This window comes from Taudactylus pleione, unplaced genomic scaffold (assembly GCF_031769625.1).
Source record: "Taudactylus pleione unplaced genomic scaffold, aTauple2 ptg000949l, whole genome shotgun sequence".
NCBI lineage: Eukaryota > Metazoa > Chordata > Amphibia > Anura > Myobatrachidae > Taudactylus > Taudactylus pleione.
Genome location: NW_028285350.1, coordinates 306,688 through 378,776, shown reverse-complemented (window position 1 = coordinate 378,776; position 72,089 = coordinate 306,688).

Here is a 72,089-nt window from a genome sequence, read left to right as displayed (position 1 = left end):
AAGGAGATATAAGAGGTACATACAGAGTGTGGTGTATATAATAAGGAGATAGAAGAGGTACATACAGAGTGTGGAGTATATAATAAGGAGATATAAGAGGTACATACAGAGTGTGGTGTATATAATAATGAGATAGAAGAGGTACATACAGAGTGTGGAGTATATAATAAGGAGATATTAGAGGTACATACAGAGTGTGGTGTATATAATAAGGAGATATTAGAGGTACATACAGAGTGTGGTGTATATAATAAGGAGATATAAGAGGTACATACAGAGCGTGGAGTATATAATAAGGAGATAGAAGAGGTACAAACAGAGTGTGGAGAATATATTAAGGAGATAGAAGAGGTACAAACAGAGTGTGGTGTATATAATAAGGAGATAGAAGAGGAACATACAGAGTGTGGTGTATATAATAAGGAGATAGAAGAGGTACAGCGTGGAGTATATAATAAAGAGATATTAGAGGTACATACAGAGTGTGGTGTATATAATAAGGAGATAGAAGAGGTACATACAGAGTGTGGAGTATATAATAAGGAGATATAAGAGGTACATACCGAGTGTGGTGTATATAATAAGGAGATAGAAGAGGTACATACAGAGTGTGGAGTATATAATAAGGAGATAGAAGAGGTACATACAGAGTGTAGAGTATATAATAAGGAGATATTAGAGGTACATACAGAGTGTGGTGTATATAATAAGGAGATAGAAGAGGTACATACAGAGTGTGGTGTATATAATAAGGACATAGAAGAGGTACATACAGAGTGTGGTGTATATAATAAGGAGATATTAGAGGTACATACAGAGTGTGGAGTATATAATAAGGAGATATTAGAGGTACACACAGAGTGTGGAGTATATAATAAGGAGATATTAGAGGTACATACAGAGTGTGGTGTATATAATAAGGAGATATTAGAGGTAAATATAGAGTGTGGTGTATATAATAAGGAGATAAAAGAGGTACATACAGAGTGTGGAGTATATAATAAGGAGATATTAGAGGTACATACAGAGTGTGGTGTATATAATAAGGAGATATAAGAGGTACATACAGAGTGTGGTGTATATAATAAGGAGATAGAAGAGGTACATACAGAGTGTGGAGTATATAAAAAGGAGATATAAGAGGTACATACAGAGTGTGGTGTATATAATAAGGAGGTAGAAGAGGTACAGTGTGGTGTATATAATAAGGAGATAGAAGAGGTACATACAGAGTGTGGAGTATATTATAAGGAGATAGAAGAGGTATATACAGAGTGTGGAGTATATAATAAGGATATATAAGAGGTACATACAGAGTGTGGTGTATATAATAAGGAGATAGAAGAGGTACATACAGAGTGTGGAGTATATAATAAGGAGATATAAGAGGTACATACAGAGTGTGGTGTATATAATAATGAGATAGAAGAGGTACATACAGAGTGTGGAGTATATAATAAGGAGATATTAGAGGTACATACAGAGTGTGGTGTATATAATAAGGAGATATTAGAGGTACATACAGAGTGTGGTGTATATAATAAGGAGATATAAAAGGTACATACAGAGTGTGGAGTATATAATAAGGAGATAGAAGAGGTACAAACAGAGTGTGGAGAATATATTAAGGAGATAGAAGAGGTACAAACAGAGTGTGGTGTATATAACAAGGAGATAGAAGAGGAATATACAGAGTGTGGTGTATATAATAAGGAGATAGAAGAGGTACAGTGTGGCGTATAGAATAAAGAGATATTAGAGGTACATACAGAGTGTGGTGTATATAATAAGGAGATAGAAGAGGTACATACAGAGGGTGGAATATATAATAAGGAGGTAGAAGTGGTACATACAGAGTGTAGTGTATATAATAAGGAGATAGAAGAGGTACTACATACAGAGTGTGGAGTATATAATAAGGAGATAGAAGAGATACAAACAGAGTGTGGTGTATATAAGAAGGAGATAGAAGAGGTACATACAGAGTGTGGAGTATATAATAAGGAGATAGAAGAGGTACATACAGAGTGTGGTGTATATAATAAGGAGATATTAGAGGTACATACAGAGTGTGGAGTATATAATAAGGAGATATTAGAGGTACATACAGAGTGTGGAGTATATAATAAGGAGATATTAGAGGTACATACAGAGTGTGGTGTATATAATAAGGAGATATTAGAGGTAAATACAGAGTGTGGTGTATATAATAAGGAGATAGAAGAGGTACATACAGAGTGTGGAGTATATAATAAGGAGATATTAGAGGTACATACAGAGTTTGGTGTATATAATAAGGAGATATAAGAGGTACATACAGAGTGTGGTGTATATAATAAGGAGATAGAAGAGGTACATACAGAGTGTGGAGTATATAAAAAGGAGATATAAGAGGTACATACAGAGTGTGGTGTATATAATAAGGAGGTAGAAGAGGTACAGTGTGGTGTATATAATAAGGAGATAGAAGAGGTACATACAGAGTGTGGAGTATATAATAAGGAGGTAGAAGAGGTACAAACAGAGTGTGGAGTATATAATAAGGAGATATAAGAGGTACATACAGAGTGTGGTGTATATAATAAGGAGATAGAAGAGGTACATACAGAGTGTGGAGTATATAATAAGGAGATAGAAGAGGTACATACAGAGTGTGGTGTATATAATAAGGAGATATTAGAGGTAAATACAGAGTGTGGTGTATATAATAAGGAGATAGAAGAGGTACATACAGAGTGTGGAGTATATAATAAGGAGATATTAGAGGTACATACAGAGTTTGGTGTATATAATAAGGAGATATAAGAGGTACATACAGAGTGTGGTGTATATAATAAGGAGATAGAAGAGGTACATACAGAGTGTGGAGTATATAAAAAGTAGATATAAGAGGTACATACAGAGTGTGGTGTATATAATAAGGAGGTAGAAGAGGTACAGTGTGGTGTATATAATAAGGAGATAGAAGAGGTACATACAGAGTGTGGAGTATATTATAAGGAGATAGAAGAGGTACATACAGAGTGTGGAGTATATAATAAGGAGATATAAGAGGTACATACAGAGTGTGGTGTATATAATAAGGAGATAGAAGAGGTACATACAGAGTGTGGAGTATATAATAAGGAGATATAAGAGGTACATACAGAGTGTGGTGTATATAATAATGAGATAGAAGAGGTACATACAGAGTGTGGAGTATATAATAAGGAGATATTAGAGGTACATACAGAGTGTGGTGTATATAATAAGGAGATATTAGAGGTACATACAGAGTGTGGTGTATATAATAAGGAGATATAAGAGGTACATACAGAGCGTGGAGTATATAATAAGGAGATAGAAGAGGTACAAACAGAGTGTGGAGAATATATTAAGGAGATAGAAGAGGTACAAACAGAGTGTGGTGTATATAATAAGGAGATAGAAGAGGAACATACAGAGTGTGGTGTATATAATAAGGAGATAGAAGAGGTACAGCGTGGAGTATATAATAAAGAGATATTAGAGGTACATACAGAGTGTGGTGTATATAATAAGGAGATAGAAGAGGTACATACAGAGTGTGGAGTATATAATAAGGAGATATAAGAGGTACATACCGAGTGTGGTGTATATAATAAGGAGATAGAAGAGGTAGATACAGAGTGTGGAGTATATAATAAGGAGATAGAAGAGGTACATACAGAGTGTAGAGTATATAATAAGGAGATATTAGAGGTACATACAGAGTGTGGTGTATATAATAAGGAGATAGAAGAGGTACATACAGAGTGTGGTGTATATAATAAGGACATAGAAGAGGTACATACAGAGTGTGGTGTATATAATAAGGAGATATTAGAGGTACATACAGAGTGTGGAGTATATAATAAGGAGATATTAGAGGTACACACAGAGTGTGGAGTATATAATAAGGAGATATTAGAGGTACATACAGAGTGTGGTGTATATAATAAGGAGATATTAGAGGTAAATACAGAGTGTGGTGTATATAATAAGGAGATAGAAGAGGTACATACAGAGTGTGGAGTATATAATAAGGAGATATTAGAGGTACATACAGAGTGTGGTGTATATAATAAGGAGATATAAGAGGTACATACAGAGTGTGGTGTATATAATAAGGAGATAGAAGAGGTACATACAGAGTGTGGAGTATATAAAAAGGAGATATAAGAGGTACATACAGAGTGTGGTGTATATAATAAGGAGGTAGAAGAGGTACAGTGTGGTGTATATAATAAGGAGATAGAAGAGGTACATACAGAGTGTGGAGTATATTATAAGGAGATAGAAGAGGTATATACAGAGTGTGGAGTATATAATAAGGATATATAAGAGGTACATACAGAGTGTGGTGTATATAATAAGGAGATAGAAGAGGTACATACAGAGTGTGGAGTATATAATAAGGAGATATAAGAGGTACATACAGAGTGTGGTGTATATAATAATGAGATAGAAGAGGTACATACAGAGTGTGGAGTATATAATAAGGAGATATTAGAGGTACATACAGAGTGTGGTGTATATAATAAGGAGATATTAGAGGTACATACAGAGTGTGGTGTATATAATAAGGAGATATAAGAGGTACATACAGAGTGTGGAGTATATAATAAGGAGATAGAAGAGGTACAAACAGAGTGTGGAGAATATATTAAGGAGATAGAAGAGGTACAAACAGAGTGTGGTGTATATAACAAGGAGATAGAAGAGGAACATACAGAGTGTGGTGTATATAATAAGGAGATAGAAGAGGTACAGTGTGGCGTATATAATAAAGAGATATTAGAGGTACATACAGAGTGTGGTGTATATAATAAGGAGATAGAAGAGGTACATACAGAGTGTGGAATATATAATAAGGAGGTAGAAGTGGTACATACAGAGTGTAGTGTATATAATAAGGAGATAGAAGAGGTACTACATACAGAGTGTGGAGTATATAATATTGAGACAAAAGAGGTACATACAGAGTGTGGTGTATATAATAAGGAGATAGAAGAGGTAAATACAGAGTGTGGAGTATATAATAAGGAGATAGAAGAGGTACATACAGAGTGTGGAGTATATAATAAGGAGATATTAGAGGTACATACAGAGTGTGGAGTATATAATAAGGAGATAGAAGAGGTACATACAGAGTGTGGAGTATATAATAAGGAGATATTAGAGGTACATACAGAGTGTGGTGTATATAATAAGGAGATAGAAGAGGTACATACAGAGTGTGGAGTATATAATAAGGAGGTAGAAGAGGTACATACAGAGTGTGGTGTATATAATAAGGAGATATCAGAGATACATACAGAGTGTGGAGTATATAATAAGGAGATATTAGAGGTATATACAGAGTGTGGAGTATATAATAAGGAGATATAAGAGGTACATACAGAGTGTGGAGTATATAATAAGGAGATAGAAGAGGTACATACAGAGTGTGGAGTATATAATAAGGAGATAGAAAAGGTAAATACAGAGTGTGGAGTATATATTAATGAGATATTAGAGGTACATCCAGAGTGTGGTGTATATAATAAGGAGATAGAAGAGGTACATACAGAGTGTGGTGTATATAATAAGGAGATATTAGAGGTACATACAGAGTGTGGAGTATATAATAAGGAGATAGAAGAGGTACATACAGAGTGTGGTGTATATAATAAGGAGGTAGAAGAGGTACAGTGTGGTGTATATAATAAGGAGATAGAAGAGGTACATACAGAGTGTGGAGTATATTATAAGGAGATAGAAGAGGTACATACAGAGTGTGGTGTATATAATAAGGAGATAGAAGAGGTACATACAGAGTGTGGAGTATATAATAAGGAGATAGAAGAGGTACATACAGATTGTGGAGTATATAATAAGAAGATAGCAGAGGTACATACAGAGTGTGGAGTATATAATAAGGAGATAGAAGAGGTACATACAGAGTGTGGAGAATATAAAAAGGAGATATTAGAGGTACATACAGAGTGTGGAGTATATAATAAGGAGATAGAAGAGGTACATACAGAGTGTGGTGTATATAATACGGAGATAGAAGAGGTACATACAGAGTGTGGAGTATATAATAAGGAGGTAGAAGAGGTACATACAGAGTGTGGAGTATGTAATAAGGAGGTAGAAGAGGTACACACAGAGTGTGGTGTATATAATAAGGAGACAGAAGAGGTACACACAGAGTGTGGAGTATATAATAAGGAGATAGAAGAGGTACATACAGAGTGTGGAGTATATTATAAGGAGATAGAAGAGGTACATACAGAGTATGGTGTATATAATAAGGAGATAGAAGAGGTACATACAGAGTGTGGAGTATATAATAAGGAGATAGAAGAGGTACATACAGATTGTGGAGTATATAATAAGGAGATAGCAGAGGTACATACAGAGTGTGGAGTATAAAATAAGTAGATAGAAGAGGTACATACAGAGTGTGGAGAATATAAAAAGTAGATATTAGAGGTACATACAGAGTGTGGAGTATATAATAAGGAGATAGAAGAGGTACATACAGAGTGTGGAGTATATAATAAGGAGATAGAAGAGGTACATACGGACTGTGGTGTATATAATAAGGAGATATAAGAGGTACATACAGAGTGTGGTGTATATAATAAGGAGATAGAAGAGGTACATACAGAGTGTGGAGTATATAATAAGGAGGTAGAAGAGGTACATACAGAGTGTGGAGTATATAATAAGGAGGTAGAAGAGGTACACACAGAGTGTGGTGTATATAATAAGGAGACAGAAGAGGTACATACAGAGTGTGGAGTATATAATAAGGAGATAGAAGAGGTACATACAGAGTGTGGTGTATATAATAAGGAGATATTAGAGGTACATACAGAGTGTGGAGTATATAATAAGGAGATATAAGAGGTACATACAGAGTGTGGTGTATATAATAAGGAGATAGAAGAGGTACATACAGAGTGTGGTGTATATAATAAGGAGATAGAAGAGGTACATACAGAGTGTGGAGTATACAATAAGGAGATATAAGAAGTACATACAGAGTGTGGTGTATATAATAAGGAGATAGATTAGGTAAATACAGAGTGTGGTGTATATAATAAGGAGATAGATGAGGTAAATACAGAGTGTGGTGTATATAATAAGGAGATATTAGAGATACATACAGAGTGTGGAGTATATAATAAGGAGGTAGAAGTGGTACATACAGAGTGTGGAGTATATAATAAGGAGATAGAAGAGGTACAGTGTGGAGTATATAATAAGTAGATAGAAGACGTACAGTGTGGAGTATATAATAATGAGATAGAAGAGGTACAGTGTGGAGTATATAATAATGAGATAGAAGAGGTACAGTGCGGAGTATATAAAAGAGAGATAGAAGAGGTAAAGTGTGGAGTATATAATAAGGATATATAAGAGGTACAGTGTGGAGTATATAATAAGGAGATAGAAGAGGTACAGTGTGGAGTATATAATAAGGAGATAAAATAGGTACAGTGTGGAGTATATAATAAGGAGATAGAAGAGGTACAGTGTGGAGTATATAATAAGGAGTAAGAAGAGGTACAGTGTGGAGTATATAATAAGGAGATAAAAGAGGTACAGTGTGGAGTATATAATAGGGAGATAGAAGAGGTGCAGTGTGGAGTATATAATAAGGAGATATAAGAGGTACAGTGTGGAGTATATAACAAGGAGATAGAAGAGGTACAATGTGGAGTATATAATAGGGAGATAGAAGAGGTACAGTGTGGAGTATATAATACGGAGATAGAAGAGGTATAGTGTGGAGTATATAATAAGGAGATAGAAGAGGTACAGTGTGGAGTATATAATAGGGAGATAGAAGAGGTACAGTGTGGAGTATATAATAAGGAGATAGAAGAGGTACACTGTGGAGTATATAATAAGGAGATAGAAGAGGTAAATACAGAGTGTGGAGTATATAATAAGGAGATAGAAGAGGTACATACAGAGTGTGGTGTACATAATAAGGAGATATTAGAGGTACATACAGAGTGTGGTGTATATAATAAGGAGGTAGAAGAGGTACATACAGAGTGTGGTGTATATAATAATGAGATAGAAGAGGTACAGTGCGGAGTATATAATAAGGAGATTGAAGAGGTACAGTGCGGAGTATATAATAGGGAGACAGAAGAGGTACAGTGTGGAGTATATAATAAGGATATATAAGAGGTACAGTGTGGAGTATATAATAAGGAGATAGAAGAGGTACAGTGTGGAGTATATAATAAGGAGATAAAAGAGGTACAGTGTGGAGTATATAATAGGGAGATAGAAGAGGTACAGTGTGGAGTATATAATAGGGAGATAGAAGAGGTACAGTGTGGAGTATATAATAAGGAGATAGAAGAGGTACATACAGAGTATGGAATATATAATAAGGAGATAGAAGAGGTACATACAGAGTGTGGAGTATATAATAAGGAGATAGAAGAGGTACATACAGACTGTGGTGTATATAATAAGGAGATATAAGAGGTACATACAGAGTGTGGAGTATATAATAAGGAGATAGAAGAGGTACCTACAGAGTGTGGAGTATATAATAAGTAGATATTAGAGGTACATACAGAGTGTGGAGTATATAATAAGGAGATAGAAGAGGTACATACAGAGAGTGGAGTATATAATAAGGAGATAGAAGAGGTACATACAGAGTGTGGTGTATATAATAAGGAGATAGAAGAGGTACATACAGAGTGTGGAGTATATAATAAGGAGATAGAAGAGGTACATACAGAGTGTGGAGTATATAATAAGGAGATAGAAGAGGTACATACAGAGTGTGGAGTATATAATAAGGAGATAGAAGAGTTACATACAGAGTGTGGTGTATATAATAAGGAGATAGAAGAGGTACATACAGAGTGTGGAGTATATAATAAGGAGATAGAAGAGGTACATACAGAGTGTGGAGTATATAATAAGGAGATAGCAGAGGTACATACAGAGTGTGGAGTATATAATAAGGAGATAGAAGAGGTACATACAGAGTGTGGAGAATATAATAAGGAGATATTAGAGGTACATACAGAGTGTGGAGTATATAATAAGGAGATAGAAGAGTTAGATACAGAGTGTGGAGTATATAATAAGGAGATAGAAGAGGTACATACAGAGTTTGGAGTATATAATAAGGAGATAGAAGAGGTAAATACAGACTGTTGTGTATATAATAAGGAGATATAAGAGGTACATACAGAGTGTGGTGTATATAATAAGGAGATAGAAGAGGTACATACAGAGTGTGGAGTATATAATAAGGAGGTAGAAGAGGTACATACAGAGTGTGGAGTATATAATAAGGAGGTAGAAGAGGTACACACAGAGTGTGGTGTATATAATAAGGAGACAGAAGAGGTACATACAGAGTGTGGAGTATATAATAAGGAGATAGAAGAGGTACATACAGAGTGTAGTGTATATAATAAGGAGATATTAGAGGTACATACAGAGTGTGGAGTATATAATAAGGAGATATTAGAGGTACATACAGAGTGTGGTGTATATAATAAGGAGATAGAAGAGGTACATACAGAGTGTGGTGTATATAATAAGGAGATAGAAGAGGTACATACAGAGTGTGGAGTATACAATAAGTAGATATAAGAAGTACATACAGAGTGTGGTGTATATAACAAGGAGATAGATGTGGTAAATACAGAGTGTGGTGTATATAATAAGGAGATAGATGAGGTAAATACAGAGTGTGGTGTATATAATAAGGAGATATTAGAGGTACATACAGAGTGTGGAGTATATAATAAGGAGGTAGAAGAGGTACATACAGAGTGTGGAGTATATAATAAGGAGATAGAAGAGGTACAGTGTGGAGTATATAATAAGGAGATAGAAGACGTACAGTGTGGAGTATATAATAATGAGATAGAAGAGGTACAGTGTGGAGTATATAATAATGAGATAGAAGAGGTACAGTGCGGAGTATATAAAAGAGAGATAGAAGAGGTACAGTGTGGAGTATATAATAAGGATATATAAGAGGTACAATGTGGAGTATATAATAAGGAGATAGAAGAGGTACAGTGTGGAGTATATAATAAGGAGATAAAATAGGTACAGTGTGGAGTATATAATAAGGAGATAGAAGAGGTACAGTGTGGAGTATATAATAAGGAGTAAGAAGAGGTACAGTGTGGAGTATATAATAAGGAGATAGAAGAGGTACAGTGTGGAGTATATAATAATGAGATAGAAGAGGTACAGTGCGGAGTATATAATAATGAGATAGAAGAGGTACAGTGCGGAGTATATAATAAGGATATTGAAGAGGTACAGTGCAGAGTATATAATAGGGAGATAGAAGAGGTACAGTGTGGAGTATATAATAAGGGTATATAAGAGGTACAGTGTGGAGTATATAATAAGGAGATAGAAGAGGTACAGTGTGGAGTATATAATAAGGAGATAAAAGAGGTACAGTGTGGAGTATATAATAGGGAGATAGAAGAGGTACAGTGTGGAGTATATAATAAGGAGATATAAGAGGTACAGTGTGGAGTATATAACAAGGAGATAGAAGAGGTACAGTGTGGAGTATATAATAGGGAGATAGAAGAGGTACAGTGTGGAGTATATAATAAGGAGATAGAAGAGGTACAGTGTGGAGTATATAATAGGGAGATAGAAGAGGTACAGTGTGGAGTATATAATAGGGAGATAGAAGAGGTACAGTGTGGAGTATATAATAAGGAGATAGAAGAGGTACACTGTGGAGTATATAATAAGGAGATAGAAGAGGTAAATACAGAGTGTGGAGTATATAATAAGGAGATAGAAGAGGTACATACAGAGTGTGGTGTACATAATAAGGAGATATTAGAGGTACATACAGAGTGTGGAGTATATAATAAGGAGTAACAAGAGGTACAGTGTGGAGTATATAATAAGGAGATAGAAGAGGTACAGTGTGGAGTATATAATAATGAGATAGAAGAGGTACAGCGTGGAGTATATAAAAGAGAGATAGAAGAGGTACAGTGTGGAGTATATAAAAAGGATATATCAGAGGTACAGTGTGGAGTATATAATAAGGATATAGAAGAGGTACAGTGTGGAGTATATAATAAGGAGATAAAATAGGTACAGTGTGGAGTATATAATAAGGAGATAGAAGAGGTACAGTGGAGTATATAATAAGGAGATAAATGAGGTACAGTGTTGAGTATATAATAAGGAGATAGAAGATGTACAGTGTGGAGTATATAATAAGGAGATAGAAGAGGTACAGTGTGGAGTATATAATAGGAAGATAGAAGAGGTACAGTGTGGAGTATATAATAAGGAGATAGAAGAGGTACAGTGTGGAGTATATAATAAGGAGATAGAAGAAGTACAGTGTGGAGTATATAATAGTGAGATAGAAGAGGTACAGTGTGGAGTATATAATAGGGAGATAGAAGAGGTACAGTGTGGAGTATATAATAAAGAGATAGAAGAGGTACATACAGAGTGTGGTGTATATAATAAGGAGATAGAAGAGGTACATACAGAGTGTGGAGTATACAATAAGGAGATATAAGAAGTACATACAGAGTGTGCTGTATATAAAAAGGAGATAGAAGAGGTACATACAGAGTGTGGAGTATATAATAAGGAGATAGAAGAGGTACATACAGAGTGTGGAGTATATATTAAGGAGATATTAGAGATACATACAGAGTGTGGTGTATATAATAAGGAGGTAGAAGAGGTACATACAGAGTGTGGAGTATATAATAAGGAGTAAGAAGAGGTACAGTGTGGAGTATATAATAAGGAGATAGAAGAGGTACAGTGTGGAGTATATAATAATGAGATAGAAGAGGTACAGTGCAGAGTATATAATAATGAGATAGAAGAGGTACAGTGCGGAGTGTATAATAAGGAGATTGAAGAGGTACAGTGCAGAGTATATAATAGGGAGATAGAAGAGGTACAGTGTGGAGTATATAATACGGATATATAAGAGGTACAGTGTGGAGTATATAATAAGGAGATAGAAGAGGTACAGTGTGGAGTATATAATAAGGAGATAAAAGAGGTACAGTGTGTAGTATATAATAGGGAGATAGAAGAGGTGCAGTGTGGAGTATATAATAAGGAGATATAAGAGGTACAGTGTGGAGTATATAACAAGGAGATAGAAGAGGTACAGTGTGGAGTATATAATAGGGAGATAGAAGAGGTACAGTGTGGAGTATATAATAAGGAGATAGAAGAGGTATAGTGTGGAGTATATAATAAGGAGAAAGAAGAGGTACAGTGTGGAGTATATAATAGGGAGATAGAAGAGGTACAGTGTGGAGTATATAATAAGGAGATAGAAGAGGTACACTGTGGAGTATATAATAAGGAGATAGAAGAGGTAAATACAGAGTATGGAATATATAATAAGGAGATAGAAGAGGTACATACAGAGTGTGGAGTATATAATAAGAAGATAGAAGAGGTACATACAGAGTGTGGAGTATATAATAAGGAGATAGAAGAGGTACATACAGAGTGTGGAGTATATAATAAGGAGATAGAAGAGGTACATACAGACTGTGGTGTATATAATAAGGAGATATAAGAGGTACCTACAGACTGTGGTGTATATAATAAGGAGATATAAGAGGTACCTACAGAGTGTGGAGTATATAATAAGGAGATAGAAGAGGTACCTACAGAGTGTGGAGTATATAATAAGGAGATAGAAGAGGTACATACAGAGTGTGGTGTATATAATAAGGAGATAGAAGAGGTACATACAGAGTGTGGTGTATATAATAAGGAGAAAGAAGAGGTACATACAGAGTGTGGAGTATACAATAAGGAGATATAAGAAGTACATACAGAGTGTGGTGTATATAAAAAGGAGATAGAAGAGGTACATACAGAGTGTGGAGTATATAATAAGGAGATAGAAGAGGTACATACAGAGTGTGGAGTATATATTAAGGAGATATTAGAGATACATACAGAGTGTGGTGTATATAATAAGGAGGTAGAAGAGGTACATACAGAGTGTGGAGTATATAATAAGGAGTAAGAAGAGGTACAGTGTGGAGTATATAATAAGGAGATAGAAGAGGTACAGTGTGGAGTATATAATAATGAGATAGAAGAGGTACAGTGCGGAGTATATAATAAGGAGATTGAAGAGGTACAGTGCAGAGTATATAAATGGGAGATAGAAGAGGTACAGTGTGGAGTATATAATAAGGATATATAAGAGGTACAGTGTGGAGTATATAATAAGGAGATAGAAGAGGTACAGTGTGGAGTATATAATAAGGAGATAAAAGAGGTACAGTGTGTAGTATATAATAGGGAGATAGAAGAGGTGCAGTGTGGAGTATATAATAAGGAGATATAAGAGGTACAGTGTGGAGTATATAACAAGGAGATAGAAGAGGTACAATGTGGAGTATATAATAGGGAGATAGAAGAGGTACAGTGTGGAGTATATAATAAGGAGATAGAAGAGGTATAGTGTGGAGTATATAATAAGGAGAAAAAAGAGGTACAGTGTGGAGTATATAATAGGGAGATAGAAGAGGTACAGTGTGGAGTATATAATAAGGAGATAGAAGAGGTACACTGTGGAGTATATAATAAGGAGATAGAAGAGGTAAATACAGAGTGTGGAGTATATAATAAGGAGATATTAGAGGTGCATACAGAGTGTGGTGTATATAATAAGGAGGTAGAAGAGGTTCATACAGAGTGTGGTGTATATAATAATGAGATAGAAGAGGTACAGTGCGGAGTATATAATAAGGAGATTGAAGAGGTGCAGTGCGGAGTATATAATAGGGAGATAGAAGAGGTACAGTGTGGAGTATATAATAAGGATATATAAGAGGTACAGTGTGGAGTATATAATAAGGAGATAGAAGAGGTACAGTGTGGAGTATATAATAAGGAGATAAAAGAGGTACAGTGTGGAGTATATAATAGGGAGATAGAAGAGGTACAGTGTGGAGTATATAATAGGGAGATAGAAGAGGTACAGTGTGGAGTATATAATAAGGAGATAGAAGAGGTACATACAGAGTCTGGAATATATAATAAGGAGATAGAAGAGGTACATACAGAGTGTGGAGTATATAATAAGGAGATATAAGAGGTACATACAGAGTGTGGAGTATATAATAAGGAGATAGAAGAGGTACATACAGAGTGTGGAGTATATAATAAGGAGATAGAAGAGGTACATACAGACTGTGGTGTATATAATAAGGAGATATAAGAGGTACATACAGAGTGTGGTGTATATAAATAGGATATAGCAGAGGTACATACAGAGTGTGGTGTATATAATAAGGAGGTAGAAGAGGTACATACAGAGTGTGGTGTATATAATAAGGAGATAGAAGAGGTACATACAGAGTGTGGTGTATATAATAAGGAGGTAGAAGAGGTACATACAGAGTTTGGTGTATATAATAAGGAGATAGAAGAGGTACATACAGAGTGTGGAGTATATAATAAGGAGATAGAAGAGGTACATACAGAGTGTGGAGTATATAATAAGGAGATAGAAGAGGTACATACAGAGTGTGGAATTTATAATAAGGAGGTAGAAGAGGTACATACAGAGTGTGGAGTATATAATAAGGAGATAGAAGAGGTACATACAGAGTGTGGAGTATATAATAAGGAGATAGAAGAGGTACATACAGAGTGTGGTGTATATAATAAGGAGATAGAAGAGGTACATACAGAGTGTGGAATATATAATAAGGAGGTAGAAGAGGTACATACAGAGTGTGGTGTATATAATAAGGAGGTAGAAGAAGTACATACAGAGTGTGGAGTATATAATAAGGAGATAGAAGAGGTACATACAGAGTGTGGAGTATATAATAAGGAGACAGAAGAGGTACATACAGAGTGTGGTGTATATAATAAGGAGATATAAGAAGTGCATACAGAGTGTGGTGTATATAATAAGGAGATATTAGAGGTACATACAGAGTGTGGAGTATATAATAAGGAGATAGAAGAGGTACATACAGAGTGTGGAGTATATAATAAGGAGATAGAAGAGGTACATACAGAGTGTGGAGTATATAATAAGGAGATAGAAGAGGTACATACAGAGTGTGGAGTATATAATAAGGAGATAGAAGAGGTACATACAGACTGTGGTGTATATAATAAGGAGATATAAGAGGTACATACAGAGTGTGGTGTATATAATAAGGAGATAGCAGAGGTACATACAGAGTGTGGTGTATATAATAAGGAGATAGAAGAGGTACATACAGAGTGTGGTGTATATAATAAGGAGGTAGAAGAGGTACATACAGAGTGTGGTGTATATAATAAGGAGATAGAAGAGGTACATACAGAGTGTGGAGTATATAATAAGGAGATAGAAGAGGTACAAACAGAGTGTGGAGAATATATAAAGGAGATAGAAGAGGTACAAACAGAGTGTGGTGTATATAATAAGGAGATAGAAGAGGAACATACAGAGTGTGGTGTATATAATAAGGAGATAGAAGAGGTACAGCGTGGAGTATATAATAAAGAGATATTAGAGGTACATACAGAGTGTGGTGTATATAATAAGGAGATAGAAGAGGTACATACAGAGTGTGGAGTATATAATAAGGAGATATAAGAGGTACATACAGAGTGTGGTGTATATAATAAGGAGATAGAAGAGGTACATACAGAGTGTGGAGTATATAATAAGGAGATAGAAGAGGTACATACAGAGTGTGGTGTATATAATAAGGAGATATTAGAGGTAAATACAGAGTGTAGTGTATATAATAAGGAGATAGAAGAGGTACATACAGAGTGTGGAGTATATAATAAGGAGATATTAGAGGTACATACAGAGTGTGGTGTATATAATAAGGAGATATAAGAGGTACATACAGAGTGTGGTGTATATAATAAGGAGATAGAAGAGGTACATACAGAGTGTGGAGTATATAAAAAGGAGATATAAGAGGTACATACAGAGTGTGGTGTATATAATAAGGAGGTAGAAGAGGTACAGTGTGGTGTATATAATAAGGAGATAGAAGAGGTACATACAGAGTGTGGAGTATATTATAAGGAGATAGAAGAGGTACATACAGAGTGTGGAGTATATTATAAGGAGATAGAAGAGGTACATACAGAGTGTGGAGTATATAATAAGGAGATATAAGAGGTACATACAGAGTGTGGTGTATATAATAAGGAGATAGAAGAGGTACATACAGAGTGTGGAGTATATAATAAGGAGATATAAGAGGTACATACAGAGTGTGGTGTATATAATAATGAGATAGAAGAGGTACATACAGAGTGTGGAGTATATAATAAGGAGATATTAGAGGTACATACAGAGTGTGGTGTATATAATAAGGAGATATTAGAGGTACATACAGAGTGTGGTGTATATAATAAGGAGATATAAGAGGTACATACAGAGTGTGGAGTATATAATAAGGAGATAGAAGAGGTACAAACAGAGTGTGGAGAATATATTAAGGAGATAGAAGAGGTACAAACAGAGTGTGGTGTATATAACAAGGAGATAGAAGAGGAACATACAGAGTGTGGTGTATATAATAAGGAGATAGAAGAGGTACAGTGTGGCGTATATAATAAAGAGATATTAGAGGTACATACAGAGTGTGGTGTATATAATAAGGAGATAGAAGAGGTACATACAGAGTGTGGAATATATAATAAGGAGGTAGAAGTGGTACATACAAAGTGTAGTGTATATAATAAGGAGATAGAAGAGGTACTACATACAGAGTGTGGAGTATATAATAAGGAGATAGAAGAGATACAAACAGAGTGTGGAATATATAATAAGGAGTTAGAAGAGGTACATACAGAGTTTGGAGTATATAATATTGAGACAAAAGTGGTACATACAGAGTGTGGTGTATATAATAAGGAGATAGAAGAGGTAAATACAGAGTGTGGAGTATATAATAAGGAGATAGAAGAGGTACATACAGAGTGTGGAGTATATAATAAGGAGATATTAGAGGTACATACAGAGTGTGGAGTATATAATAAGGAGATAGAAGAGGTACATACAGAGTGTGGAGTATATAATAAGGAGATATTAGAGGTACATAAAGAGTGTGGTGTATATAATAAGGAGATAGAAGAGGTACATACAGAGTGTGGAGTATATAATAAGAAGATAGAAGAGGTACATACAGAGTGTGGAATATATAATAAGGAGGTAGAAGAGGTACAAACAGAGTGTGGAGTATATAATAAGGAGATATAAGAGGTACATACAGAGTGTGGTGTATATAATAAGGAGATAGAAGAGGTACATACAGAGTGTGGAGTATATAATAAGGAGATAGAAGAGGTACATACAGAGTGTGGTGTATATAATAAGGAGATATTAGAGGTACATACAGAGTGTGGAGTATATAATAAGGAGATATTAGAGGTACATACAGAGTGTGGAGTATATAATAAGGAGATATTAGAGGTACATACAGAGTGTGGTGTATATAATAAGGAGATATTAGAGGTAAATACAGAGTGTGGTGTATATAATAAGGAGATAGAAGAGGTACATACAGAGTGTGGAGTATATAATAAGGAGATATTAGAGGTACATACAGAGTTTGGTGTATATAATAAGGAGATAGAAGAGGTACATACAGAGTGTGGTGTATATAATAAGGAGATAGAAGAGGTACATACAGAGTGTGGAGTATATAAAAAGGAGATATAAGAGGTACATACAGAGTGTGGTGTATATAATAAGGAGGTAGAAGAGGTACAGTGTGGTGTATATAATAAGGAGATAGAAGAGGTACATACAGAGTGTGGAGTATATAATAAGGAGGTAGAAGAGGTAAAAACAGAGTGTGGAGTATATAATAAGGAGATATAAGAGGTACATACAGAGTGTGGTGTATATAATAAGGAGATAGAAGAGGTACATACAGAGTGTGGAGTATATAATAAGGAGATAGAAGAGGTACATACAGAGTGTGGTGTATATAATAAGGAGATAGAAGAGGTACATACAGAGTGTGGAGTATATAATAAGGAGATATTAGAGGTACATACAGAGTTTGGTGTATATAATAAGGAGATAGAAGAGGTACATACAGAGTGTGGAGTATATAATAAGGAGATATTAGAGGTACATACAGAGTGTGGTGTATATAATAAGGAGATATTAGAGGTAAATACAGAGTGTGGTGTATATAATAAGGAGATAGAAGAGGTACATACAGAGTGTGGAGTATATAATAAGGAGATATAAGAGGTACATACCGAGTGTGGTGTATATAATAAGGAGATATAAGAGGTACATACAGAGTGTGGTGTATATAATAAGGAGATAGAAGAGGTACATACAGAGTGTGGAGTATATAATAAGGAGATATAAGAGGTACATACAGAGTGTGGTGTATATAATAAGGAGATAGAAGAGGTACATACAGAGTGTGGAGTATATAATAAGGAGATATTAGAGGTACATACAGAGTTTGGTGTATATAATAAGGAGATAGAAGAGGTACATACAGAGTGTGGAGTATATAATAAGGAGATAGAAGAGGTACATACAGAGTGTAGAGTATATAATAAGGAGATATTAGAGGTACATACAGAGTGTGGTGTATATAATAAGGAGATAGAAGAGGTACATACAGAGTGTGGTGTATATAATAAGGACATAGAAGAGGTACATACAGAGTGTGGTGTATATAATAAGGAGATATTAGAGGTACATACAGAGTGTGGAATATATAATAAGGAGATATTAGAGGTACACACAGAGTGTGGAGTATATAATAAGGAGATATTAGAGGTACATACAGAGTGTGGTGTATATAATAAGGAGATATTAGAGGTAAATACAGAGTGTGGTGTATATAATAAGGAGATAGAAGAGGTACATACAGAGTGTGGAGTATATAATAAGGAGATATTAGAGGTACATACAGAGTTTGGTGTATATAATAAGGAGATAGAAGAGGTACATACAGAGTGTGGTGTATATAATAAGGAGATAGAAGAGGTACATACAGAGTGTGGAGTATATAAAAAGGAGATATAAGAGGTACATACAGAGTGTGGTGTATATAATAAGGAGGTAGAAGAGGTACAGTGTGGTGTATATAATAAGGAGATAGAAGAGGTACATACAGAGTGTGGAGTATATAATAAGGAGGTAGAAGAGGTACAAACAGAGTGTGGAGTATATAATAAGGAGATATAAGAGGTACATACAGAGTGTGGTGTATATAATAAGGAGATAGAAGAGGTACATACAGAGTGTGGAGTATATAATAAGGAGATAGAAGAGGTACATACAGAGTGTGGTGTATATAATAAGGAGATATTAGAGGTACATACAGAGTGTGGAGTATATAATAAGGAGATATTAAAGGTACATACAGAGTGTGGAGTATATAATAAGGAGATATTAGAGGTACATACAGAGTGTGGTGTATATAATAAGGAGATATTAGAGGTAAATACAGAGTGTGGTGTATATAATAAGGAGATAGAAGAGGTACATACAGAGTGTGGAGTATATAATAAGGAGATATTAGAGGTACATACAGAGTTTGGTGTATATAATAAGGAGATATAAGAGGTACATACAGAGTGTGGTGTATATAATAAGGAGATAGAAGAGGTACATACAGAGTGTGGAGTATATAAAAAGGAGATATAAGAGGTACATACAGAGTGTGGTGTATATAATAAGGAGGTAGAAGAGGTACAGTGTGGTGTATATAATAAGGAGATAGAAGAGGTACATACAGAGTGTGGAGTATATTATAAGGAGATAGAAGAGGTACATACAGAGTGTGGAGTATATAATAAGGAGATATAAGAGGTACATACAGAGTGTGGTGTATATAATAAGGAGATAGAAGAGGTACATACAGAGTGTGGAGTATATAATAAGGAGATATAAGAGGTACATACAGAGTGTGGTGTATATAATAATGAGATAGAAGAGGTACATACAGAGTGTGGAGTATATAATAAGGAGATATTAGAGGTACATACAGAGTGTGGTGTATATAATAAGGAGATATTAGAGGTACATACAGAGTGTGGTGTATATAATAAGGAGATATAAGAGGTACATACAGAGCGTGGAGTATATAATAAGGAGATAGAAGAGGTACAAACAGAGTATGGAGAATATATTAAGGAGATAGAAGAGGTACAAACAGAGTGTGGTGTATATAATAAGGAGATAGAAGAGGAACATACAGAGTGTGGTGTATATAATAAGGAGATAGAAGAGGTACAGCGTGGAGTATATAATAAAGAGATATTAGAGGTACATACAGAATGTGGTGTATATAATAAGGAGATAGAAGAGGTACATACAGAGTGTGGAGTATATAATAAGGAGATATAAGAGGTACATACCGAGTGTGGTGTATATAATAAGGAGATAGAAGAGGTACATACAGAGTGTGGAGTATATAATAAGGAGATAGAAGAGGTACATACAGAGTGTAGAGTATATAATAAGGAGATATTAGAGGTACATACAGAGTGTGGTGTATATAATAAGGAGATAGAAGAGGTACATACAGAGTGTGGTGTATATAATAAGGACATAGAAGAGGTACATACAGAGTGTGGTGTATATAATAAGGAGATATTAGAGGTACATACAGAGTGTGGAATATATAATAAGGAGATATTAGAGGTACACACAGAGTGTGGAGTATATAATAAGGAGATATTAGAGGTACATACAGAGTGTGGTGTATATAATAAGGAGATATTAGAGGTAAATACAGAGTGTGGTGTATATAATGAGATAGAAGAGGTACATACAGAGTGTGGAGTATATAATAAGGAGATATTAGAGGTACATACAGAGTGTGGTGTATATAATAAGGAGATATAAGAGGTACATACAGAGTGTGGTGTATATAATAAGGAGATAGAAGAGGTACATACAGAGTGTGGAGTATATAAAAAGGAGATATAAGAGGTACATACAGAGTGTGGTGTATATAATAAGGAGGTAGAAGAGGTACAGTGTGGTGTATATAATAAGGAGATAGAAGAGGTACATACAGAGTGTGGAGTATATTATAAGGAGATAGAAGAGGTATATACAGAGTGTGGAGTATATAATAAGGAGATATAAGAGGTACATACAGAGTGTGGTGTATATAATAAGGAGATAGAAGAGGTACATACAGAGTGTGGAGTATATAATAAGGAGATATAAGAGGTACATACAGAGTGTGGTGTATATAATACTGAGATAGAAGAGGTACATACAGAGTGTGGAGTATATAATAAGGAGATATTAGAGGTACATACAGAGTGTGGTGTATATAATAAGGAGATATTAGAGGTACATACAGAGTGTGGTGTATATAATAAGGAGATATAAGAGGTACATACAGAGCGTGGAGTATATAATAAGGAGATAGAAGAGGTACAAACAGAGTGTGGAGAATATATTAAGGAGATAGAAGAGGTACAAACAGAGTGTGGTGTATATAATAAGGAGATAGAAGAGGAACATACAGAGTGTGGTGTATATAACAAGGAGATAGAAGAGGTACAGCGTGGAGTATATAATAAAGAGATATTAGAGGTACATACAGAGTGTGGTGTATATAATAAGGAGATAGAAGAGGTACATACAGAGTGTGGAGTATATAATAAGGAGATATAAGAGGTACATACCGAGTGTGGTGTATATAATAAGGAGATAGAAGAGGTACATACAGAGTGTGGAGTATATAATAAGGAGATAGAAGAGGTACATACAGAGTGTAGAGTATATAATAAGGAGATATTAGAGGTACATACAGAGTGTGGTGTATATAATAAGGAGATAGAAGAGGTACATACAGAGTGTGGTGTATATAATAAGGACATAGAAGAGGTACATACAGAGTGTGGTGTATATAATAAGGAGATATTAGAGGTACATACAGAGTGTGGAGTATATAATAAGGAGATATTAGAGGTACACACAGAGTGTGGAGTATATAATAAGGAGATATTAGAGGTACATACAGAGTGTGGTGTATATAATAAGGAGATATTAGAGGTAAATACAGAGTGTGGTGTATATAATAAGGAGATAGAAGAGGTACATACAGAGTGTGGAGTATATAATAAGGAGATATTAGAGGTACATACAGAGTGTGGTGTATATAATAAGGAGATATAAGAGGTACATACAGAGTGTGGTGTATATAATAAGGAGATAGAAGAGGTACATACAGAGTGTGGAGTATATAAAAAGGAGATATAAGAGGTACATACAGAGTGTGGTGTATATAATAAGGAGGTAGAAGAGGTACAGTGTGGTGTATATAATAAGGAGATAGAAGAGGTACATACAGAGTGTGGAGTATATTATAAGGAGATAGAAGAGGTATATACAGAGTGTGGAGTATATAATAAGGAGATATAAGAGGTACATACAGAGTGTGGTGTATATAATAAGGAGATAGAAGAGGTACATACAGAGTGTGGAGTATATAATAAGGAGATATAAGAGGTACATACAGAGTGTGGTGTATATAATAATGAGATAGAAGAGGTACATACAGAGTGTGGAGTATATAATAAGGAGATATTAGAGGTACATACAGAGTGTGGTGTATATAATAAGGAGATATTAGAGGTACATACAGAGTGTGGTGTATATAATAAGGAGATATAAGAGGTACATACAGAGCTTGGAGTATATAATAAGGAGATAGAAGAGGTACAAACAGAGTGTGGAGAATATATTAAGGAGATAGAAGAGGTACAAACAGAGTGTGGTGTATATAATAAGGAGATAGAAGAGGAACATACAGAGTGTGGTGTATATAACAAGGAGATAGAAGAGGTACAGCGTGGAGTATATAATAAAGAGATATTAGAGGTACATACAGAGTGTGGTGTATATAATAAGGAGATAGAAGAGGTACATACAGAGTGTGGAGTATATAATAAGGAGATATAAGAGGTACATACCGAGTGTGGTGTATATAATAAGGAGATAGAAGAGGTACATACAGAGTGTGGAGTATATAATAAGGAGATAGAAGAGGTACATACAGAGTGTAGAGTATATAATAAGGAGATATTAGAGGTACATACAGAGTGTGGTGTATATAATAAGGAGATAGAAGAGGTACATACAGAGTGTGGTGTATATAATAAGGACATAGAAGAGGTACATACAGAGTGTGGTGTATATAATAAGGAGATATTAGAGGTACATACAGAGTGTGGAGTATATAATAAGGAGATATTAGAGGTACACACAGAGTGTGGAGTATATAATAAGGAGATATTAGAGGTACATACAGAGTGTGGTGTATATAATAAGGAGATATTAGAGGTAAATACAGAGTGTGGTGTATATAATAAGGAGATAGAAGAGGTACATACAGAGTGTGGAGTATATAATAAGGAGATATTAGAGGTACATACAGAGTGTGGTGTATATAATAAGGAGATATAAGAGGTACATACAGAGTGTGGTGTATATAATAAGGAGATAGAAGAGGTACATACAGAGTGTGGAGTATATAAAAAGGAGATATAAGAGGTACATACAGAGTGTGGTGTATATAATAAGGAGGTAGAAGAGGTACAGTGTGGTGTATATAAGGAGATAGAAGAGGTACATACAGAGTGTGGAGTATATTATAAGGAGATAGAAGAGGTATATACAGAGTGTGGAGTATATAATAAGGATATATAAGAGGTACATACAGAGTGTGGTGTATATAATAAGGAGATAGAAGAGGTACATACAGAGTGTGGAGTATATAATAAGGAGATATAAGAGGTACATACAGAGTGTGGTGTATATAATAATGAGATAGAAGAGGTACATACAGAGTGTGGAGTATATAATAAGGAGATATTAGAGGTACATACAGAGTGTGGTGTATATAATAAGGAGATATTAGAGGTACATACAGAGTGTGGTGTATATAATAAGGAGATATAAGAGGTACATACAGAGTGTGGAGTATATAATAAGGAGATAGAAGAGGTACAAACAGAGTGTGGAGAATATATTAAGGAGATAGAAGAGGTACAAACAGAGTGTGGTGTATATAACAAGGAGATAGAAGAGGAACATACAGAGTGTGGTGTATATAATAAGGAGATAGAAGAGGTACAGTGTGGGGTATATAATAAAGAGATATTAGAGGTACATACAGAGTGTGGTGTATATAATAAGGAGATAGAAGAGGTACATACAGAGTGTGGAATATATAATAAGGAGGTAGAAGTGGTACATACAGAGTGTAGTGTATATAATAAGGAGATAGAAGAGGTACTACATACAGAGTGTGGAGTATATAATAAGGAGATAGAAGAGATACAAACAGAGTGTGGAATATATAATAAGGAGTTAGAAGAGGTACATACAGAGTTTGGAGTATATAATATTGAGACAAAAGAGGTACATACAGAGTGTGGTGTATATAATAAGGAGATAGAAGAGGTAAATACAGAGTGTGGAGTATATAATAAGGAGATAGAAGAGGTACATACAGAGTGTGGAGTATATAATAAGGAGATATTAGAGGTACATACAGAGTGTGGAGTATATAATAAGGAGATAGAAGAGGTACATACAGAGTGTGGAGTATATAATAAGGAGATATTAGAGGTACATACAGAGTGTGGTGTATATAATAAGGAGATAGAAGAGGTACATACAGAGTGTGGAGTATATAATAAGGAGGTAGAAGAGGTACATACAGAGTGTGGTGTATATAATAAGGAGATATCAGAGATACATACAGAGTGTGGAGTATATAATAAGGAGATATTAGAGGTATATACAGAGTGTGGAGTATATAATAAGGAGATATAAGAGGTACATACAGAGTGTGGAGTATATAATAAGGAGATAGAAGAGGTACATACAGAGTGTGGAGTATATAATAAGGAGATAGAAAAGGTAAATACAGAGTGTGGAGTATATATTAATGAGATATTAGAGGTACATCCAGAGTGTGGTGTATATAATAAGGAGATAGAAGAGGTACATACAGAGTGTGGTGTATATAATAAGGAGATATTAGAGGTACATACAGAGTGTGGAGTATATAATAAGGAGATAGAAGAGGTACATACAGAGTGTGGTGTATATAATAAGGAGGTAGAAGAGGTACAGTGTGGTGTATATAATAAGGAGATAGAAGAGGTACATACAGAGTGTGGAGTATATTATAAGGAGATAGAAGAGGTACATACAGAGTGTGGTGTATATAATAAGGAGATAGAAGAGGTACATACAGAGTGTGGAGTATATAATAAGGAGATAGAAGAGGTACATACAGATTGTGGAGTATATAATAAGGAGATAGCAGAGGTACATACAGAGTGTGGAGTATATAATAAGGAGATAGAAGAGGTACATACAGAGTGTGGAGAATATAAAAAGAAGATATTAGAGGTACATACAGAGTGTGGAGTATATAATAAGGAGATAGAAGAGGTACATACAGAGTGTGGTGTATATAATAAGGAGATAGAAGAGGTACATACAGAGTGTGGAGTATATAATAAGGAGGTAGAAGAGGTACATACAGAGTGTGGAGTATGTAATAAGGAGGTAGAATAGGTACACACAGAGTGTGGTGTATATAATAAGGAGACAGAAGAGGTACACACAGAGTGTGGAGTATATAATAAGGAGATAGAAGAGGTACATACAGAGTGTGGTGTATATAATAAGGACATAGAAGAGGTACATACAGAGTGTGGTGTATATAATAAGGAGATATTAGAGGTACATACAGAGTGTGGAGTATATAATAAGGAGATATTAGAGGTACACACAGAGTGTGGAGTATATAATAAGGAGATATTAGAGGTACATACAGAGTGTGGTGTATATAATAAGGAGATATTAGAGGTAAATACAGAGTGTGGTGTATATAATAAGGAGATAGAAGAGGTACATACAGAGTGTGGAGTATATAATAAGGAGATATTAGAGGTACATACAGAGTGTGGTGTATATAATAAGGAGATATAAGAGGTACATACAGAGTGTGGTGTATATAATAAGGAGATAGAAGAGGTACATACAGAGTGTGGAGTATATAAAAAGGAGATATAAGAGGTACATACAGAGTGTGGTGTATATAATAAGGAGGTAGAAGAGGTACAGTGTGGTGTATATAAGGAGATAGAAGAGGTACATACAGAGTGTGGAGTATATTATAAGGAGATAGAAGAGGTATATACAGAGTGTGGAGTATATAATAAGGATATATAAGAGGTACATACAGAGTGTGGTGTATATAATAAGGAGATAGAAGAGGTACATACAGAGTGTGGAGTATATAATAAGGAGATATAAGAGGTACATACAGAGTGTGGTGTATATAATAATGAGATAGAAGAGGTACATACAGAGTGTGGAGTATATAATAAGGAGATATTAGAGGTACATACAGAGTGTGGTGTATATAATAAGGAGATATTAGAGGTACATACAGAGTGTGGTGTATATAATAAGGAGATATAAGAGGTACATACAGAGTGTGGAGTATATAATAAGGAGATAGAAGAGGTACAAACAGAGTGTGGAGAATATATTAAGGAGATAGAAGAGGTACAAACAGAGTGTGGTGTATATAACAAGGAGATAGAAGAGGAACATACAGAGTGTGGTGTATATAATAAGGAGATAGAAGAGGTACAGTGTGGCGTATATAATAAAGAGATATTAGAGGTACATACAGAGTGTGGTGTATATAATAAGGAGATAGAAGAGGTACATACAGAGTGTGGAATATATAATAAGGAGGTAGAAGTGGTACATACAGAGTGTAGTGTATATAATAAGGAGATAGAAGAGGTACTACATACAGAGTGTGGAGTATATAATAAGGAGATAGAAGAGATACAAACAGAGTGTGGAATATATAATAAGGAGTTAGAAGAGGTACATACAGAGTTTGGAGTATATAATATTGAGACAAAAGAGGTACATACAGAGTGTGGTGTATATAATAAGGAGATAGAAGAGGTAAATACAGAGTGTGGAGTATATAATAAGGAGATAGAAGAGGTACATACAGAGTGTGGAGTATATAATAAGGAGATATTAGAGGTACATACAGAGTGTGGAGTATATAATAAGGAGATAGAAGAGGTACATACAGAGTGTGGAGTATATAATAAGGAGATATTAGAGGTACATACAGAGTGTGGTGTATATAATAAGGAGATAGAAGAGGTACATACAGAGTGTGGAGTATATAATAAGGAGGTAGAAGAGGTACATACAGAGTGTGGTGTATATAATAAGGAGATATCAGAGATACATACAGAGTGTGGAGTATATAATAAGGAGATATTAGAGGTATATACAGAGTGTGGAGTATATAATAAGGAGATATAAGAGGTACATACAGAGTGTGGAGTATATAATAAGGAGATAGAAGAGGTACATACAGAGTGTGGAGTATATAATAAGGAGATAGAAAAGGTAAATACAGAGTGTGGAGTATATATTAATGAGATATTAGAGGTACATCCAGAGTGTGGTGTATATAATAAGGAGATAGAAGAGGTACATACAGAGTGTGGTGTATATAATAAGGAGATATTAGAGGTACATACAGAGTGTGGAGTATATAATAAGGAGATAGAAGAGGTACATACAGAGTGTGGTGTATATAATAAGGAGGTAGAAGAGGTACAGTGTGGTGTATATAATAAGGAGATAGAAGAGGTACATACAGAGTGTGGAGTATATTATAAGGAGATAGAAGAGGTACATACAGAGTGTGGTGTATATAATAAGGAGATAGAAGAGGTACATACAGAGTGTGGAGTATATAATAAGGAGATAGAAGAGGTACATACAGATTGTGGAGTATATAATAAGGAGATAGCAGAGGTACATACAGAGTGTGGAGTATATAATAAGGAGATAGAAGAGGTACATACAGAGTGTGGAGAATATAAAAAGAAGATATTAGAGGTACATACAGAGTGTGGAGTATATAATAAGGAGATAGAAGAGGTACATACAGAGTGTGGTGTATATAATAAGGAGATAGAAGAGGTACATACAGAGTGTGGAGTATATAATAAGGAGGTAGAAGAGGTACATACAGAGTGTGGAGTATGTAATAAGGAGGTAGAATAGGTACACACAGAGTGTGGTGTATATAATAAGGAGACAGAAGAGGTACACACAGAGTGTGGAGTATATAATAAGGAGATAGAAGAGGTACATACAGAGTGTGGTGTATATAATAAGGAGATATTAGAGGTACATACAGAGTGTGGAGTATATAATAAGGAGATATAAGAGGTACATACAGAGTGTGGTGTATATAATAAGGAGATAGAAGAGGTACAAACAGAGTGTGGTGTATATAATAAGGAGATAGAAGAGGTACATACAGAGTGTGGAGTATACAATAAGGAGATATAAGAAGTACATACAGAGTGTGGTGTATATAATAAGGAGATAGATTAGGTAAATACAGAGTGTGGTGTATATAATAAGGAGATATTAGAGGTACATACAGAGTGTGGAGTATATAATAAGGAGGTAGAAGAGGTACATACAGAGTGTGGAGTATATAATAAGGAGATAGAAGAGGTACAGTGTGGAGTATATAATAAGGAGATAGAAGACGTACAGTGTGGAGTATATAATAATGAGATAGAAGAGGTACAGTGTGGAGTATATAATAATGAGATAGAAGAGGTACAGTGCGGAGTATATAAAAGAGAGATAGAAGAGGTACAGTGTGGAGTATATAATAAGGATATATAAGAGGTACAGTGTGGAGTATATAATAAGGAGATAGAAGAGGTACAGTGTGGAGTATATAATAAGGAGATAAAATAGGTACAGTGTGGAGTATATAATAAGGAGATAGAAGAGGTACAGTGTGGAGTATATAATAAGGAGTAAGAAGAGGTACAGTGTGGAGTATATAATAAGGAGATAGAAGAGGTACAGTGTGGAGTATATAATAATGAGATAGAAGAGGTACAGTGCGGAGTATATAATAATGAGATAGAAGAGGTACAGTGCGGAGTATATAATAAGGAGATTGAAGAGGTACAGTGCAGAGTATATAATAGGGAGATAGAAGAGGTACAGTGTGGAGTATATAATAAGGAGATTGAAGAGGTACAGTGCAGAGTATATAATAGGGAGATAGAAGAGGTGCAGTGTGGAGTATATAATAAGGAGATATAAGAGGTACAGTGTGGAGTATATAACAAGGAGATAGAAGAGGTACAATATGGATTATATAATAGGGAGATAGAAGAGGTACAGTGTGGAGTATATAATATGGAGATAGAAGAGGTATAGTGTGGAGTATATAATAAGGAGATAGAAGAGGTACAGTGTGGAGTATATAATAGGGAGATAGAAGAGGTACAGTGTGGAGTATATAATAAGGAGATAGAAGAGGTACACTGTGGAGTATATAATAAGGAGATAGAAGAGGTAAATACAGAGTGTGGAGTATATAATAAGGAGATAGAAGAGGTACATACAGAGTGTGGTGTACATAATAAGGAGATATTAGAGGTACATACAGAGTGTGGTGTATATAATAAGGAGGTAGAAGAGGTACATACAGAGTGTGGTGTATATAATAATGAGATAGAAGAGGTACAGTGCGGAGTATATAATAAGGAGATTGAAGAGGTACAGTGCGGAGTATATAATAGGGAGATAGAAGAGGTACAGTGTGGAGTATATAATAAGGATATATAAGAGGTACAGTGTGGAGTATATAATAAGGAGATAGAAGAGGTACAGTGTGGAGTATATAATAAGGAGATAAAAGAGGTACAGTGTGGAGTATATAATAGGGAGATAGAAGAGGTACAGTGTGGAGTATATAATAGGGAGATAGAAGAGGTACAGTGTGGAGTATATAATAAGGAGATAGAAGAGGTACATACAGAGTGTGGAATATATAATAAGGAGATAGAAGAGGTACATACAGAGTGTGGAGTATATAATAAGGAGATATAAGAGGTACATACAGAGTGTGGAGTATATAATAAGGAGATAGAAGAGGTACATACAGAGTGTGGAGTATATAATAAGGAGATAGAAGAGGTACATACAGACTGTGGTGTATATAATAAGGAGATATAAGAGGTACATACAGAGTGTGGAGTATATATTAAGGAGATAGAAGAGGTACCTACAGAGTGTGGAGTATATAATAAGTAGATATTAGAGGTACATACAGAGTGTGGAGTATATAATAAGGAGATAGAAGAGGTACATACAGAGAGTGGAGTATATAATAAGGAGATAGAAGAGGTACATACAGAGTGTGGTGTATATAATAAGGAGATAGAAGAGGTACATACAGAGTGTGGAGTATATAATAAGGAGATAGAAGAGGTACATACAGAGTGTGGAGTATATAATAAGGAGATAGAAGAGTTACATACAGAGTGTGGTGTATATAATAAGGAGATAGAAGAGGTACATACAGAGTGTGGAGTATATAATAAGGAGATAGAAGAGGTACATACAGTGTGTGGAGTATATAATAAGGAGATAGCAGAGCTACATACAGAGTGTGGAGTATATAATAAGGAGATAGAAGAGGTACATACAGAGTGTGGAGAATATAATAAGGAGATATTAGAGGTACATACAGAGTGTGGAGTATATAATAAGGAGATAGAAGAGGTACATACAGAGTGTGGAGTATATAATAAGGAGATAGAAGAGGTACATACAGAGTGTGGAGTATATAATAAGGAGATAGAAGAGGTACATACAGACTGTGGTGTATATAATAAGGAGATATAAGAGGTACATACAGAGTGTGGAGTATATATTAAGGAGATAGAAGAGGTACCTACAGAGTGTGGAGTATATAATAAGTAGATATTAGAGGTACATACAGAGTGTGGAGTATATAATAAGGAGATAGAAGAGGTACATACAGAGAGTGGAGTATATAATAAGGAGATAGAAGAGGTACATACAGAGTGTGGTGTATATAATAAGGAGATAGAAGAGGTACATACAGAGTGTGGAGTATATAATAAGGAGATAGAAGAGGTACATACAGAGTGTGGAGTATATAATAAGGAGATAGAAGAGTTACATACAGAGTGTGGTGTATATAATAAGGAGATAGAAGAGGTACATACAGAGTGTGGAGTATATAATAAGGAGATAGAAGAGGTACATACAGTGTGTGGAGTATATAATAAGGAGATAGCAGAGCTACATACAGAGTGTGGAGTATATAATAAGGAGATAGAAGAGGTACATACAGAGTGTGGAGAATATAATAAGGAGATATTAGAGGTACATACAGAGTGTGGAGTATATAATAAGGAGATAGAAGAGGTACATACAGAGTGTGGAGTATATAATAAGGAGATAGAAGAGGTACATACAGAGTTTGGAGTATATAATAAGGAGATAGAAGAGGTACATACAGACTGTGGTGTATATAATAAGGAGATATAAGAGGTACATACAGAGTGTGGTGTATATAATAAGGAGATAGAAGAGGTACATACAGAGTGTGGAGTATATAATAAGGAGGTAGAAGAGGTACATACAGAGTGTGGAGTATATAAAAAGGAGACAGAAGAGGTACATACAGAGTGTGGAGTATATAAAAAGGAGATAGAAGAGGTACATACAGAGTGTGGTGTATATAATAAGGAGATATTAGAGGTACATACAGAGTGTGGAGTATATAATAAGGAGATATAAGAGGTACATACAGAGTGTGGTGTATATAATAAGGAGATAGAAGAGGTACATACAGAGTGTGGTGTATATAATAAGGAGATAGAAGAGGTACATACAGGGTGTGGAGTATACAATAAGGAGATATAAGAAGTACATACAGAGTGTGGTGTATATAACAAGGAGATAGATGAGGTAAATACAGAGTGTGGTGTATATAATAAGGAGATAGATGAGGTAAATACAGAGTGTGGTGTATATAATAAGGAGATATTAGAGGTACATACAGAGTGTGGAGTATATAATAAGGAGGTAGAAGAGGTACATACAGAGTGTGGAGTATATAATAAGGAGATAGAAGAGGTACAGTGTGGAGTATATAATAAGGAGATAGAAGAAGTACAGTGTGGAGTATATAATAATGAGATAGAAGAGGTACAGTGTGGAGTATATAATAATGAGATAGAAGAGGTACAGTGCGGAGTATATAAAAGAGAGATAGAAGAGGTACAGTGTGGAGTATATAATAAGGATATATAAGAGGTACAATGTGGAGTATATAATAAGGAGATAGAAGAGGTACAGTGTGGAGTATATAATAAGGAGATAAAATAGGTACAGTGTGGAGTATATAATAAGGAGATAGAAGAGGTACAGTGTGGAGTATATAATAAGGAGTAAGAAGAGGTACAGTGTGGAGTATATAATAAGGAGATAGAAGAGGTACAGTGCGGAGTATATAATAATGAGATAGAAGAGGTACAGTGCGGAGTATATAATAATGAGATAGAAGAGGTACAGTGCGGAGTATATAATAAGGAGATTGAAGAGGTACAGTGCAGAGTATATAATAGGGAGATAGAAGAGGTACAGTGTGGAGTATATAATAAGGAGATAAAAGAGGTACAGTGTGGAGTATATAATAGGGAGATAGAAGAGGTACAGTGTGGAGTATATAACAAGGAGATAGAAGAGGTACAGTGTGGAGTATATAATAGGGAGATAGAAGAGGTACAGTGTGGAGTATATAATAAGGAGATAGAAGAGGTACAGTGTGGAGTATATAATAGGGAGATAGAAGAGGTACAGTGTTGAGTATATAATAGGGAGATAGAAGAGGTACAGTGTGGAGTATATAATAAGGAGATAGAAGAGGTACACTGTGGAGTATATAATAAGGAGATAGAAGAGGTAAATACAGAGTGTGGAGTATATAATAAGGAGATAGAAGAGGTACATACAGAGTGTGGTGTACATAATAAGGAGATATTAGAGGTACATACAGAGTGTGGAGTATATAATAAGGAGTAACAAGAGGTACAGTGTGGAGAATATAATAAGGAGATAGAAGAGGTACAGTGTGGAGTATATAATAATGAGATAGAAGAGGTACAGTGTGGAGTATATAATAATGAGATAGAAGAGGTACAGCGTGGAGTATATAAAAGAGAGATAGAAGAGGTACAGTGTGGAGTATATAATAAGGATATATAAGAGGTACAGTGTGGAGTATATAATAAGGATATAGAAGAGGTACAGTGTGGAGTATATAATAAGGAGATAAAATAGGTACAGTGTGGAGTATATAATAAGGAGATAGAAGAGATACAGTGTGGAGTATATAAAAAGGAGATAGGAGGTACAGTGGAGTATATAATAATAAGATAAATGAGGTACAGTGTGGTGTATATAACAAGGAGATAGATGAGGTAAATACAGAGTGTGGTGTATATAATAAGGAGATAGATGAGGTAAATACAGAGTGTGGTGTATATAATAAAGAGATATTAGAGGTACATACAGAGTGTGGAGTATATAATAAGGAGGTAGAAGAGGTACATACAGAGTGTGGAGTATATAATAAGGAGATAGAAGAGGTACAGTGTGGAGTATATAATAAGGAGATAGAAGACGTACAGTGTGGAGTATATAATAATGAGATAGAAGAGGTACAGTGTGGAGTATATAATAATGAGATAGAAGAGGTACAGTGCGGAGTATAGAAAAGAGAGATAGAAAAGGTACAGTGTGGAGTATATAATAAGGATATATAAGAGGTACAATGTGGAGTATATAATAAGGAGATAGAAGAGGTACAGTGTGGAGTATATAATAAGGAGATAAAATAGGTACAGTGTGGAGTATATAATAAGGAGATAGAAGAGGTACAGTGTGGAGTATATAATAAGGAGTAAGAAGAGGTACAGTGTGGAGTATATAATAAGGAGATAGAAGAGGTACAGTGTGGAGTATATAATAATGAGATAGAAGAGGTACAGTGCAGAGTATATAATAATGAGATAGAAGAGGTACAGTGCGGAGTATATAATAAGGAGATTGAAGAGGTACAGTGCAGAGTATATAATAGGGAGATAGAAGAGGTACAGTGTGGAGTATATAATAAGGGTATATAAGAGGTACAGTGTGGAGTATATAATAAGGAGATAGAAGAGGTACAGTGTGGAGTATATAATACGGAGATAAAAGAGGTACAGTGTGGAGTATATTATAGGGAGATAGAAGAGGTACAGTGTGGAGTATATAATAAGGAGATATAAGAGGTACAGTGTGGAGTATATAACAAGGAGATAGAAGAGGTACAGTGTGGAGTATATAATAGGGAGATAGAAGAGGTACAGTGTGGAGTATATAATAAGGAGATAGAAGAGGTACAGTGTGGAGTATATAATAGGGAGATAGAAGAGGTACAGTGTGGAGTATATAATAGGGAGATAGAAGAGGTACAGTGTGGAGTATATAATAAGGAGATAGAAGAGGTACACTGTGGAGTATATAAAAAGGAGATAGAAGAGGTAAATACAGAGTGTGGAGTATATAATAAGGAGATAGAAGAGGTACATACAGAGTGTGGTGTACATAATAAGGAGATATTAGAGGTACATACAGAGTGTGGAGTATATAATAAGGAGTAACAAAAGGTACAGTGTGGAGTATATAATAAGGAGATAGAAGAGGTACAGTGTGGAGTATATAATAATGAGATAGAAGAGGTACAGTGTGGAGTATATAATAATGAGATAGAAGAGGTATAGCGTGGAGTATATAAAAGAGAGATAGAAGAGGTACAGTGTGGAGTATATAATAAGGATATATAAGAGGTACAGTGAGGAGAATATAATAAGGATATAGAAGAGGTACAGTGTGGAGTATATAATAAGAAGATAAAATAGGTACAGTGTGGAGTATATAATAAGGAGATAGAAGAGGTACAGTGTGGAGTATATAATAAGGAGATAGGAGGTACAGTGGAGTATATAATAAGGAGATAAATGAGGTACAGTGTGGATTATATAATAAGGAGATAGAAGATGTACAGTGTGGAGTATATAATAAGGAGATAGAAGAGGTACAGTGTGGAGTATATAATAGGAAGATAGAAGAGGTACAGTGTGGAGTATATAATGAGATAGAAGAGGTACAGTGTGGAGTATATAATAAGGAGATAGAAGAAGTACAGTGTGGAGTATATAATAGGGAGATAGAAGAGGTACAGTGTGGAGTATATAATAGGGAGATAGAAGAGGTACAGTGTGGAGTATATAATAAGGAGATAGAAGAGGTACATACAGAGTGTGGTGTATATAATAAGGAGATAGAAGAGGTACATACAGAGTGTGGAGTATACAATAAGGAGATATAAGAAGTACATACAGAGTGTGGTGTATATAAAAAGGAGATAGAAGAGGTACATACAGAGTGTGGAGTATATAATAAGGAGATAGAAGAGGTACATACAGAGTGTGGAGTATATATTAAGGAGATATTAGAGGTACATACAGAGTGTGGTGTATATAATAAGGAGGTAGAAGAGGTACATACAGAGTGTGGAGTATATAATAAGGAGTAAGAAGAGGTACAGTGTGGAGTATATAATAAGGAGATAGAAGAGGTACAGTGTGGAGTATATAATAATGAGATAGAAGAGGTACAGTGCGGAGTATATAATAATGAGATAGAAGAGGTACAGTGCGGAGTATATAATAAGGAGATTGAAGAGGTACAGTGCAGAGTATATAATAGGGAGATAGAAGAGGTACAGTGTGGAGTATATAATAAGGATATATAAGAGGTACAGTGTGGAGTATATAATAAGGAGATAGAAGAGATACAGTGTGGAGTATATAATAAGGAGATAAAAGAGGTACAGTGTGGAGTATATAATAGGGAGATAGAAGAGGTGCAGTGTGGAGTATATAATAAGGAGATATAAGAGGTACAGTGTGGAGTATATAACAAGGAGATAGAAGAGGTACAATGTGGAGTATATAATAGGGAGATAGAAGAGGTACAGTGTGGAGTATATAATAAGGAGATTGAAGAGGTATAGTGTGGAGTATATAATAAGGAGAAAGAAGAGGTAAATACAGAGTGTGGAGTATATAATAAGGAGATAGAAGAGGTACATACAGAGTGTGGTGTACATATTAAGGAGATATTAGAGGTACATACAGAGTGTGGTGTATATAATAAGGAGGTAGAAGAGGTTCATACAGAGTGTGGTGTATATAATAATGAGATAGAAGAGGTACAGTGCGGAGTATATAATAAGGAGATTGAAGAGGTGCAGTGCGGAGTATATAATAGGGAGATAGAAGAGGTACAGTGTGGAGTATATAATAAGGATATATAAGAGGTACAGTGTGGAGTATATAATAAGGAGATAGAAGAGGTACAGTGTGGAGTATATAATAAGGAGATAAAAGAGGTACAGTGTGGAGTATATAATAGGGAGATAGAAGAGGTACAGTGTGGAGTATATAATAGGGAGATAGAAGAGGTACAGTGTGGAGTATATAATAAGGAGATAGAAGAGGTACATACAGAGTGTGGAATATATAAGAAGGAGATAGAAGAGGTACATACAGAGTGTGGAGTATATAATAAGGAGATATAAGAGGTACATACAGAGTGTGGAGTATATAATAAGGAGATAGAAGATGTACATACAGAGTGTGGAGTATTTAATAAGGAGATAGAAGAGGTACATACAGACTGTGGTGTATATAATAAAGAGATATAAGAGGTACATACAGAGTGTGGTGTATATAATAAGGATATAGCAGAGGTACATACAGAGTGTGGTGTATATAATAAGGAGGTAGAAGAGGTACATACAGAGTGTGGTGTATATAATAAGGAGATAGAAGAGGTACATACAGAGTGTGGTGTATATAATAAGGAGGTAGAAGAGGTACATACAGAGTGTGGTGTATATAATAAGGAGATAGAAGAGGTACATACAGAGTGTGGCGTATATAATAAGGAGATAGAAGAGGTACATACAGAGTGTGGAGTATATAATAAGGAGATAGAAGAGGTACATACAGAGTGTGGAATATATAATTAGGAGGTAGAAGAGGTACATACAGAGTGTGGAGTATGTAATAAGGAGATAGAAGAGGTACATACAGAGTGTGGAGTATATAATAAGGAGATAGAAGAGGTACATACAGAGTGTGGAATATATAATAAGGAGGTAGAAGAGGTACATACAGAGTGTGGAGTATATAATAAGGAGATAGAAGAGGTACATACAGAGTGTGGTGTATATAATAAGGAGATATTAGAGGTACATACAGAGTGTGGAGTATATAATAAGGAGATAGAAGAGGTACATACAGAGTGTGGTGTATGTAATAAGGAGATAGAAGAGGTACATACAGAGTGTGGAGTATATAATAAGAAGATTGAAGAGGTACATACAGAGTGTGGAATATATAATAAGGAGGTAGAAGAGGTACAAACAGAGTGTGGAGTATATAATAAGGAGATATAAGAGGTACATACAGAGTGTGGTGTATATAATAAGGAGATAGAAGAGTTACATACAGAGTGTGGAGTATATAATAAGGAGATAGAAGAGGTACATACAGAGTGTGGAGTATATAATAAGGAGATATTAGAGGTACATACAGAGTGTGGTGTATATAATAAGGAGATAGAAGAGGTACATACAGAGTGTGGTGTATATAATAAGGACATAGAAGAGGTACATACAGAGTGTGGTGTGTATAATAACGATATATTAGAGGTACATACAGAGTGTGGAATATATAATAAGGAGATATTAGAGGTACATACAGTGTGTGGAGTATATAATAAGGAGATATTAGAGGTACATACAGAGTGTGGTGTGTATAATAAGGAGATATTAGAGGTAAATACAGAGTGTGGTGTATATAATAAGGAGATAGAAGAGGTACATACAGAGTGTGGAGTATATAATAAGGAGATATTAGAGGTACATACAGAGTGTGGTGTATATAATAAGGAGATATAAGAGGTACATTCAGAGTGTGGTGTATATAATAAGGAGATAGAAGAGGTACATACAGAGTGTGGAGTATAGAAAAAGGAGATATAAGAGGTACATACAGAGTGTGGTGTATATAATAAGGAGGTTGAAGAGGTACAGTGTGGTGTATATAATAAGGAGATAGAAGAGGTACATACAGAGTGTGGAGTATATTATAAGGAGATAGAAGAGGTACATACAGAGTGTGGAGTATATAATAAGGAGATATAAGAGGTACATACAGAGTGTGGTGTATATAATAAGGAGATTGAAGAGGTACATACAGAGTGTGGAGTATATAATAAGGAGATATAAGGGGTACATACAGAGTGTGGTGTATATAATAATGAGATAGAAGAGGTACATACAGAGTGTGGAGTATATAATAAGGAGATATTAAAGGTACATACAGAGTGTGGTGTATATAATAAGGAGATACTAGAGGTACATACAGAGTGTGGAGTATATAATAAGGAGATATTAGAGGTACATACAGAGTGTGGGTTATATAATAAGGAGATATAAGAGGTACATACAGAGTGTGGAGTATATAATAAGGAGATAGAAGAGGTAAAAACAGAGTGTGGAGAATATATTAAGGAGATAGAAGAGGTACAAACAGAGTGTGGTGTATATAATAAGGAGATAGAAGAGGAACATACAGAGTGTGGTGTATATAATAAGGAGATAGAAGACGTACAGTGTGGAGCATATAATAAAGAGATAGAGGTACATACAGAGTGTGGAGTATATAATAAGGAGATAGAAGAGGTACATACAGAGTGTGGAATATATAATAAGGAGGTAGAAGTGGTACATACAGAGTGTGGTGTATATAATAAGGAGATAGAAGAGGTACTACATACAGAGTGTGGAGTATATAATAAGGAGATAGAAGAGATACATACAGAGTGTGGAATATATAATAAGGAGTTAGAAGAGGTACATACAGAGTTTGGAGTATATAATATTGAGACAGAAGAGGTACATACAGAGTGTGGTGTATATAATAAGGAGATAGAAGAGGTACATACAGAGTGTGCAGTATATAATAAGGTGATAGAAGAGGTACATACAAAGTGTGGAGTATATAATAAGGAGATATTAGAGGTACATACAGAGTGTGGAGTATATATTAAGGAGATAGAAGAGGTACATACAGAGTGTGGAGTATATAATAAGGAGATATTAGAGGTACATACAGAATGTGGTGTATATAATAAGGAGATAGAAGAGGTACATACAGAGTGTGGAGTATATAATAAGGAGGTAGAAGAGGTACATACAGAGTGTGGTGTATATAATAAGGAGATATAAGAGGTACATACAGAGTGTGGAGTATATAATAAGGAGATATTAGAGGTATATACAGAGTGTGGAGTATATAATAAGGAGATATAAGAGGTACATACAGAGTGTGGAGTATATAATAAGGAGATAGAAGAGGTACATACAGAGTGTGGAGTATATAATAAGGAGATAGAAGAGGTACATACAGAGTGTGGAGTATATATTAAGGAGATATTAGAGGTACATCCAGAGTGTGGTGTATATAATAAGGAGATAGAAGAGGTACATACAGAGTGTGGTGTATATAATAAGGAGATATTAGAGGTACATACAGAGTGTGGAGTATATAATAAGGAGATAGAAGAGGTACCTACAGAGTGTGGAGTATATAATAAGTAGATATTACAGGTACATACAGAGTGTGGAGTATATAATAAGGAGATAGAAGAGGTACATACAGAGTGTGGTGTATATAATAAGGAGATAGAAGAGGTACATACAGAGTGTGGTGTATATAATAAGGAGATAGAAGAGGTACATACAGAGTGTGGTGTATATAATAAGGAGATAGAAGAGGTACATACAGAGTGTGCAGTATATAATAAGGAGATAGAAGAGGTACATACAGAGTGTGGAGTATATAATAAGGAGATAGAAGAGGTACATACAGAGTGTGGAATATATAATAAGGAGGTAGAAGAGGTACAAACAGAGTGTGGAGTATATAATAAGGAGATAGAAGAGGTACATACAGAGTGTGGAGTATATAATAAGGAGATAGAAGAGGTACATACAGAGTGTGGAATATATAATAAGGAGGTAGAAGAGGTACATACAGAGTGTGGAGTATATAATAAGGAGATAGAAGAGGTACATACAGAGTGTGGTGTATATAATAAGGAGATATTAGAGGTACATACAGAGTGTGGAGTATATAATAAGGAGATAGAAGAGGTACATACAGAGTGTGGTGTATGTAATAAGGAGATAGAAGAGGTACATACAGAGTGTGGAGTATATAATAAGAAGATAGAAGAGGTATATACAGAGTGTGGAATATATAATAAGGAGGTAGAAGAGGTACAAACAGAGTGTGGAGTATATAATAAGGAGATATAAGAGGTACATACAAAGTGTGGTGTATATAATAAGGAGATAGAGGAGTTACATACAGAGTGTGGAGTATATAATAAGGAGATAGAAGAGGTACATACAGAGTGTGGAGTATATAATAAGGAGATATTAGAGGTACATACAGAGTGTGGTGTATATAATAAGGAGATAGAAGAGGTACATGCAGAGTGTGGTGTATATAATAAGGACATAGAAGAGGTACATACAGAGTGTCGTGTGTATAATAAGGAGATATTAGAGGTACATACAGAGTGTGGAGTATATAATAAGGAGATATTAGAGGTACATACAGAGTGTGGAGTATATAATAAGGAGATATTAGAGGTACATATAGAGTGTGGTGTGTATAATAAGGAGATATTAGAGGTAAATACAGAGTGTGGAGTATATAATAAGGAGATATTAGAGGTACATACAGAGTGTGGAGTATATAATAAGGAGATATTAGAGGTACATACAGAGTGTGGTGTGTATAATAAGGAGATATTAGAGGTACATACAGAGTGTGGAATATATAATAAGGAGATATTAGAGGTACATACAGTGTGTGGAGTATATAATAAGGAGATATTAGAGGTACATACAGAGTGTGGTGTGTATAATAAGGAGATATTAGAGGTAAATACAGAGTGTGGTGTATATAATAAGGAGATAGAAGAGGTACATACAGAGTGTGGAGTATATAATAAGGAGATATTAGAGGTACATACAGAGTGTGGTGTATATAATAAGGAGATATAAGAGGTACATTCAGAGTGTGGTGTATATAATAAGGAGATAGAAGAGGTACATACAGAGTGTGGAGTATAGAAAAAGGAGATATAAGAGGTACATACAGAGTGTGGTGTATATAATAAGGAGGTTGAAGAGGTACAGTGTGGTGTATATAATAAGGAGATAGAAGAGGTACATACAGAGTGTGGAGTATATTATAAGGAGATAGAAGAGGTACATACAGAGTGTGGAGTATATAATAAGGAGATATAAGAGGTACATACAGAGTGTGGTGTATATAATAAGGAGATTGAAGAGGTACATACAGAGTGTGGAGTATATAATAAGGAGATATAAGGGGTACATACAGAGTGTGGTGTATATAATAATGAGATAGAAGAGGTACATACAGAGTGTGGAGTATATAATAAGGAGATATTAAAGGTACATACAGAGTGTGGTGTATATAATAAGGAGATACTAGAGGTACATACAGAGTGTGGAGTATATAATAAGGAGATATTAGAGGTACATACAGAGTGTGGGTTATATAATAAGGAGATATAAGAGGTACATACAGAGTGTGGAGTATATAATAAGGAGATAGAAGAGGTAAAAACAGAGTGTGGAGAATATATTAAGGAGATAGAAGAGGTACAAACAGAGTGTGGTGTATATAATAAGGAGATAGAAGAGGAACATACAGAGTGTGGTGTATATAATAAGGAGATAGAAGACGTACAGTGTGGAGCATATAATAAAGAGATAGAGGTACATACAGAGTGTGGAGTATATAATAAGGAGATAGAAGAGGTACATACAGAGTGTGGAATATATAATAAGGAGGTAGAAGTGGTACATACAGAGTGTGGTGTATATAATAAGGAGATAGAAGAGGTACTACATACAGAGTGTGGAGTATATAATAAGGAGATAGAAGAGATACATACAGAGTGTGGAATATATAATAAGGAGTTAGAAGAGGTACATACAGAGTTTGGAGTATATAATATTGAGACAGAAGAGGTACATACAGAGTGTGGTGTATATAATAAGGAGATAGAAGAGGTACATACAGAGTGTGCAGTATATAATAAGGTGATAGAAGAGGTACATACAAAGTGTGGAGTATATAATAAGGAGATATTAGAGGTACATACAGAGTGTGGAGTATATATTAAGGAGATAGAAGAGGTACATACAGAGTGTGGAGTATATAATAAGGAGATATTAGAGGTACATACAGAATGTGGTGTATATAATAAGGAGATAGAAGAGGTACATACAGAGTGTGGAGTATATAATAAGGAGGTAGAAGAGGTACATACAGAGTGTGGTGTATATAATAAGGAGATATAAGAGGTACATACAGAGTGTGGAGTATATAATAAGGAGATATTAGAGGTATATACAGAGTGTGGAGTATATAATAAGGAGATATAAGAGGTACATACAGAGTGTGGAGTATATAATAAGGAGATAGAAGAGGTACATACAGAGTGTGGAGTATATAATAAGGAGATAGAAGAGGTACATACAGAGTGTGGAGTATATATTAAGGAGATATTAGAGGTACATCCAGAGTGTGGTGTATATAATAAGGAGATAGAAGAGGTACATACAGAGTGTGGTGTATATAATAAGGAGATATTAGAGGTACATACAGAGTGTGGAGTATATAATAAGGAGATAGAAGAGGTACCTACAGAGTGTGGAGTATATAATAAGTAGATATTACAGGTACATACAGAGTGTGGAGTATATAATAAGGAGATAGAAGAGGTACATACAGAGTGTGGTGTATATAATAAGGAGATAGAAGAGGTACATACAGAGTGTGGTGTATATAATAAGGAGATAGAAGAGGTACATACAGAGTGTGGTGTATATAATAAGGAGATAGAAGAGGTACATACAGAGTGTGCAGTATATAATAAGGAGATAGAAGAGGTACATACAGAGTGTGGAGTATATAATAAGGAGATAGAAGAGGTACATACAGAGTGTGGAATATATAATAAGGAGGTAGAAGAGGTACAAACAGAGTGTGGAGTATATAATAAGGAGATAGAAGAGGTACATACAGAGTGTGGAGTATATAATAAGGAGATAGAAGAGGTACATACAGAGTGTGGAATATATAATAAGGAGGTAGAAGAGGTACATACAGAGTGTGGAGTATATAATAAGGAGATAGAAGAGGTACATACAGAGTGTGGTGTATATAATAAGGAGATATTAGAGGTACATACAGAGTGTGGAGTATATAATAAGGAGATAGAAGAGGTACATACAGAGTGTGGTGTATGTAATAAGGAGATAGAAGAGGTACATACAGAGTGTGGAGTATATAATAAGAAGATAGAAGAGGTATATACAGAGTGTGGAATATATAATAAGGAGGTAGAAGAGGTACAAACAGAGTGTGGAGTATATAATAAGGAGATATAAGAGGTACATACAAAGTGTGGTGTATATAATAAGGAGATAGAGGAGTTACATACAGAGTGTGGAGTATATAATAAGGAGATAGAAGAGGTACATACAGAGTGTGGAGTATATAATAAGGAGATATTAGAGGTACATACAGAGTGTGGTGTATATAATAAGGAGATAGAAGAGGTACATGCAGAGTGTGGTGTATATAATAAGGACATAGAAGAGGTACATACAGAGTGTCGTGTGTATAATAAGGAGATATTAGAGGTACATACAGAGTGTGGAGTATATAATAAGGAGATATTAGAGGTACATACAGAGTGTGGAGTATATAATAAGGAGATATTAGAGGTACATATAGAGTGTGGTGTGTATAATAAGGAGATATTAGAGGTAAATACAGAGTGTGGAGTATATAATAAGGAGATATTAGAGGTACATACAGAGTGTGGAGTATATAATAAGGAGATATTAGAGGTACATACAGAGTGTGGTGTGTATAATAAGGAGATATTAGAGGTAAATACAGAGTGTGGTGTATATAATAAGGAGATAGAAGAGGTACATACAGAGTGTGGAGTATATAATAAGGAGATATTAGAGGTACATACAGAGTGTGGTGTATATAATAAGGAGATATAAGAGGTACATACAGAGTGTGGTGTATATAATAAGGAGATAGAAGAGGTACATACAGAGTGTGGAGTATATAAAAAGGAGATATAAGAGGTACATACAGAGTGTGGTGTATATAATAAGGAGGTAGAAGAGGTACAGTGTGGTGTATATAATAAGGAGATAGAAGAGGTACATACAGAGTGTGGAGTATATTATAAGGAGATAGAAGAGGTACATACAGAGTGTGGAATATATAATAAGGAGGTAGAAGAGGTACAAACAGAGTGTGGAGTATATAATAAGGAGATATAAGAGGTACATACAGAGTGTGGTGTATATAATAAGGAGATAGAAGAGTTACATACAGAGTGTGGAGTATATAATAAGGAGATAGAAGAGGTACATACAGAGTGTGGAGTATATAATAAGGAGATATTAGAGGTACATACAGAGTGTGGAGTATATAATAAGGAGATATTAGAGGTACATACAGAGTGTGGAGTATATAATAAGGAGATATTAGAGGTACATACAGAGTGTGGTGTGTATAATAAGGAGATATTACAGGTAAATACAGAGTGTGGTGTCTATAATAAGGAGATAGAAGAGGTACATACAGAGTGTGGAGTATATAATAAGGAGATATTAGAGGTACATACAGAGTGTGGTGTATATAATAAGGAGATATAAGAGGTACATACAGAGTGTGGTGAATATAATAAGGAGATAGAAGAGGTACATACAGAGTGTGGAGTATATAAAAAGGAGATATAAGAGATACATACAGAGTGTGGTGTATATAATAAGGAGGTAGAAGAGGTACAGTGTGGTGTATATAATAAGGAGATAGAAGAGGTACATACAGAGTGTGGAGTATATTATAAGGAGATAGAAGAGGTACATACAGTGTGTGGAGTATATAATAAGGAGATATAAGAGGTACATACAGAGTGTGGTGTATATAATAAGGAGATTGAAGAGGTACATACAGAGTGTGGAGTATATAATAAGGAGATAGAAGAGGTACCTACAGAGTGTGGAGTATATAATAAGTAGATATTACAGGTACATACAGAGTGTGGAGTATATAATAAGGAGATAGAAGAGGTACATACAGAGTGTGGTGTATATAATAAGTAGATAGAAGAGGTACATACAGAGTGTGGTGTATATAATAAGGAGATAGAAGAGGTACATACAGAGTGTGGTGTATATAATAAGGAGATAGAAGAGGTACATACAGAGTGTGCAGTATATAATAAGGAGATAGAAGAGGTACATACAGAGTGTGGAGTATATAATAAGGAGATAGAAGAGGTACATACAGAGTGTGGAATATATAATAAGGAGGTAGAAGAGGTACAAACAGAGTGTGGAGTATATAATAAGGAGATAGAAGAGGTACATACAGAGTGTGGAGTATATAATAAGGAGATAGAAGAGGTACATACAGAGTGTGGAATATATAATAAGGAGGTAGAAGAGGTACATACAGAGTGTGGAGTATATAATAAGGAGATAGAAGAGGTACATACAGAGTGTGGTGTATATAATAAGGAGATATTAGAGGTACATACAGAGTGTGGAGTATATAATAAGGAGATAGAAGAGGTACATACAGAGTGTGGTGTATGTAATAAGGAGATAGAAGAGGTACATACAGAGTGTGGAGTATATAATAAGAAGATAGAAGAGGTATATACAGAGTGTGGAATATATAATAAGGAGGTAGAAGAGGTACAAACAGAGTGTGGAGTATATAATAAGGAGATATAAGAGGTACATACAAAGTGTGGTGTATATAATAAGGAGATAGAGGAGTTACATACAGAGTGTGGAGTATATAATAAGGAGATAGAAGAGGTACATACAGAGTGTGGAGTATATAATAAGGAGATATTAGAGGTACATACAGAGTGTGGTGTATATAATAAGGAGATAGAAGAGGTACATGCAGAGTGTGGTGTATATAATAAGGACATAGAAGAGGTACATACAGAGTGTCGTGTGTATAATAAGGAGATATTAGAGGTACATACAGAGTGTGGAGTATATAATAAGGAGATATTAGAGGTACATACAGAGTGTGGAGTATATAATAAGGAGATATTAGAGGTACATATAGAGTGTGGTGTGTATAATAAGGAGATATTAGAGGTAAATACAGAGTGTGGAGTATATAATAAGGAGATATTAGAGGTACATACAGAGTGTGGAGTATATAATAAGGAGATATTAGAGGTACATACAGAGTGTGGAGTATATAATAAGGAGATATTAGAGGTACATACAGAGTGTGGTGTGTATAATAAGGAGATATTACAGGTAAATACAGAGTGTGGTGTCTATAATAAGGAGATAGAAGAGGTACATACAGAGTGTGGAGTATATAATAAGGAGATATTAGAGGTACATACAGAGTGTGGTGTATATAATAAGGAGATATAAGAGGTACATACAGAGTGTGGTGAATATAATAAGGAGATAGAAGAGGTACATACAGAGTGTGGAGTATATAAAAAGGAGATATAAGAGATACATACAGAGTGTGGTGTATATAATAAGGAGGTAGAAGAGGTACAGTGTGGTGTATATAATAAGGAGATAGAAGAGGTACATACAGAGTGTGGAGTATATTATAAGGAGATAGAAGAGGTACATACAGTGTGTGGAGTATATAATAAGGAGATATAAGAGGTACATACAGAGTGTGGTGTATATAATAAGGAGATTGAAGAGGTACATACAGAGTGTGGAGTATATAATAAGGAGATAGAAGAGGTACCTACAGAGTGTGGAGTATATAATAAGTAGATATTACAGGTACATACAGAGTGTGGAGTATATAATAAGGAGATAGAAGAGGTACATACAGAGTGTGGTGTATATAATAAGGAGATAGAAGAGGTACATACAGAGTGTGGTGTATATAATAAGGAGATAGAAGAGGTACATACAGAGTGTGGTGTATATAATAAGGAGATAGAAGAGGTACATACAGAGTGTGCAGTATATAATAAGGAAATAGAAGAGGTACATACAGAGTGTGGATTTTATAATAAGGAGATAGAAGAGGTACATACAGAGTGTGGAATATATAATAAGGAGGTAGAAGAGGTACAAACAGAGTGTGGAGTATATAATAAGGAGATAGAAGAGGTACATACAGAGTGTGGAGTATATAATAAGGAGATAGAAGAGGTACATACAGAGTGTGGAATATATAATAAGGAGGTAGAAGAGGTACATACAGAGTGTGGAGTATATAATAAGGAGATAGAAGAGGTACATACAGAGTGTGGTGTATATAATAAGGAGATATTAGAGGTACATACAGAGTGTGGAGTATATAATAAGGAGATAAAAGAGGTACATACAGAGTGTGGTGTATGTAATAAGGAGATAGAAGAGGTACATACAGAGTGTGGAGTATATAATAAGAAGATAGAAGAGGTATATACAGAGTGTGGAATATATAATAAGGAGGTAGAAGAGGTACAAACAGAGTGTGGAGTATATAATAAGGAGATATAAGAGGTACATACAAAGTGTGGTGTATATAATAAGGAGATAGAGGAGTTACATACAGAGTGTGGAGTATATAATAAGGAGATAGAAGAGGTACATACAGAGTGTGGAGTATATAATAAGGAGATATTAGAGGTACATACAGAGTGTGGTGTATATAATAAGGAGATAGAAGAGGTACATGCAGAGTGTGGTGTATATAATAAGGACATAGAAGAGGTACATACAGAGTGTCGTGTGTATAATAAGGAGATATTAGAGGTACATACAGAGTGTGGAGTATATAATAAGGAGATATTAGAGGTACATACAGAGTGTGGAGTATATAATAAGGAGATATTAGAGGTACATATAGAGTGTGGTGTGTATAATAAGGAGATATTAGAGGTAAATACAGAGTGTGGAGTATATAATAAGGAGATATTAGAGGTACATACAGAGTGTGGAGTATATAATAAGGAGATATTAGAGGTACATACAGAGTGTGGTGTGTATAATAAGGAGATATTAGAGGTAAATACAGAGTGTGGTGTATATAATAAGGAGATAGAAGAGGTACATACAGAGTGTGGAGTATATAATAAGGAGATATTAGAGGTACATACAGAGTGTGGTGTATATAATAAGGAGATATAAGAGGTACATACAGAGTGTGGTGTATATAATAAGGAGATAGAAGAGGTACATACAGAGTGTGGAGTATATAAAAAGGAGATATAAGAGGTACATACAGAGTGTGGTGTATATAATAAGGAGGTAGAAGAGGTACAGTGTGGTGTATATAATAAGGAGATAGAAGAGGTACATACAGAGTGTGGAGTATATTATAAGGAGATAGAAGAGGTACATACAGAGTGTGGAATATATAATAAGGAGGTAGAAGAGGTACAAACAGAGTGTGGAGTATATAATAAGGAGATATAAGAGGTACATACAGAGTGTGGTGTATATAATAAGGAGATAGAAGAGTTACATACAGAGTGTGGAGTATATAATAAGGAGATAGAAGAGGTACATACAGAGTGTGGAGTATATAATAAGGAGATATTAGAGGTACATACAGAGTGTGGAGTATATAATAAGGAGATATTAGAGGTACATACAGAGTGTGGAGTATATAATAAGGAGATATTAGAGGTACATACAGAGTGTGGTGTGTATAATAAGGAGATATTACAGGTAAATACAGAGTGTGGTGTCTATAATAAGGAGATAGAAGAGGTACATACAGAGTGTGGAGTATATAATAAGGAGATATTAGAGGTACATACAGAGTGTGGTGTATATAATAAGGAGATATAAGAGGTACATACAGAGTGTGGTGAATATAATAAGGAGATAGAAGAGGTACATACAGAGTGTGGAGTATATAAAAAGGAGATATAAGAGATACATACAGAGTGTGGTGTATATAATAAGGAGGTAGAAGAGGTACAGTGTGGTGTATATAATAAGGAGATAGAAGAGGTACATACAGAGTGTGGAGTATATTATAAGGAGATAGAAGAGGTACATACAGTGTGTGGAGTATATAATAAGGAGATATAAGAGGTACATACAGAGTGTGGTGTATATAATAAGGAGATTGAAGAGGTACATACAGAGTGTGGAGTATATAATAAGGAGATATAAGAGGTACATACAGAGTGTGGTGTATATAATAATGAGATAGAAGAGGTACATACAGAGTGTGGAGTATATAATAAGGAGATATTAAAGGTACATACAGAGTGTGGTGTATATAATAAGGAGATACTAGAGGTACGTACAGAGTGTGGAGTATATAATAAGGAGATATTAGAGGTACATACAGAGTGTGGTGTATATAATAAGGAGATATAAGAGGTACATACAGAGTGTGGAGTATATAATAAGGAGATAGAAGAGGTACAAACAGAGTGTGGAGAATATATTAAGGAGATAGAACTAAGAGGTACAAACAGAGTGTGGTGTATATAATAAGGAGATAGAAGAGGAACATACAGAGTGTGGTGTATATAATAAGGAGATAGAAGAGGTACAGTGTGGAGTATATAATAAAGAGATATTAGAGGTACATACAGAGTGAGGAGTATATAATAAGGAGATAGAAGAGGTACATACAGAGTCTGGAATATATAATAAGGAGGTAGAAGTGGTATATACAGAGTGTGGTGTATATAATAAGGAGATAGAAGAGGTACTACATACAGAGCGTGGAGTATATAATAAGGAGATAGAAGAGATACATACAGAGTGTGGAATATATAATAAGGAGTTAGAAGAGGTACATACAGAGTTTGGATTATATAATATTGAGACAGAAGAGGTACATACAGAGTGTGGTGTATATAATAAGGAGATAGAAGAGGTACATACAGAGTGTGGAGATTATAATAAGGAGATAGAAGAGGTACATACAGAGTGTTGAGTATATAATAAGGAGATATTAGAGGTACATACAGAGTGTGGAGTATATATTAAGGAGATAGAAGAAGTACATACAGAGTGTGGAGTATATAATAAGGAGATATTAGAGGTACATACAGAATGTGGTGTATATAATAAGGAGATAGAAGAGGTACATACAGAGTGTGGAGTATATAATAAGGAGGTAGAAGAGGTACATACAGAGTGTGGTATATATAATAAGGAGATATAAGAGGTACATACAGAGTGTGGAGTATATAATATGGAGATATTAGAGGTATATACAGAGTGTGGAGTATATAATAAGGAGATATAAGAGGTACATACAGAGTGTGGAGTATATAATAAGGAGATAGAAGAGGTACATACAGAGTGTGGAGTATATATTAAGGAGATATTAGAGGTACATCCACAGTGTGGTGTATATAATAAGGAGATAGATGAGGTACATACAGAGTGTGGTGTATATAATAAGGAGATATTAGAGGTACATACAGAGTGTGGAGTATATAATAAGGAGATAGAAGAGGTACCTACAGAGTGTGGAGTATATAATAAGTAGATATTAGAGGTACATACAGAGTGTGGAGTATATAATAAGGAGATAGAAGAGGTACATACAGAGTGTGAAGTATATAATAAGGAGATAGAAGAGGTACATACAGAGTGTGGAGTATATAATAAGGAGATAGAAGAGGTACATACAGAGTGTGGTGTATATAATAAGGAGATAGAAGAGGTACATACAGAGTGTGGAGTATATAATAAGGAGATAGAAGAGGTACATACAGAGTGTGGAGTATATAATAAGGAGATAGAAGAGGTACATACAGAGTGTGGTGTATATAATAAGGAGATAGAAGAGTTACATACAGAGTGTGGAGTATATAATAAGGAGATAGAAGAGGTACATACAGAGTGTGGAGTATATAATAAGGAGATATTAGAGGTACATACAGAGTGTGGTGTATATAATAAGGAGATAGAAGAGGTACATACAGAGTGTGGAGTATATAATAAGGAGATAGAAGAGGTACATACAGAGTGTGGAGTATATAATAAGGAGATAGAAGAGGTACATACAGAGTGTGGTGTATATAATAAGGAGATAGAAGAGTTACATACAGAGTGTGGAGTATATAATAAGGAGATAGAAGAGGTACATACACAGTGTGGAGTATATAATAAGGAGATAGAAGAGGTACATACAGAGTGTGGAGTATATAATAAGGAGATTGCAGAGGTACATACAGAGTGTGGAGTATATAATAAGGAGATAGAAGAGGTACATACAGAGTGTGGAGAATATAATAAGGAGATATTAGAGGTACATACAGAGTGTGGAGTATATAATAAGGAGATAGAAGAGGTGCATACAGAGTGTGGAGTATATAATAAGGAGATAGAAGAGGTACATACAGAGTTTGGAGTATATAATAAGGAGATAGAAGAGGTACATACAGACTGTGGTGTATATAATAAGGAGATATAAAAGGTACATACAGAGTGTGGTGTATATAATAAGGAGATAGAAGAGGTACATACAGAGTGTGGAGTATATAATAAGGAGGTAGAAGAGGTACATACAGAGTGTGGAGTATATAATAAGGAGGTAGAAGAGGTACACACAGAGTGTGGTGTATATAATAAGGAGACAGAAGAGGTACATACAGAGTGTGGAGTATATAATAAGGAGATAGAAGAGGTACACTGTGGAGTATATAATAAGGAGATAGAAGAGGTACATACAGAGTGTGGTGTACATAATAAGGAGATATTAGAGGTACATACAGAGTGTGGTGTATATAATAAGGAGGTAGAAGAGGTACATACAGAGTGTGGTGTATATAATAATGAGATAGAAGAGGTACAGTGCGGAGTATATAATAAGGAGATTGAAGAGGTACAGTGCGGAGTATATAATAGGGAGATAGAAGAGGTACAGTGCGGAGTATATAATAAGGATATATAAGAGGTACAGTGTGGAGTATATAATAAGGAGATAGAAGAGGTTCAGTGTGGAGTATATAATAAGGAGATAGAAGAGGTACAGTGTGGAGTATATAATAAGGAGATAAAAGAGGTACAGTGTGGAGTATATAATAGGGAGATAGAAGAGGTACAGTGTGGAGTATATAATAGGGAGATAGAAGAGGTACAGTGTGGAGTATATAATAAGGAGATAGAAGAGGTACATACAGAGTGTGGAATATATAATAAGGAGATAGAAGAGGTATATACAGAGTGTGGAGTATATAATAAGGAGATATAAGAGGTACATACAGAGTGTGGAGTATATAATAAAGAGATAGAAGAGGTACATACAGATTGTGGAATATATAATAAGGAGATAGAAGAGGTATATACAGAGTGTGGAGTATATAATAAGGAGATATAAGAGGTACATACAGAGTGTGGAGTATATAATAAGGAGATAGAAGAGGTACATACAGAGTGTGGAGTAATGCATCCGAATACTTGAATAAGTTTGAGGATAGATAAGCACCCTGTTTGATATGTAATTTTGTTAGGTAAGTTAAGGGTTAAAAGCTGGAGGGGGATGTGGTTAGTATTCGTCACTTGAGGAGTATAAGCCTATGGTAGGATTTAAGGGAGGGCTTAGAGGTTCCATATAAATAGCCTGGTGAGGGGAGACATCTTCCTCTTTCCAGTTTATTTCAACCAGGCTGGCTAAGTGGCATATGTATTGTATTTTATATGTCTGTCTTTCTCTTCTTCTTTCACATTTCACACCCCATTTATTTCCCCTGGTCTATCACCCTCTCTGTCTCCTGTTAATTTTATCTTTTACTACTTTCCTTTTTCTAATTTCCCCCCTGTCCTTTCCTTTCTGCACATGTTCCATACTTTTCCTCCCCCTTCCCCTGCTTGTGTTTCCATATAGTCCCTGTTACCTGCCAGTGCCCTCCCTCCCTGTCATTTCCAGATACACAGGCCCCGCGTCCCCCCCGCCCTCGGCTGCCAGGCCTCTCACCTCCGTGGCTGCTTCCCCAGCCAGGCGAGGGCCATGGTCCGCTCAGGCGCAAGGCTCCACCTGCCTGCACACCCGCTGCCGGCTCTCGATTGCCGCCCCCCCACATCGACCACCCTTTCCCCGCGGCCGCCTGCTCTCAAGCGGCAGCAATATTAGCTAGATGGCCCCCACTCCCCGTCTCCCCTCACGCTAAGCGCGGCCACCCCGCTCCCTGCACCGGTGGCTAGCTCCACCCACAGGGTTGCGGCTGCCATCTTGTGCAGCCAGGCGCCGCATGGTGCTCTGCTGCACCCCTCCGACCCCCCCATGCCCCCACTACTTAAGAACAGGGGGACACCTCCCTGCACAGCCCCCCCCCCTGCTCTGCCAGCACCAGAGACCCCCTTGGTGCGGTGTCCCCTAGCGCGCCACCCACCAACTTGTCCCCTTTCCCCCCCCCGCACCCTGGGGTGGGGGTTACACCCCCCTTGCATTTAGGGGCGGCTGGTGCACAGCACAATAATCCTGCCCCATTCAAGCCTACAATGACGCGCCGCCGGGCTGCCCCCCCCCTTATTTCCCTGCCACCGGGATGCTGCACATAAGCCCAATGCATTTTTCAGCCCCTTATCATCCGCCCCGCTTATGCACTGCCAGCCACTGCCCCCCACTCTCCTCCAGTTCGCCCCCTCCACTGCTAACGTGGCCCCCCCCTTTTTTCCCAGGGATTGGTGCCTCACTACAAGGCGCAATAGCTATGCCCATCCAGCCGCATGCCACTATAGCTGTTTTCCTGAACCCATACATGTTTCCACCCCCTCCTCACACCCCCCCCCCAAAACCTGATCCCGTACCCCTGCTGGCTACAGCATCTCCTGCTCTTTCTTCTGCGGAGGGACTTTGTTGCGTGGGTTTCACCGGATATTTTTTCGAGCCCCCAGGTCACAGTTTTTTGAGCGTCTAGGACCATTGTCGAAGTCCAGCGGACAGATGGTGCTGATGTCGAATCAAGTCGTGGTGGGCGCACCGCGCAGCGAGGGACTGTTGGCGAACACAAAGGAGCCAGTGGCTGGGCCTTCCACGTCAGGATCAGGTGAGCATGGTGTTAACCCATTTGCGCAGCACACATTCCCCTTCCACTGATGATTCTAGCGATTCTTCCAGTTCATTTGTAAATCCGCGCAAGCTTAGGCGTTACTTAGTGCAAATTTAATGGGTAGCAAGGGTGCCCTTAGAGATTTAACACAGTGTCAGCAATTGAGGTACCGGATGAAGTGCGGGTTATGGTTCACTGAGCGAATACGGCTATCCTTAAAGATTTAAAGTTTTAAAGTAGGGAGCGGTTAGTGAAGAGAAAATTTGTGGATATGTTTGTGATTACGGCTGACGCACGTAGGTTTAGTTCAGGCTAAGTCAGCAGGAGTAATGGCGGGGGCCTTCGGGTATGTTATGTTTTTTGTGGCGTGCTACCTTGAGTCCAGACACAACAGGAGGGACAGGCAGTGTTTTCAATTAGGTTTCAAGGATGTTGAGGTTTGGCTTGCTCGACCAACTGCCTAGCTTGCCTGCGGAATCCTCGGTTGGTCGGAAGCAGCCCTTTCTGGCCTGCCCAGATCTGTGGGCATCAGCCGCTGGTAGTGCTATGCGTGTAATAACACGCAGGGTCATATGGGGCAGGCTGTGGATACAGTCATATCTGCATGCTCTGTGGGAGCATTCATCCAGCCAAGGTGTGCGCGTTGGTCTGCCGCACAGGGTCAAGGAGAATATTGCAGCAGCAGCGCAGAGGTGTTCAGAAAAGCACCGTCATTGATTAATTTGGGGGGTTTTGGCGTGGGTTTGCATTTATCTTTGACACAGGAATATCCTTGGTTTCTGAGAGGAATCTGAAAGCGGAAGTCGGGTGGGGGCCCATGCGTGGCCCCTTTTGCTCCACCCACTTTTGGTAGGGTTTAGGTGCACCGCCTTCAAGGTGGTGTCGTAGAAGGAATTGGGTAAATCGGGGTTGTTACAGAGTCTCTTACATAAATGGAAGGGTTCGGCAATCACACAAAATATCTGTCAGATCACTGCGCCGTTTAACAAACGGGGGTAGGGCTCTACTAGCTAAGGCAGATATCGCATCTACTTTTTGACTGCTGCCCATTTCACCCCGAGTCCTTTAAATATTTGGGGTTTGGAGTTGCAGGGCTCAATTACATTACACAGAGGGAAAGCCCTTATGGCCTTGTGGTTAAGATGACTGTTTTTACATGCCGGCCGATTGGCTTTTTCATTTCGTGTACTTTAGTTGAAGGTTTTAGTTACTTTTTGCAGTAGTTGTCCATGCGGGTATTGGGACATACTGTTGTGTCCCGCTACCTGGATGTTTTCATGTTATGGGACTAGTAGATACCAGAGTTTGCCAGTATTCAATTAATTTCCTTAGTTTAGTCGTTATGGGAGCCCCGATGGCTCGTGACAGGTAAGAAGGTTCAGTTATGCGCATTATCTTATTTGCGGATAGAAATCAATACCTTGATAGGATTATGCCGCTTGCCTAGGGCGAAGGCGTGACGTTTTGGGGAGTTGCTAGTAGCATTTCATTTTTGAAAAAAAAAAAAAAAAGTTTTGCTAGTACAGTTGCAGTCGCTATCGGGCCCCCTCAGTTTGTCATTTAGAGTCATACATAGGGGTCGGTTTTTCAGTAGACGGCTAGAAGGAGCCACAGCAGGGGTTAGGAAGCCTCGTCACCTCATATGTGTCCCTCTGGAGCGGAGTGGACATGCTGCGCATTTGTTTGTTTGTTTGTTTGTTTTTATTTTTTCTGCGCAAATTCAACGGAGTACAGTTCTGCACACGTCACCCATAGCCAAGTCCGAACTTAGACCGTTACGTATGCATCCTGTTAAGTGGTGCATTTGAAGGGGAGTGTGGCAGGGAGCCTTGGCCGGTTTCCAGTGGGGTTCAGGGCCTAGACAGGAACATCCTTATTCTTGAGAATTTTTCAATTGTAGTGGCGGTCGAACTGCGGTCCAGCAAGCCTTGCATTAGGCAAATCCTGTTTGGTGATAACTTAGGTGTGGTATAAGAAGGCTCTAATCTAGGACGGACTTGGATCCGGCCTCGCAGTGGTTAGGCATCTATGTGTTTAAGGAATATTGAGTTTAGGGCACGGCATGTTTCGGGCGTTGCTACCAAGATAGTGGACATCTTATATCGTTCAGTAGGACATGTTTCATTCGCTCGCGCCTCCTGCTAATTTACATGGTTCCTCCTTCCTCTTCCATGCCTGGCGGATCGTCACGCCGGCATCCAGGGGCTAGCACGGAAGTCATGGGCACCAAGTACATTAAGACCTACACGCTAGTTTTGTGCGATTGGCAAGGTGTTTAGCTTTCAAGAGCGGGCGGTTTCAGGTGGTTAATGATTGTATGGCAGAGTTTGTCTGTAGCTGCTATGACAGGGGTCGTTCCAAGGCGGCTTGTCTCCAGTGTTACCCAGTATAATTTTCCAAGTTGCACGTTTGGCGGATCCTGACAAATTATTTGTATTAAACAAGGCATTTAATAGGGTGGGCAAGAGAGTATTAACAAAGGTATTTAATAGGGTGGGCAAGGGAGTGTCCTAACAAAGGCGTTGCGCGGAGCCCCATCAACGCAGCCCTATTACAGGATTTGATTGGGCCAGTAAAGGAGTGGCTTCGGTCAAGTGCTAAGCGCCTTCCCCCCCCCCTTTTTGATTAGCATTTTCATTAGCTTACTTTAGGGCTTTTAGAATGGGCGAGCTAGTTGCTGCAACTAAGATTTCTGCGCTATCAGGTTTAATGTTAAAATAAGGTGGTTATCAAACCGGTATTGAGCTTGTGCTGAATAGATGGGTCTAAGACAGATTAACTGGCAGGGAGCGAAGGATTTCTATTCAGATGCATGCAGATCCAGTGATTTGGCCAGTTGCTCTTTGGGGTACTTTAATAGGGTTTGCCCTCCAGGTGGCGGGCAGTGGTTATCCATGTTAATCTAACTCCCTTTTGTCCAGGTCGTACTTTACGAGGGTGTTTCAGAATTATATTATAGCTAGGGCAGTGGAAGTCGTATTTGAAACAAGTAGCATTAAGTAGTTGCGCTCCTTGCGAGTTTGTTGGGAAACCCAGGGGCCTTATGCCTACTGCCGCTAGGGATTCTGAAAGGATTTTCAGCTTTTGCCCTCAAGGAGGTTTTGCTGTTTTTCATCTTCAGATGGGTCACCCAACTATTTGTTTCCCTTTCCTTGTGGTTAGATTATTATTGTTATTATACATAGCAATTTCTGTTTGTATTAAATACCAATATCTGTCTGTATAAATGCCAATTCTGTCTAGGTGAACTTTCGGACAGGGTTGTCCGTGAGTGCTAACTGTCGGGTGTGGGAAAATTCCTATATTTACTGGGCTAGCCAGCACCCTTTGGAGTTACATGCCCAATTTTGGTTGTGAGTGCGTAAGTGGCATTGCTTAGGATTACGAGAAATGCACTGTAAGTGCCTGCTAGATGCCCCATGGGCAGCAGAGGAGAAGTTTGGGGCCAGACTTGGTAGGCAATGATTTGGTCGCGCTCGTGGGTATTGAACGGATATGGCCATTGCACGCTTGTCATTTAGCGTTTGGTGGACGCGTCATACAATACCCAAGTTTATGTCACGGGGCAGAGAGCTTGCATAGGCCCGACGGGGTACATCTCACGAGCGCGCGGCTAGAGCGTTGACCGATGACCTCTGCAGTTTTCAATTTCATTAAGAAGGTCACAGTTTTGGTGGCGGGCCTGGTTCTGCGAACCGGGCTTTGGCGGGAAGCAGTGCTCATGGGCGGCCTATTATTAGCGCAGGAGTGCCTGTGGTAGCATTCTTCCTTTGAGAGCGGCCAGTTTGTCACCGCCTAAAAGGGGGGACATGGTCATTGTTCCAAGGGAGGGACCAATGCTGTGCCAATTAGGGAAGGATGGTACTGCCCCAGGGCAGTCTGTGCAGGGCGGGGATCCGCCACTTTTTATTTGTATTGATATCCACTGGGCTGTGGCCTTGGAGCACTGCTTTCTTCTTGCCACCTATTCTAGAATTTCAATTTGATCAATAAATTCTGGCTGTGACCTCTTTGAATTCCATATACATGTGTCAGTGTGTTTATTTCTAGGTTTAGGATTAAGTTAAGTTAACAAAAGGGAATAATAAAACAAATGGGTGACTTATATAATAAGGAGATAGAAGAGGTACATACAGACTGTGGTGTATATAATAAGGAGATATAAGAGGTACATACAGAGTGTGGTGTATATAATAAGGATATAGCAGAGGTACATACAGAGTGTGGTGTATATAATAAGGCGGTAGAAGAGGTACATACAGAGTGTGGTGTATATAATAAGGAGATAGAAGAGGTACATACAGAGTGTGGTGTATATAATAAGGAGGTAGAAGAGGTATATACAGAGTGTGGTGTATAAAATAAGGAGATAGAAGAGGTACATACAGAGTGTGGAGTATATAATAAGGAGATAGAAGAGGTACATACAGAGTGTGGTGTATATTATAAGGAGGTAGAAGAGGTATATACAGAGTGTGGTGTATAAAATAAGGAGATAGAAGAGGTACATACAGAGTGTGGAGTATATAATAAGGAGATAGAAGAGGTACATACAGAGTGTGGAGTATATAATAAGGAGATAGAAGAGGTACATACAGAGTGTGGAGTATATAATAAGGAGGTAGAAGAGGTACATACAGAGTGTGGAGTATATAATAAGGAGATAGAAGAGGTACATACAGAGTGTGGTGTATATAATAAGGATATAGCAGAGGTACATACAGAGTGTGGTGTATATAATAAGGAGGTAGAAGAGGTACATACAGAGTGTGGTGTATATAATAAGGAGATAGAAGAGGTACATACAGAGTGTGGTGTATATAATAAGGAGGTAGAAGAGGTATATACAGAGTGTGGTGTATAAAATAAGGAGATAGAAGAGGTACATACAGAGTGTGGAGTATATAATAAGGAGATAGAAGAGGTACATACAGAGAGTGGAATATATAATAAGGAGGTAGAAGAGGTACATACAGAGTGTGGAGTATATAATAAGGAGATAGAAGAGGTACATACAGAGTGTGGAGTATATAATAAGGAGATAGAAGAGGTACATACAGAGTGTGGAATATATAATAAGGAGGTAGAAGAGGTACATACAGAGTGTGGAGTATATAATAAGGAGATAGAAGAGGTACATACAGAGTGTGGTGTATATAATAAGGAGATATTAGAGGTACATACAGAGTGTGGAGTATATAATAAGGAGATAGAAGAGGTACATACAGAGTGTGGTGTATGTAATAAGGAGATAGAAGAGGTACATACAGAGTGTGGAGTATATAATAAGAAGATAGAAGAGGTACATACAGAGTGTGGAATATATAATAAGGAGGTAGAAGAGGTACAAACAGAGTGTGGAGTATATAATAAGGAGATATAAGAGGTACATACAGAGTGTGGTGTATATAATAAGGAGATAGAAGAGTTACATACAGAGTGTGGAGTATATAATAAGGAGATAGAAGAGGTACATACAGAGTGTGGAGTATATAATAAGGAGATATTAGAGGTACATACAGAGTGTGGTGTATATAATAAGGATATAGAAGAGGTACATACAGAGTGTGGTGTATATAATAAGGACATAGAAGAGGTACATACAGAGTGTGGTGTGTATAATAAGGAGATATTAGAGGTACATACAGAGTGTGGAGTATATAATAAGGAGATATTAGAGGTACATACAGAGTGTGGAGGATATAATAAGGAGATATTAGAGGTACATACAGAGTGTGGTGTGTATAATAAGGAGATATTAGAGGTAAATACAGAGTGTGGTGTATATAATAAGGAGATAGAAGAGGTACATACAGAGTGTGGAGTATATAATAAGGAGATATTAGAGGTACATGCAGAGTGTGGTGTATATAATAAGGAGATATAAGAGGTACATACAGAGTGTGGTGTATATAATAAGGAGATAGAAGAGGTACATACAGAGTGTGGAGTATATAAAAAGGAGATATAAGAGGTACATACAGAGTGTGGTGTATATAATAAGGAGGTAGAAGAGGTACAGTGTGGTGTATATAATAAGGAGATAGAAGAGGTACATACAGAGTGTGGAGTATATTATAAGGAGATAGAAGAGGTACATACAGAGTGTGGAATATATAATAAGGAGGTAGAAGAGTTACATACAGAGTGTGGAGTATATAATAAGGAGATAGAAGAGGTACATACAGAGTGTGGAGTATATAATAAGGAGATATTAGAGGTACATACAGAGTGTGGTGTATATAAGGACATAGAAGAGGTACATACAGAGTGTGGTGTGTATAATAAGGAGATATTAGAGGTACATACAGAGTGTGGAGTATATAATAAGGAGATATTAGAGGTACATACAGAGTGTGGAGTATATAATAAGGAGATATTAGAGGTACATACAGAGTGTGGTGTGTATAATAAGGAGATATTAGAGGTAAATACAGAGTGTGGTGTATATAATAAGGAGATAGAAGAGGTACATACAGAGTGTGGAGTATATAATAAGGAGATATTAGAGGTACATACAGAGTGTGGTGTATATAATAAGGAGATATAAGAGGTACATACAGAGTGTGGAGTATATAATAAGGAGATATAAGAGGTACATACAGAGTGTGGAGTATATAAAAAGGAGATATAAGAGGTACATACAGAGTGTGGTGTATATAATAAGGAGGTAGAAGAGGTACAGTGTGGTGTATATAATAAGGAGATAGAAGAGGTACATACAGAGTGTGCAGTATATTATAAGGAGATAGAAGAGGTACATACAGAGTGTGGAGTATATAATAAGGAGATATAAGAGGTACATACAGAGTGTGGTGTATATAATAAGGAGATTGAAGAGGTACATACAGAGTGTGGAGTATATAATAAGGAGATATAAGAGGTACATACAGAGTGTGGTGTATATAATAATGAGATAGAAGAGGTACATACAGAGTGTGGAGTATATAATAAGGAGATATTAAAGGTACATACAGAGTGTGGTGTATATAATAAGGAGATACTAGAGGTACATACAGAGTGTGGAGTATATAATAAGGAGATATTAGAGGTACATACAGAGTGTGGTGTATATAATAAGGAGATAGAAGAGGTACAAACAGAGTGTGGAGAATATATTAAGGAGATAGAAGAGGTACACACAGAGTGTGGTGTATATAATAAGGAGATAGAAGAGGTACAAACAGAGTGTGGTGTAAATAATAAGGAGATAGAAGAGGAACATACAGAGTGTGGTGTATATAATAAGGAGATAGAAGAGGTACAGTGTGGAGTATATAATAAAGAGATATTAGAGGTACATACAGAGTGTGGAGTATATAATAAGGAGATAGAAGAGGTACATACAGAGTGTGGAATATATAATAAGGAGGTAGAAGTGGTACATACAGAGTGTGGTGTATATAATAAGGAGATAGAAGAGGTACTACATACAGAGTGTGGAGTAAATAATAAGGAGATAGAAGAGATACATACAGAGTGTGGAATATATAATAAGGAGTTAGAAGAGGTACATACAGAGTTTGGAGTATATAATATTGAGACAGAAGAGGTACATACAGAGTGTGGTGTATATAATAAGGAGATAGAAGAGGTACATACAGAGTGTGGAGTATATAATAAGGAGATAGAAGAGGTACATACAGAGTGTGGAGTATATAATAAGGAGATATTAGAGGTACATACAGAGTGTGGAGTATATATTAAGGAGATAGAAGAGGTACATACAGAGTGTGGAGTATATAATAAGGAGATATTAGAGGTACATACAGAATGTGGTGTATATAATAAGGAGATAGAAGAGGTACATACAGAGTGTGGAGTATATAATAAGGAGGTAGAAGAGGTACATACAGAGTGTGGTGTATATAGTAAGGAGATATAAGAGGTACATACAGAGTGTGGAGTATATAATAAGGAGATATTAGAGGTATATACAGAGTGTGGAGTATATAATAAGGAGATATAAGAGGTACATACAGAGTGTGGAGTATATAATAAGGAGATAGAAGAGGTGCATACAGAGTGTGGAGTATATAATAAGGAGATAGAAGAGGTACATACAGAGTGTGGAGTATATATTAAGGAGATATTAGAGGTACATCCAGAGTGTGGTGTATATAATAAGGAGATAGAAGAGGTACATACAGAGTGTGGTGTATATAATAAGGAGATATTAGAGGTACATACAGAGTGTGGAGTATATAATAAGGAGATAGAAGAGGTACCTACAGAGTGTGGAGTATATAATAAGTAGATATTAGAGGTACATACAGAGTGTGGAGTATATAATAAGGAGATAGAAGAGGTACATACAGAGTGTGGAGTATATAATAAGGAGATAGAAGAGGTACATACAGAGTGTGGAGTATATAATAAGGAGATAGAAGAGGTACATACAGAGTGTGGTGTATATAATAAGGAGATAGAAGAGGTACATACAGAGTGTGGAGTATATAATAAGGAGATAGAAGAGGTACATACAGAGTGTGGAGTATATAATAAGGAGATAGAAGAGGTACATACAGAGTGTGTTGTATATAATAAGGAGATAGAAGAGGTACATACAGCGTGTGGAGTATATAATAAGGAGATAGAAGAGGTACATACAGAGTGTGGAGTATATAATAATGAGATTGCAGAGGTACATACAGAGTGTGGAGTATATAATAAGGAGATAGAAGAGGTACATACAGAGTGTGGAGAATATAATAAGGAGATATTAGAGGTACATACAGAGTGTGGAGTATATAATAAGGAGATAGAAGAGGTACATACAGAGTGTGGAGTATATAATAAGGAGATAGAAGAGGTACATACAGAGTTTGGAGTATATAATAAGGAGATAGAAGAGGTATATACAGACTGTGGTGTATATAATAAGGAGATATAAGAGGTACATACAGAGTGTGGTGTATATAATAAGGAGATAGAAGAGGTACATACAGAGTGTGGAGTATATAATAAGGAGGTAGAAGAGGTACATACAGAGTGTGGAGTATATAATAAGGAGGTAGAAGAGGTACACACAGAGTGTGGAGTATATAATAAGGAGACAGAAGAGGTACATACAGAGTGTGGAGTATATAATAAGGAGATAGAAGAGGTACATACAGAGTGTGGTGTATATAATAAGGAGATATTAGAGGTACATACAGAGTGTGGAGTATATAATAAGGAGATATAAGAGGTACATACAGAGTGTGGTGTATATAATAAGGAGATAGAAGAGGTACATACAGAGTGTGGTGTATATAATAAGGAGATAGATTAGGTAAATACAGAGTGTGGTGTATATAATACGGAGATATTAGAGGTACATACAGAGTGTGGAGTATATAATAAGGAGGTAGAAGAGGTACATACAGAGTGTGGAGTATATAATAAGGAGATAGAAGAGGTACAATGTGGAGTATATAATAAGGAGATAGAAGACGTACAGTGTGGAGTATATAATAATGAGATAGAAGAGGTACACTGTGGAGTATATAATAATGAGATAGAAGAGGTACAGTGCGGAGTATATAAAAGAGAGATAGAAGAGGTACAGTGTGGAGTATATAATAAGGATATATAAGAGGTACAGTGTGGAGTATATAATAAGGAGATAGAAGAGGTACAGTGTGGGGTATATAATAAGGAGATAAAATAGGTACAGTGTGGAGTATATAATAGGGAGAAAGAAGACGTACAGTGTGGAGTATATAATAAGGAGATAGGAGGTACAGTGTGGAGTATACCATAAGGAGATAAAAGAGGTACAGTGTGGAGTATATAATAAGGAGATAGAAGAGGTACAGTGTGGAGTATATAATAAGGAGATAGAAGAGGTACAGTGTGGAGTATATAATAGGAAGATAGAAGAGGTACAGTGTGGAGTATATAATAAGGAGATATAAGAGGTACAGTGTGGAGTATATAATAAGGAGATAGAAGAGGTACAGTGTGGAGTATATAATAAGGAGATAGAAGAGGTACATACAGAGTGTGGTGTATATACTAAGGAGATAGAAGAGGTACATATAGAGTGTGGAGTATACAATAAGGAGATATAAGAAGTACATACAGAGTGTGGTGTATATAATAAGGAGATAGAAGAGGTACATACAGAGTGTGGAGTATATAATAAGTAGATAGAAGAGGTACATACAGAGTGTGGTGTATATAATAAGGAGATATTAGAGGTACATACAGAGTGTGGTGTATATAATAAGGAGGTAGAAGAGGTACATACAGAGTGTGGAGTATATAATAAGGAGTAAGAAGAGGTACAGTGTGGAGTATAAAATAAGGAGATAGAAGAGCTACAGTGTGGAGAATATAATAATGAGATAGAAGAGGTACAGTGCGGAGTATATAATAATGAGATAGAAGAGGTACAGTGCGGAGTATATAATAAGGAGATTGAAGAGGTACAGTGCAGAGTATATAATAGGGAGATAGAAGAGGTACAGTGTGGAGTATATAATAAGGATATATAAGAGGTACAGTGTGGAGTATATAATAAGGAGATAGAAGAGGTACAGTGTGGAGTATATAATAAGGAGATAAAAGAGGTACAGTGTGGAGTATATAATAGGGAGATAGAAGAGGTACAGTGTGGAGTATATAATAAGGAGATATAAGAGGTACAGTGTGGAGTATATACCAAGGAGATAGAAGAGGTACAGTGTGGAGTATATAATAGGGAGATAGAAGAGGTACAGTGTGGAGTATATAATAAGGAGATAGAAGAGGTACAGTGTGGAGTATATAATAAGGAGATAGAAGAGGTACAGTGTGGAGTATATAGTAGGGAGATAGAAGAGGTACAGTGTGGTGTATATAATCGGGAGATAGAAGAGGGACAGTGTGGAGTATATAATAAGGAGATAGAAGAGGTACACTGTGGAGTATATAATAAGGAGATAGAAGAGGTAAATACAGAGTGTGGAGTATATATTAAGGAGATAGAAGAGGTACATACAGAGTGTGGTGTATATAATGAGGTAGAAGAGGTACATACAGAGTGTGGAGTATATAATAAGGAGTAACAAGAGGTACAGTGTGGAGTATATAATAAGGAGATAGAAGAGGTACAGTGTGGAGTATATAATAATGAGATAGAAGAGGTACAGTGTGGAGTATATAATAAGGAAATAGAAGAGGTACAGTGTGGAGTATATAATAAAGAGATAAAATAGGTACAGTGTGGAGTATATAATAAGAAGATAGAAGAGGTACAGTGTGGAGTATAAAATAAGGAGATAGAAGAAGTACAGTGTGGAGTATATAATAGGGAGATAGAAGAGGTACATACAGAGTGTGGTGTATATAAAAAGGAGATAGAAGAGGTACATACAGAGTGTGGAGTATATAATAAGGAGATAGAAGAGGTACATACAGAGTGTGGAGTATATATTAAGGAGATATTAGAGGTACATACAGAGTGTGGTGTATATAATAAGGAAGTAGAAGAGGTACATACAGAGTGTGGAGTATATAATAAGGAGTAAGAAGAGGTACAGTGTGGAGTATATAATAAGGAGATAGAAGAGGTACAGTGTGGAGTATATAATAATGAGATAGAAGAGGTACAGTGCGGAGTATAAAATAATGAGATAGAAGAGGTACAGTGCGGAGTATATAATAAGGAGATTGAAGAGTTACAGTGCGGAGTATATAATAGGGAGATAGAAGAGGTACAGTGTGGAGTATATAATAAGGATATATAAGAGGTACAGTGTGGAGTATATAATAAGGAAATAGAAGAGGTACAGTGTGGAGTAAATAATAAGGAGATAAAAGAGGTACAGTGTGGAGTATATAATAGGGAGATAGAAGAGGTGCAGTGTGGAGTATATAATAAGGAGATATAAGAGGTACAGTGTGGAGTATATAACAAGGAGATAGAAGAGGTACAGTGTGGAGTTTATAATAAGGAGATAGAAGAGGTACAGTGTGGAGTATATAATAAGGAGATAGAAGAGGTACAGTGTGGAGTATATAATAGGGAGATAGAAGAGGTACAGTGTGGAGTATATAATAGGGAGATAGAAGAGGTACAGTGTGGAGTATATAATAAGGAGATAGAAGAGGTACACTGTGGAGTATATAATAAGGAGATAGAAGAGGTAAATACAGAGTGTGGAGTATATAATAAGAAGATAGAAGAGTTACATACAGAGTCTGGTGTACATAATAAGGAGATATTAGAGGTACATACAGAGTGTGGTGTATATAATAAGGAGGTAGAAGAGGTACATACAGAGTGAGGTGTATATCATAATGAGATAGAAGAGGTACAGTGCGGAGTATATAATAAGGAGATTGAAGAGGTACAGTGCGGAGTATATAATAGGGAGATAGAAGAGGTACAGTGTGGAGTATATAATAAGGATATATAAGAGGAACAGTGTGGAGTATATAATAAGGAGATAGAAGAGGTACAGTGTGGAGTATATAATACGGAGATAAAAGAGGTACAGTGTGGAGTACATAATAGGGAGATAGAAGAGGTACAGTGTGGAGTATATAATAAGGAGATAAAAGAGGTACAGTGTGGAGTATATAATAGGGAGATAGAAGAGGTACAGTGTGGAGTATATAATAGGGAGATATAAGAGGTACAGTGTGGAGTATATAACAAGGAGATAGAAGAGGTACAGTGTGGAGTATATAATAGGGAGATAGAAGAGGTACAGTGTGGAGTATATAATAGGGAGATATAAGAGGTACAGTGTGGAGTATATAATAAGGAGATAAAAGAGGTACAGTGTGGAGTATATAATAGGGAGATAGAAGAGGTACAGTGTGGAGTATATAATAGGGAGACAGAAGAGGTACAGTGTGGAGTATATAATAAGGAGATAGAAGAGGTACAGTGTGGAGTATATAATAAGGAGATAGAAAAGGTACAGTGCAGAGTATATAATAAGGAGATAGAAGAGGTACAGTGCAGAGTATATAATAAGGAGGTATAAGAGGTACAGTGTGGAGTATATAATAGGGAGATAGAAGAGGTACAGTGTGGAATATATAATAAGGAGATAGAAGAGGTACAGTGTGGAGTATATAATAGGGAGATAGAAGAGCTACAGTGTGGAGTATATAATAATGAGATAGAAGAGGTACAGTGTGGAGTATATAATAATGATATAGAAGAGGTACAGTGTGGAGTATATAATAAGGTGATAGAAGAGGTACAGTGTGGAGTATATAATAAGGAGATAGAAGAGGTACAGTGAGGAGTATATAATAAGGAGATAGAAGAGGTACAGTGCGGAGTATATAATAATGAGATAGAAGAGGTACAGTGTGGAGTATATAATAAGGAGGTATAAGAGGTACAGTGCAGCGTATATAATAAGGAGGTAGAAGAGGTACAGTGCGGAGTATATAATAATGAGATAGAAGAGGTACAGTGCAGAGTATATAATAAGGAGGTAGAAGAGGTACAGTACAGAGTAAATAATAAGGAGATAAAAGAGGTACAGTGTGGAGTGTATAATAAGGAGATAGAAGAGGTACAGTGTGGAGTATATAATAAGGAGATAGAAGAGGTACAGAGCAGAATATATAATGAGACAGAAGAGGTACAGTGCAGAGTATATAATAAGGAGGTATAAGAGGTACAGTGCAGAGTATATAATAAGGAGATAGAAGCGGTACAGTGTGGAGTATATAATAAGGAGACAGAAGAGGTACAGTGTGGAGTATATAATAAGGAGATAGAAAAGGTACAGTGCGGAGTATATAATAAGGAGATATTAGAGATACAGTGTGGAGTATATAATAAGGAGATATTATAGGTACACACAGAGTGTGGAGTATATAATAAGGAGATATTAGAGGTACATACAGAGTGTGGTATATATAATAAGGAGATATTAGAGGTAAATACAGAGTGTAGTGTATATAATAAGGAGATAGAAGAGGTACATACAGAGTGTGGACTATATAATAAGGAGATATTAGAGGTACATACAGAGTGTGGTGTATATAATAATGAGATAAAAGAGGTACATACAGAGTGTGGTGTATATAATAAGGAGATAGAAGAGGTACATACAGAGTGTGGAGTATATAAAAAGGAGATATAAGAGGTACATACAGAGTGTGGTGTATATAATAAGGAGGTAGAAGAGGTACAGTGTGGTGTATATAATAAGGAGATAGAAGAGGTACATACAGAGTGTGGAGTATATTATAAGGAGATAGAAGAGGTACATACAGAGTGTGGAGTATATAATAAGGAGATATAAGAGGTACATACAGAGTGTGGTGTATATAATAAGGAGATAGAAGAGGTACATACAGAGTGTGGAGTATATAATAAGGAGATATAAGAGGTACATACAGAGTGTGGTGTATATAATAATGAGATAGAAGAGGTACATACAGAGTGTGGAGTATATAATAAGGAGATATTAGAGGTACATACAGAGTGTGGTGTATATAATAAGGAGATATTAGAGGTACATACAGAGTGTGGTGTATATAATAAGGAGATATAAGAGGTACATACAGAGTGTGGAGTATATAATAAGGAGATAGAAGAGGTACAAACAGAGTGTGGAGAATATATTAAGGAGATAGAAGAGGTACAAACAGAGTGTGGTGTATATAACAAGGAGATAGAAGAGGAACATACAGAGTGTGGTGTATATAATAAGGAGATAGAAGAGGTACAGTGTGGCGTATATAATAAAGAGATATTAGAGGTACATACAGAGTGTGGTGTATATAATAAGGAGATAGAAGAGGTACATACAGAGTGTGGAATATATAATAAGGAGGTAGAAGTGGTACATACAGAGTGTAGTGTATATAATAAGGAGATAGAAGAGGTACTACATACAGAGTGTGGAGTATATAATAAGGAGATAGAAGAGATACAAACAGAGTGTGGAATATATAATAAGGAGTTAGAAGAGGTACATACAGAGTTTGGAGTATATAATATTGAGACAAAAGAGGTACATACAGAGTGTGGTGTATATAATAAGGAGATAGAAGAGGTAAATACAGAGTGTGGAGTATATAATAAGGAGATAGAAGAGGTACATACAGAGTGTGGTGTATATAATAAGGAGATATTAGAGGTACATACAGAGTGTGGAGTATATAATAAGGAGATAGAAGAGGTACATACAGAGTGTGGAGTATATAATAAGGAGATATTAGAGGTACATACAGAGTGTGGTGTATATAATAAGGAGATAGAAGAGGTACATACAGAGTGTGGAGTATATAATAAGAAGATAGAAGAGGTACATACAGAGTGTGGAATATATAATAAGGAGGTAGAAGAGGTACAAACAGAGTGTGGATTATATAATAAGGAGATATAAGAGGTACATACAGAGTGTGGTGTATATAATAAGGAGATAGAAGAGGTACATACAGAGTGTGGAGTATATAATAAGGAGATAGAAGAGGTACATACAGAGTGTGGTGTATATAATAAGGAGATATTAGAGGTACATACAGAGTGTGGAGTATATAATAAGGAGATATTAGAGGTACATACAGAGTGTGGAGTATATAATAAGGAGATATTAGAGGTACATACAGAGTGTGGTGTATATAATAAGGAGATATTAGAGGTAAATACAGAGTGTGGTGTATATAATAAGGAGATAGAAGAGGTACATACAGAGTGTGGAGTATATAATAAGGAGATATTAGAGGTACATACAGAGTTTGGTGTATATAATAAGGAGATATAAGAGGTACATACAGAGTGTGGTGTATATAATAAGGAGATAGAAGAGGTACATACAGAGTGTGGAGTATATAAAAAGGAGATATAAGAGGTACATACAGAGTGTGGTGTATATAATAAGGAGGTAGAAGAGGTACAGTGTGGTGTATATAATAAGGAGATAGAAGAGGTACATACAGAGTGTGGAGTATATAATAAGGAGGTAGAAGAGGTACAAACAGAGTGTGGAGTATATAATAAGGAGATATAAGAGGTACATACAAAGTGTGGTGTATATAATAAGGAGATAGAAGAGGTACATTCAGAGTGTGGAGTATATAATAAGGAGATAGAAGAGGTACATACAGAGTGTGGTGTATATAATAAGGAGATATTAGAGGTACATACAGAGTGTGGAGTATATAATAAGGAGATATTAGAGGTACATACAGAGTGTGGAGTATATAATAAGGAGATATTAGAGGTACATACAGAGTGTGGTGTATATAATAAGGAGATATTAGAGGTAAAAACAGACTGTGGTGTATATAATAAGGAGATAGAAGAGGTACATACAGAGTGTGGAGTATATAATAAGGAGATATTAGAGGTACATACAGAGTTTGGTGTATATAATAAGGAGATATAAGAGGTACATACAGAGTGTGGTGTATATAATAAGGAGATAGAAGAGGTACATACAGAGTGTGGAGTATATAAAAAGGAGATATAAGAGGTACATACAGAGTGTGGTGTATATAATAAGGAGGTAGAAGAGGTACAGTGTGGTGTATATAATAAGGAGATAGAAGAGGTACATACAGAGTGTGGAGTATATTATAAGGAGATAGAAGAGGTACATACAGAGTGTGGAGTATATAATAAGGAGATATAAGAGGTACATACAGAGTGTGGTGTATATAATAAGGAGATAGAAGAGGTACATACAGAGTGTGGAGTATATAATAAGGAGATATAAGAGGAACATACAGAGTGTGGTGTATATAATAATGAGATAGAAGAGGTACATACAGAGTGTGGAGTATATAATAAGGAGATATTAGAGGTACATACAGAGTGTGGTGTATATAATAAGGAGATATTAGAGGTACATACAGAGTGTGGTGTATATAATAAGGAGATATAAGAGGTACATACAGAGCGTGGAGTATATAATAAGGAGATAGAAGAGGTACAAACAGAGTGTGGAGAATATATTAAGGAGATAGAAGAGGTACAAACAGAGTGTGGTGTATATAATAAGGAGATAGAAGAGGAACATACAGAGTGTGGTGTATATAATAAGGAGATAGAAGAGGTACAGCGTGGAGTATATAATAAAGAGATATTAGAGGTACATACAGAGTGTGGTGTATATAATAAGGAGATAGAAGAGGTACATACAGAGTGTGGAGTATATAATAAGGAGATATAAGAGGTACATACCGAGTGTGGTGTATATAATAAGGAGATAGAAGAGGTACATACAGAGTGTGGAGTATATAATAAGGAGATAGAAGAGGTACATACAGAGTGTAGAGTATATAATAAGGAGATATTAGAGGCACATACAGAGTGTGGTGTATATAATAAGGAGATAGAAGAGGTACATACAGAGTGTGGTGTATATAATAAGGACATAGAAGAGGTACATACAGAGTGTGGTGTATATAATAAGGAGATATTAGAGGTACATACAGAGTGTGGAGTATATAATAAGGAGATATTAGAGGTACACACAGAGTGTGGAGTATATAATAAGGAGATATTAGAGGTACATACAGAGTGTGGTGTATATAATAAGGAGATATTAGAGGTAAATACAGAGTGTGGTGTATATAATAAGGAGATAGAAGAGGTACATACAGAGTGTGGAGTATATAATAAGGAGATATTAGAGGTACATACAGAGTGTGGTGTATATAATAAGGAGGTAGAAGAGGTACAGTGTGGTGTATATAATAAGGAGATAGAAGAGGTACATACAGAGTGTGGAGTATATTATAAGGAGATAGAAGAGGTATATACAGAGTGTGGAGTATATAATAAGGAGATATAAGAGGTACATACAGAGTGTGGTGTATATAATAAGGAGATAGAAGAGGTACATACAGAGTGTGGAGTATATAATAAGGAGATATAAGAGGTACATACAGAGTGTGGTGTATATAATAATGAGATAGA